The sequence below is a fragment of the Aythya marila genome (assembly GCF_965140915.1).
Source record: "Aythya marila genome assembly, chromosome: 27".
NCBI lineage: Eukaryota > Metazoa > Chordata > Aves > Anseriformes > Anatidae > Aythya > Aythya marila.
In genome coordinates, this window is record NC_139068.1 from 4,619,706 (window position 1) to 4,689,976 (window position 70,271).

Below are 70,271 nucleotides of genomic sequence, written 5' to 3' on the forward strand. Positions count from 1 at the left end.
GTGCAAGCTGGCAACTAGCGTTGAGGGTAGGACGTGACTTTGCTGCTAAAACTTCTCCTGACAGTTGCTGAATTGAGTTCCATCCATCCATCTCCAACTGCAGTGGTGGAGAATTATAATCTCTTATTTTTACGTGGGCAGGAAGCGCTTATCAGTGACGGGTAACCTGACTAAAACAAGGCCACAGAGGTGGTCGAGAGTGGAAGTGAGAGCGATGTCTAATTGCTTTGCTCCCATAGTTCAGCCATTACAGGGTTGGGTTACAGGGGTAGGCGCTGTTCAGGGGCAGAGCGATGCACCAAAAAAAGGGGAGTGCCCACTTTATCTCCATTGCTTCATTAAAAAAAAAAAAAAGAAAGAAGAAAGAAAAAAGTGTAAAGGGCAGCGCGTGGGCGTTGGGAAACGGTATCTTCAGGATTTATTACCACTTAATGCGTGTGTCTCGCATATCACAGTACTTTGCACCAGTTGGATGTTAACACAGCTGGAATCAATGGCTTAGCAGCCTAAGCTTGTGTTTTGTGTTTCGAAACGGCCGTGCTCCTGGAACTGCCCGCTCCCAGCCCGACAGGGTCATCGCTGCCTGTGCTCCCGTCCTCCTGCCAGAAATGCCGCTGCTGGCCGAGGCCTTGACTCCTTGGTGGGGAAATAAACCCGGTGCTGGTGGTGTGGAGTTGGGGTTCATGCCATGGGGCAGGGCAGCTGGTGGAGCTGGGTGTGCTGGGAGGAATTTGGCAGGGAAAATGCGCTTGCGGAGGAAGGATGCGCCCATTTGTGCAGTTCAGAATTGTGGTAACATCTTCTGCTTGGCTGTACATCACACCTAAACGGTCCACAAAAACATGAACCTTTGATGATTCCTAAATCTTTATCAGAGATAGTACTTTTACTTGGTGTCTCAGTGCCACACATCCACTGCACAGCTCTGGCTTCTCTTCTGGCTTCACCTATTGTAGCCTCCATGAGGCAGCGATTACTGGAGGAACTGTTGCTCATCCTAAAAGACTTGCTAATGAATTTGGAGGTTTTTATTTTTTGTTTTCCCCTTTTTCACACGCTGCTGCATCTGAGCATGGGAAGGCAGACCTGAGGGTGTTTAAGGTTGGACATGGTGCTTAGGGACATGGTTTAGTGGTTGACATTGGTGGTTGGGTGATGGATGGTTGGACCAGATGATCTTGGAGGTGCTTTCCAACCTTAATAATTCTGGGATTCTGTGAAGAGGGGATGGGAATCCTGTTTGTAACCCTGTGGGGTTGTTCCTGGTATGGGATGCTCTGAGAACTGCTTCGCTCAGGCAATTCTGCCTCCGTTTTCTCAAGGCGGGAAGACCTGAACACCCCCTAACTTATGACAGAAAACGTGAGGTACAGATTTTCATTTTATTGCTTAAAAACCACATGGCACGTCCAAAATTCCCAATTTCTTCCTCACTTCAGGATCTCCCCACTCCGCGGACCGACACGGGGCCACCTTTCCCTCACCCCCCCCCCTCACCCCCCGAACCCTTCCCTGAGGCGCGAACGCGACCTCACCGCGCATGCGCCCCTCTCCCCCCCCTCCTCTCCCTCCCACCCCTCCGCGCACGCGCCGCGCTCCCCCCTCCCCCTCCCTCCCTCCCTCCCCGCGCACGCGCCCCGCCGCCCCCTCACCGCCCCCTCCCTCCCGGCTCCGCGCAGGCGCCGTGCGCGCCGCTCCCCCCTCCCCTCCCTCCGCACGCTCCGCGCCGCGCATGCGCCCCACGCCTCCTCCCTCCCCCCTCCCCCCCCCCCCCTCCCGTCCGGCGCGGGGAGGGGGATGCGGACGGGGGAAGATGGCGGCGTCGAACAACCCGCGGAAATTCAGCGAGAAGATCGCCCTCCACAACCAGAAGCAGGCCGAGGAGACGGCGGCCTTCGAGGAGGTCATGAAGGACCTGAGCCTCACCCGCGCCCACCGGGTGAGGACGAGCCCCCGAAAATGGGGTGGGGGGGTGGGAGGTGGTGGGGGGCGGGGGGGCGCGCGCGCTGAGGCGCTGAGGGGGCCCCTCTGTGGTGACGGTGCTGAAGGGAGGGCGGAGGGGAGGGGGTGAGGAGGAGGAGGATGAGGAGGGTGAGGGGGGGAGGAAGGGCGGCGCCCCCCCCCCCCGCACCTTGTCTCCCTCATTCTCCTCACGGAGCTTCGCCCCCTCCCCCCCCCCCCCCTCCTCGTTCCCCGGGCCGGGGGCAGCGGCTGCGGGCGGGGCGGGGGCAGCGCCCCCTGGTGGGGGCGGGAGGAGGCCTCGGGTCGGGGCGGGGGGCAGCGCCCCCCCCATCCCCCCCCCACAGCCCCCATCCGCATGGAAAGGGGCTGGGGGGGGCTGGGAGGGGGTTGTGAGGGACCCAGGGGGGTCGGGGAGGGGCTGAGGGGGGGCTGCGAGGTGCGGTAGGGCCCGGTCGGGGCCTGCGTGGGGTGTTTTGGGGGGGTAGGAGGATGGGGGGGGGTGGGTTAGGGCCTCCTCGCCCCTTTCTAGGGCCTTGTCTGGGTGTGGGGGGGTCCCCATCTCTCAGCCGTTTCCAGGCCTGGCTCTAAGGGGGGGGTCCCCATCCCTCGCTCCTTGCCAGGCCTGGTTCTGAGGGAGCTGGGGGGGGGGGCCCTGGGACAGGCCTGGCTTTGAGGGGGGGTCTCCATCCCTTCCCTTTGGCAGGCCCGGCTCTGAGGGGGGCTCTAATGGGGGCCTTCGTGTCCCTCACCCCTTGCCAGGCCTGGTTTTTAGGGGGGCTCTGAGGGGACTGTCCCCATCCCTCACCCCTTCCCAGGCCTGGCTCTGGGGGGGGTCCCTCTGCTCGCCCCCACACCGCGGCCCTAAGCCTTGCCTGCCCCCAAGGCTGCTGGAGCATCCCCGGGCCCTCAGCACCCCGGGGAGCTGCAGGACCCAGTGTCACCTCCTGTCCCTCCTGGGCCCTTCCGATCCCTCCGTGGCTCCTGGCGGCTCCGCAGAGAGCTAACGGCAGAGGGGAGGCGTTTGCCAAGCACAGGCAGCGTTTTCTGGTTCACATCCCCGGGTATCCCAGCTTTTCTGCGCCGTTCTCGTCTCACCTGCTCGTGTCGACGCTTTCGTTTCTCTTTTTAACTGTTGAAGGGAAATTTACAGCCTTGTTTGCGGCTGCAGGGGAACAAGAGAGCGCACAGTTTGGGTTCGCAGGAAAACCTGTGTCAGGATAGAGTCAATATTTGTTTGGAATCGATGCTGCTGCTGCTCAGGTGTAAAACAAAGGCACGCTGCTGCTGTCAGCCCCGGCGCGGGAAGGTGCGGGTCGGAGCTGCGCGTGCTGAACTGTTTGTTGATGTCTCACGCAGGATGCCGTGCTGGAGCTGCTGCTGGAGTCAGCTGAGAGCATGGCGAGGACAGGTTAGAGATGTTGGCAGTCACTGGACTCTTCTTGTTCCTTGAGCCTCTGTTGTGCCTCCGTAGCTCCGTGCCCTGTTTTTATTTTTTTGCCTTTTGGTGGCCAGTACCTGGCTACCACTGGAGAGCTGGATATTCTCGAGAGAGTTCTTGAAGCCTGCAATTAGAGATGGTCCTTCAGGTAGCTCTTACGTTTGGCATCCTCCTTCTGCGAGATAAGGATGGCCATAGGTAAGGATCCCAGTTTGGTTTCTCCCAGATCTGAGCGTTCCTAGTCCAGGGTTTGCATATGCAAACCCATTTTATTTTCAAGAACCCGGTATTGAGAAAAGGACCCAAGCTGAATAAGTTTGTCTGAGGATTCTGGGTACTGAAGTGATGGAAACACTGACCAAACAGCTGAGTAAAATGTCTCCTTTGTAGACTTTTTCTTCTAAATTCCATGATTTCATCGGTGTTTAAAATACAGTATAAAAGCAAAAAGGGGTTAAGCACAACTTTGCCGTTTGCTCTCATTTTCATTTGGCAACCAGCGCTTCGCTGTCAGTTCGAAAATGCGTTACTCAGTTTGTGGAAGCAGCCCAAAATTTCTGCTGCCTTTTCATTATTAGTAATTGTCTTTTTGCAATGTTTACCATCTCGTCTCTTTTATTGTTAGTTACTGGTCACAGCAGAGGCAGGGAACTACCGTTCCACCATTTCTGGTGTGTTCCCATGCTGTCCCTGAGCCTGCTTTGGGACCTCTTAATCTTCCACCTATTTTTGCTGCTCAGCCCACCTGAGATTTTTATGTTATATGATTTTTTTTCACCCAGGACAAAGCAGCGTGTGATGTTCACCCTTTACTTGTGTATTGCAGTTGACAAAAAAAAATAATCCCTTTGCAAATGAAATCGCTTTGGCTTCCAAAGCATCCCCCAGTTTTCAGGAGCAGCAGAGTCCTGGCTTGCAGCTGCCCGATGCAAAACGCGTTTTAGCTGTTCTGGGAGACGCAGAGCTTGCAAAGAGCCTTGGAGGTGGGTGGCTGATAGAAGCACTGGATCTGCTTAATTGTCTTGTGAGTGGGACCTTCGTGTTTATAATCCAGAGATTTCTGCCAGTCCCATAGTAACAAAGTGGGTGAGGAGAGGGGGAGTTTGTTCTGTGTGACTCCGGTATTTTGCTTGTGGTTCTGCTCCTCTCCTTTTTTTTTTTTTTTTTCTTCATGTAAAGCGTGAAATTCTAGAACCGCACTGATTTCTGCCTTGGGGATGAGTTGTTTACCAGGGCCTACTCTCAGTTTCTGTTGTAACGCAGCCCGGTGCTGATTGCTGATGCCTTTTAAAATTGCAATTAACAAAACAATAACGTGTGAGATGACACAGGTAGTGCTGGGCTCTTCAAATGGCGTTTGAAGGACTGAAGTTTTTAAAGCTTGTCACCTGCATTGTGGAGGCAGCTCTTGGTCGGTCAGAAACATTCTCGGCTCCCCAGGGCTGATTACCTATTTATTTATTTAAAATACACGTTGTTAAAGTCACTTACTTTTGAGGGATTTCAGCTGGAGCTGTGTTTGAGCTCCCTCTTATGGACTTTGCAGTGTTACCGTAAAAAGAAGACCCCCCCCCCAAAAAGCCCTAAACCCCAAAAGCTGGAGCGCTGGGCTGACAGTGATGGTCCCGCAGCGAAAACGGGGAGGAAAAGAAATGAGGTGAGCAATGATGTTGGGAAGCTTCCCGCAAAACTCCAGCGCTGGTTACACACCTGCCACATCCACGTGGCCCCCGTGCAGGCAACTCGGGGAGGGTGTTTCAGCGAGCTCCTGCTTATGGCACCTCTCAGAAGAAGACCTCTGGTAATAGCCAATACTCCTCAGTCATGCAAAATTAATTTTCTCTGCTGCCAAGTCCTTAGCTCAGCGCGTTGTCGGTCTGTGGTGGTGCTGTGGCAGGGGCTCTCTGCGTCGTTTTAGGTGGCATCAGAAGTTGTGGGTGCCTGTGTTGCTTTTCAAGGTATTGAAAACTATGTGAAGTGAAAAGTATTTCACGTTCACATTTAAAATATTTTAAACCCGAATATTTTTACTATAAAGGTCCAGTTCTAACTGTTTATTTCCAGCTTAAATGGAATGTAGTGGCGTAGCTCTCCATTGGTAGCCATTTGGCTGCAGTGAAATAAAAAGAAAATAGAGTAAAAACAACCCCTAGTTTGTATTCATACGTGCACAAAGGCACACACCTCTAATAAAATTAATACTTACGCGTGAGGCAGTTATTTGTTTACCTGCAGCTGCTTGCTGCAGCAGAGATCAAAATCCATAGATCTTCATTAGATGCAGCTAGTATGCAAAACAGTATTTAAAAGCTTACTTACATCGGGGTCGTTAATCTGCAGTTTTAAAAATGATAAACACTAACGATGGTGAGACGGTGTCACAGTGATTCCTGATGTCTTCAGGATGTTTTTGTTTAATAATTTGATTAAAAAAAAAAAAAAAAAGAAATTCCTGGCTGCCTAACGGCATTTTCATACGACTGAAAGATATTAAAGAAATGCATCAAATTAGTTCTCAGCCCTCCGAGCTCAGCGCTTTCAGCTGGAAGTAGTTTTGTGCAAGCCAGTCGTGTTGGGAGTTCCTCTTGAAACAGAAATGTTGGACTTGGAGCTCTGTGTGCTGCTTTTTTGTCGCTGCTGCCCCAGCAGAGGGTTCAGCCCCTGCGCCCGCTGTGTCCGGAGGAAGAAACGGGGCGCGGGGGTGTCCCCCAACAGCCCACCCCGGGGTGCTGCCGGTCTCAACCACGTGTCCCGAAATGGCGATGAGGCCTTGGTAGTTCTGCACAGGAATCAAAGTGAAAATGGGTGAAAAGGTAAAGCTGAGCTCCCCGCGGGGACACAAAGGGGCTCTGTGCTCCTGCAGCCGGCCTGAGCTGTCCAAGGTAAACACAGCGAGTCGCCTCTGATGTGCCACGCTGCCCAGCTCGTGTGCGTGTAGCAGCATAGTATCGCTGCTGGTAAACCACGTCGGGGGCTTGTTGTGTTATTTTTTCGAAGGAGATGACGACTTTTTGATTATTCATCATTAATGTGCGTTACGGCTGCTCGCAGACGGAACCTTTCTGCGCAGCGGCCAGCTCCTTCTGCTCTGAGGATCTGGCAGAGGTAGGGACAGTCCGCGGGCACGTGGGGCTGTGAGCGTGCAGCTGATGCCTGGCACTGCCTTGTTGGGAGCTCACCGGGTGAACGGGTGGAGCTCTGCTCAGCGTGCTGCAGTTCGGAGCTGTCTTTAGCTTCAGCCCTGGAGAATATTTGCAGAAATTTGCATTTGTAGAAATTCTGTAAGAGCGTGAACGGATTTGTAAGGAGTTTTGTAAGAACTTTGTAAGAACGTGTTCTCAGAGCTACGTGCAGCCAGCTCTCCCAGCTATTTGAGGGTGATTTGGGGTTTTCCTCCGAGTGAATTACACACCCACAGAGCTGTTCTTGCAGAGGTGAGCTCTGCTCACAGTTAAGATCCTGAGCAGTTTTAGGGCTGGGTACTGATTTTTAATTTTTTTTGTGTCTTGTATTTACAAGTAGAGGTACGAAGTGTTGATGGCTTTGAGGTATAGTGGCAAAGGCAGGAGTTGCAAACCTACAGGAGCAAAAAGTTTGGTCAGCAGGAGTTGATTCTTTGTTAACCTGCATTACCTGCTGGCATCCGTAGAGTGGCAGAGGACAACGAGCATTGTCCCCAGTAAGTTTCGGGGAGTGGACCACAGACCTGTCCCTCAGGAATCCCTCAAACATTTTTCAGGAATAGGTTGCACTGAAACCTGCTTGCAGCACTCATTTGGTCTGGGTGCAAACTGTCTTTGGTTTCACTCGAATTTTTTTCTACCGTGCAAACTTCGTTTTACTTCTCTGACCATTGTGGATTCCCTGCGATAACCGGGGAGGCGCCTGCTTTAACCTGCAGTTCATCAAGTTCTAAACCGACTTGCTTCCTGGTTTCTGATTGATTTATTGATGCCAATGGCTTCAGTTAGGATTCCCTTACTGGCCTGGTAGGCAGCAGACCCAAGTTAAACCAAGCGATGAGCCCAGGCTTCGAGGTGAGCTCCAGCCCTGCAGCCTCCAGCTCTTGCTCGATGCACGGTAAGAAGCCACTGAGCGCTGCTGGACACCTGCACCAGGGCAGTAATGGAGTGCTGATTTGGCAAAAAACGGATATTTTCTCAAACGGGGATTTAAGCAAAATGGCTTAAAGGCTAAATATTTGTCTTAGTTTTCTGGGTTTTATCTCTAATTGCCAAGGAGCGTGTTCTTGGGCTGAATTACAGCAGTGTTGTCAATCTCCATGAACTCCCCAAGGGTGTGTGCCATCAATATTTTTGTACCTAATGCACTATTTGTAACTCGAGCATACTTCAGGGCTCTTTGCAGCAAATGGGATACTGTACCTTTTTAAAAAAATACACATATTTTCCTTTTTCAAGTAGCATTTCTAGTTGTGATGGCTGGAGCTTTACCCTAGCGTTCTTGTAAATGTGCTGCAGTAGCTGTTGCTTTGTAGCCGAGGAGACATGGTAGCTGACAGGCTTGGAGTAAGTGGGTGAAAAGAAGCAAACTGTCAAAATCTGGTAGATTTTTTTTGCGAACATAAGCTTGCAGCAGTGTTCATTTTGTGACAGCAAGAAGTTGCGACCTCGGCGCTGCTTCCTTTTTTTTTTCTTTTGGTCGAAACTACTTCAGTTTCAACAAAAAAAAATGCAGTCCCAAAGGGCTTGGTGTAAACTAGAGGTGGCAGCCAAACTGTAAGTATTTATTAACTCATTAGCTAAGATCTGCGTATATGATAGTGTGTAGGAGTTAATATTTAAAATGCTGCTTTGATTTGTGTCAGATGATTTGCATAGGATGTTTAGTGCTGTGTAAATGATATCCAGGAATACGATTTCTGTCAAGATCTCCTCTGGCACTTGTCGAGCCAAATGAGCTTTGCAGAAGCGCGTGTTTGTCAACCAGCGATGTTTTCACATGATCTCATTGCTACTTTATAAATTATAAAGTTGTAGCTGAGCGTTGATAATAGTTTTGTTTTGCAAATTATTTCCCAGGAACTGCAAATTCTTCCCCTTGTACCAGAACAATCCTTTGCAATCAGACAACAACACCACCACACACCCACAAAAAACTGGGTCTTAAATAATGCAGCAGCAGCCTTCCAACCTCAGGCTGCAGTAACAATTCTGCAGCACTGATGATCCTTCCTGGTGTAAAAGCCTATATTTCGCGGGCAAATTTTCCTTTTTTTTTGCAAGTCCGTCCTATCCCTTTGCTTGAAAACTGGGAAAATCTCCCTGAGATGTCCCTGCTGCACCACTCGGTCGTGGTTTTTAATACGGCTGCGTGTCACCGTGTACCAGTACAACGTATTGATGGCAGGCTGCACTTCTCTCAGATGAATTTTCAGTTAATTTTGACACCCAACCATTACTTCTTGTGTTAGAATTATTTTCCTTGCCTGGCCAAGGTTTCAAAGGGAGGGAATTGGGGCTGATTTCCCCAAATCCGTGTGTTTTCAGGCAGATGATGATGGTTCTCAACTCCAGGTGTACGTGTATGTCTGCTGTTTGTGCTCGGTGCTCTTTGGACTCGTTGTGGTGGAAGCAGCATCCTGTAGAGGTGCAGAAGACTCTTCCTCTCTTGTTCTGGAGTCCTTACGCGGTGTTTTGATACCTGTAAGCTGGCTTAAGGGAGAAAAACCTGTGGCAGAAGGGAAAACTGTGATTAATACATTGCCTTTTCACCTTTTTCCTTTCCTTGCTGTCCTTTGTCGGTCATGTTCATGCAAATTATTGGAGGGGGAGCTGGCTTTTCCCTCCTTCTGTCTGTGTGTCCAACACGTGGTGACTGTCCTCATTGTGGGTTTTCAGTCCTGGGTCCACGAGACCGTTCTCCCCCGGTCTCTTCAGCGTTTTTCCACTCGTGAGGGAAGAGCAAAAATAATACCTTCCGTATTGAGCAAGTTTCCACCAGCCTACACGCATCCGAATGCCTTATTGACCTTCTCATTGTAATTAGATTTTTCACTTCTGCAGTGCAATGATTACATTGCAGGAGCATTCTGCATTCGAAGAATTTGGACTCTAATGGCAGGCTTTTTTTAATACCTGGGGGATTGTCTGGAGCTCCGTCGCTGGAGCTATAAGCAGTTCCTTGAGCCGTAATACGAGGGCTTAAGGGTGTGCTGCAGTAGGAGCAGCGCGAGGAATCAGTGGACTGCAAAGTTTCGTGGTGAATTTGGGGATGGGGGAATTTTTGGTGTTGTGAAATGGTTTTATCCATCCCTGAACCTACAGGAGCCTCGGCAGCAGCAGTCTCAGGTTTGTTCTGCAGCACTTGGGTTCTAATGGAGCTGGCTGAGCTCGTGGCAGCTCCCCGAGCACGGCTAGGTGCAGCTGACAAACTCCAAGGAGCCCAAACATGCCCTGTTTGTCTTTTAATTTACAAAACTCGTAGGGTTACATAACTGAATTTTCATTCTTTCGCTAAAAATAAAAAATGGAACATAAAAGCTATTTTTATCTTGCTTAATGAGGGCATCTCCACTTTTTTTTTCATTTTTTTTTTTCTGAGACGTTTCTCTAGGAGGAGCGGGTACAATTTGGGAACATTTTTGTTAGACTGGACACATTCATCCTCTGAGATGTTGCCCATCAGCCAGCAAGCAGATGTGTTGCCCTACTCAGAATGAGTATTTCCTTTAAAGTAGGCTGCTAGAATAATAATCAGCACTAAAGTAAATAGATTTTGAGCATAACACTAGGTTTAAATGCATCAGCAAGGCAAGGAATTCTTTTTGCTATCAAATAATCAATGAGTTTCGAGCACGAGTCCTCCCTGCAGTATTACACCGGATTATCGGCGCCGTACACGCGCTGCTCTTGCTGAGACCCGTTCAGAAAAGAAGGGTGGCACTCTGGGAACTGAGACGGGATCCGGTTTGTTTTTAAAAGCAGTGCAAATCAGGTTTGGTTCATATTGTAGCTTAGCTTGGCTCTCTGCCTGGTGATAGAGCAGAACTCTGAAGAATAGTCACTATTTTAAGTCTCCTTGTGCTGTATCCTGTTTTTACTTGCGACTCAGTTGTGACTGCGAAGTTTCAAACAGTAAACCTTTGTTCCCCAGAAATAGCAAAGTGTTTTTAAACACAGGGTGACAGCCTGTGTATTGAACTCGATTGTTATCATTAGGCAAATTCTGCAAGGCTTGTTCGTGCCCTCAGACCACGAGATACCCAGAGCTTCATAACAGTTTGTTTTCTGGAGATAGTTAAATGCAGGTAATGCGTAAGGAAGGGCCACTCTTTGAAGTTATGCTGGAATCAAACAAATTAAATATATATGTATATAGATTTAATGAAATTCAGCATTAATACTACCTTCTTCCCTCTCCCCTAGCTTTTTCTCCGAGACTTTTAAACTTTCTGGTTTGGTCTCTTTGGATTTACAGGGTAAAGGTTTTTATGCTCTGGAGTGTAATGTGGATGTGGGGTGGTTTCTAAATAGTAACGGGACGCAGGGAGGTGAGATGTTTTCACTTTCACATGAATTCTAGAAGACACCTGGGGACGGGGGCCCGGGGATGGGTGTAATTTTTATGGCCCCGTTTCCTCCCAGTTTTGGAGCTGAGGCAATCTGGGGACTTGGTTTCAGCTCACGAATGGTGCCTTGGAATTTGTAGATGACTCATAACAGGACAAAACAATCCAGTTAAGTGATCTGAGGTCTTAAATAATCTCTTCAACAGGAAGGTGAAGAAAACATCATGAACTCATGAGTAATAATTGGCTCTCTTGGAGTGCTAAAAGTGCAGTGATTGCTCGTTGGCAGGGACTCAAGTGATCCCTGTTTAAGCTTTGCTGATCAATATATATTTCAGCTCTTATGAATGAAATTTATTTGACTGGATTAGAATGCTTTTAGCAAAGCGGTATTACAGTTACCAGTTGGGAGAAGTTTGTTTTAAGCTGGTTTGTAGTAGTGACGCTTTGCACCTGAGCTGCTCGGCTGCGGGGGCCGGGGCCGGGTGTAATCTTTTCAGATTTGCTTTTCGCCTGCTCCCTGCATCACAGATCAGCCGGGTGGCCCAGACGGGCTTTCGAGGAGGGAGAATCTACAGCAGGATAACTACTGTGCCTCCTGAAACACAGAGAGAGCGCTCCTTCTACTCGCAGTCCTTTGCTTTCTGGACATAAAGCAAAAATTAAATGATTTTAGATAGTCCCAGAAGTGAACTGAGACGAATACCTTCCTCAAATGGCTAGCACTCTCATAAGCACTAAGGGTGAGAACTTACTCCTTCATCTCCTCTTCAAAGCACAGAATCATTCAGGACTTTAAAAAGGTTTTTATGCAGCCCCAAGGGACCCGTGCTGGTGTTCCAGAAGAAGCATCCCCTCTGAGACCTGGTGGTTACTGGTAAGCAACTGGAATCGTGGTGTCCCTGTGTTACATCAGGCCACTTTTGAGTTAATCAGGTATATAAAAGCTGAAGTTAGCTAGCTTGCTGTCCCCTGTCCTCTAACTAGAGGATTTCATTACTCTAGTGGTGAAAACCCCTTCTGAGGTCAGTTTGGGTTTTGATTACATCTGGGGAGAGCTCCCGTTTCCTTCTGGCTCCGTGAGATAGAGGGGCAGGATTCTGCCTCCCCTTCCTGTCCCTGCAGGCCCTTGCACAGAGTTGTTTGAGCCGGGCTGCTCGCGGGCTGTAGCAGAATCCCTTTGGTTCTGGTCTTTGAATGTCACCTCCAGTTTTGTTGTTAATATCTAAAGCCTTTGAGAAAGGAAAACCATCCGTCCTTGGACAGCAGGCTTGATGGTGTACGTAGCTGTCCGCTGATAAAAATCAGTGTGGTGCTGGGTCTCGTGTGTTCGGTAAGCCCGAGCCTGTGCTGCTCTGCCTCTAGCAAAGAGTTTGTTGTGAACTGGTTCAGCGTGGCAAAAACAAAGCTGTTGCTGTCTTGTGGCTGCTAAATTCCAGTTTATTGCAACAGATTTTTTTCCCCAAAAAAGAAGCAAAAATCCCTTTTTTTTTTTTTTTTTTTGTTGCTCAAATTTTTATTATTATTGACTATATTTGGGCTGGCCTGCAGAGTTTTTTTTGTTTGCGTCCCAAAATGTCGATGTGATAATGGAACAAATACTTGAAAGTGACTTAAATGACAGTTATGGTGATGGAAGAGTAAACAATGATGTAGCAGTTCTGAAAGCCTGGGTTCAAATCCAGTTCATACCATATGTCTGGATTTTTTCGTGGTAATTTTCACTTAGTTTGTAGTAGACATTTGGCTTCCTGTTTTGGCTTGGTAGTACTTCTCTCTGCAATATCTATTGCACTAGGATCCTAACAGCATTATAAGGCCAAATAGGATTGGCAGAGGCAACAAGGGAAACTTTCGCTCTGCTTGTCCGCACTTGTCTGTTTCTAGCCAGTGTTAAAATCTTCACTTTCATGACAATAAAAACATACTAAAATTCAACAAAACATGGCAAGACGCTGTGTTATAAAGCTGATGATGGAATATTTTAAATCCCAAGCGACCCAGACGGAGCAGCTGCTATCACTGTGGATTATACCTTTCCTCTAAACTTCAGACTTCATTTCCTTTACCAGTCTTCCTGGGAGGAACAGCTGTGCATTTGGATCCGCTGCTGCTCTTGGATCAGTACTTGAAACTGCAGGAAATAAGTTGTTTTAAAAAGCTGGCTTGATGGAGTTTCTTCCTGATTGTGACAGCCCAAAGGAGAGAGAAATGCGAGGGATTCTCTTTTCTTTTTCGTTGACAAATTCATCTGTGAAGCTTGTCTCCATTAGCCAGGGAGCTGTGAAGAAGCTGGTTGTGCTTTTTCCGCTCCAGTGCTACTCTGTGTGTGCGGGTTTGCTTTTCCTTGTTGCCCTGCCTGGCTGATTATTCAGAAAGAAAAGAACAGTGTCACTTCTTTGCAGCAGGCGCATTTAAATGTGCTCTGATTTTTAGAAGAATGCAGTTTTCAGAGTTCCCTTTTTATTTCCGCAGCATTCATTAGCTTTAAGGCGCTGATAGACTGCTCACTTCTGTGTAATTCAAGATATTTTTCAGCTAGCTCTGTGGTCAAGCCATTTTCTAGAGAATCAGTGTCTTTGATCAAAGAACTTCAACTGTAATTTCCTGATACTGCATCTCTACGGTAGGCAGGGTAGCATTAGGTGCTCTGAAATACGATTTAGAAGGAGTGGTTTCGCATCTCACCGTTTATTTCCCCTGCCCATCAGGACGTACTTTGCATCGAGGAGCAACTCCTCGTGTACGCATGCTTCTGTGCATGTATGCTCAAATGAATTAATGTTGTTAGAATTCATCAACTAATTTTTAATTACGTGGAAAATGAAAGGGAAGGGCTAAAATTGCACATGGACACCCATCTCTTCCTTACCCACTTATTGGGCTATTAGATAACGTGCGTAGGTGGGTTTTAATCTGTACATCTAAATAATGGAAGTCTTTTTAATTATTTGCAATAAACTGTCAAAAACCCAGCAGCACGATTAAAACCAGTCAGTATTCACTTACCAGTTGTGCTCCGACTATGAAAGCTTTATATAGATTTAACAGTCAGGCGCTCCAAAAGTCCTCCTGATCTTCGTTCAGCCCCTTGTGCACGAGCAGGATGATAGCCTTTAATTAATTTCTCACTTGTGCCCCCTGCCTCGAGCAGCAGGAAGCAGGTAGCAGTAGGGGAGGCTGTTCGATATCGGGGCTTATCGGTGTTGTTCAGCTCGTGGCCCAGGGCCTCGGAGCACACTGCTCCAACTTGGGTTTGCTGATAGGAAAGTGAAGCCTCCGGGGAAGCTCTCCGTGCTGTATGCTGTTCAGGAATCCTTGTTCAAAACCAATTTAATCTTTATGATTTTCTTGTAAGGTGATTATTCTCCTTTTGTAGGAAGATAGCTGGGGTGCAGGCTTTGGAATAAAAGGACTGGGTGTTTGCAGTGTCCTGTTTGACAGACCTGCTGCCCCAGGGGAAGGCAACACCAGGTTTTTGAAGTGCCTTATGCACAGCACGGGTCCAGGAGGAGCCCTTCACACCCATCTAGCATCTTTGATTGATCCCCCATATTTTGTGTTGAGCAATCTGGAAAAAGCAGCCGCCTCTGAACAAGGCTTTAGTTGCTCCTGCAGTGCCGTGAGGACTTCGGTGGCAGGGAGAAGACAAACGCCTGGCTGCTGTAACCGCTGGGCCCTGCTCTCTTCAGCTTTGACTCATCATTTTCATACCTTCCAGCCGCCACGAGAGCAAAGACGAGGTGTCCTCAGGCATCAGTGCTCTTTGGTAGGCAGCCCTGAAACACAGCATGAAGTTGGACCACGCGGCTGAGACAGCCTGGTGTTGGGCTCATCCCCTTGGGGGCTCGAGCTTTTGTCTCCTGTTTCCCTTCTACTACCAAAAGCCCATCTGTAGGGTGGATGATCCGAGAGAAACCAAGCTCACCCACAGTGCTTTTTTGCTAGTTAAGCTTCTTTAACGAGGTGTCTTTCAGGTCCTGAGAGTTCTGGTGCAAGGAGAGGGGAAGGTTTATTCAGCTTTCCTGGGGAAGAATTAGCCAGAGCGCCGAGACTGCGTTCCCCGTGGCGTGATCTGCTCGCTCGCCTTACAAAACTGTGTCCTCCGTTGCTCATGAAGCTTTTCACTGCTAATAACTTTCTCTATCTTCTCATTATTAATATCAATTTTAAGCCTCTGGCTTTAATGAGATTGTGTCTGGGTCTGCTGATGTGGAGATGGCCTGACAGCTGAATACCTGCTGTAATTAATGAAATTGTGGCTAACGTTTAGATTTTCTTGGCTTACCAGGGTTCTCTTTTATTGCTTTCTGAGTCCTCCCTCATTTAATTAAATAAATTCTAGACATCTTTCATGAGGAGTTGTTTTAGTAAATGAGCAGTTACTTCAATGTATTTATTTTAGAAATTGATTGGATAGCCAGTGTTGTGTTCTAAAAAATGGGTTTATAGAAAAAAATAATCAGAATATTAACAGGAAAAGGGTTAGTTTGAGGGGGAAGGAGGACCCAAACTGTTCTGGTGGTCAGAGCAGCTAGTTGATTGTTGGATACTTCTCAGCAACTTCAACCCAAATGTAAAGAACTTTTAAATTTAATAGTTAGGTGGCTAATTAGGTGATTTGTAGCTAATGGCTATATTGCCACCAAGTCTAAATGCAATAACTGTGAATCATTAAATAGAAGTTAACTGATCTTTCTTTTTTAAGGCTGTGTTTGCTTTTCTTATCAACATGAGGATTGTGAATGGGAAGAAATCTCCCTTTGAAGAAAATACTTCCCCTGGGATTCCACTGAGTAACTGACTTGTCTTGAGGGTTTGTTTAACTTAATGTTTAATTTCACGCTGGAGAAAGAAGCCAGATTAGTAGTTCTGGAGGCTTTCTTCCTCCTGCTTGCTCACGGAGGAGGAAGAGCGAACACACTTGACCTGGAAAGTTTCTCACTGCGCTGCCTGCGTGGTCTGAGAAGTCTGCTTCTGTGGGCGAGGGGGCACGGGGGTCTCTGCTGCCGAGCATGGTAATTTAAGTGCTTCTTCACTGAGGTGTGGACCCTTCTACCACGAGCTGGGCTGTGAATTCGTTCCTAGGGAACGAGGGATCAGAAAATAGCAGTGACATATTAATGGGGATGCCAAATCAATCCCAGCTGGCCTAAAATCGCCAGGCACCTGCACATTCTTTTCTGCGGCACTTCCTGCTTCTGCCTTAGGAGAAGGCATTCCTGAAAATGTTCACATGTGTCCGACTGGCAAACTTTGGGCTGATTTTAACAACAGGATTTGCCTCTCATACAGCCTTTAAAACTTTGAGTTAATCCTTTAAACAGAATTTAATTTCCAATTAAGCCATAATGATACATTTCTAATTTTAATCTGCACTTGTTTTGCTGCTTATTAGCTTCAGCAGGCTAAAGAGAGAGCTTTCTGAAGTGAGAAGCTTTAAATTTATAAGAAAGCTTCGTATGGAAATTGCAAACCAGCAACAGAACGGTTATCATGAAATCTTACTTCCTGTATTCATCAGATATCTTAGTGTTTTTTTAATTTTCTCAAAAGGACGCTACACCCTTTTATTATACTTATGGGAGTTAAATCTTCATGTGTAAAAAAAGGGGCATTTTAAAAGAAACAGAGTGGGTTTTGATTCACTTAATTCTGGTGTCAGATTAGCTGTTTGGGAAGAATGTAGAGAAGGTGAAGTGTTCAATTTTAATAAATGCTTCCATTGATTCCCACCTGCATGCTTTTGGACACAGAGGAAATCTGTAGGAGAACTGGATATGCTTTTAGGGACATGTCCCCCTCTCCTTTTTTTTTTTTTTCCTGTATAGTTTGAGTCTTTCTACACACACAGCTGTACATCCAGCAAACTAGCCCAGTTTAAATGGAAACAATGAGGTATTTCATACAAATGGATTCCCATAAAAGCTAATATCTGGAAGCTTTTTGCATCATTAGCTATTAGAGCAAGTCAGTAATTGTGTTAAATGCAATGTTTTTGATTTCTTACCAAAACATTACGTGTCCAGCTCTGTTGGCTTGAGTAAGGTCCTGTAATGTTACTCTGCTGTTAGCTGAGTTAGGAACGTTGCTGATTGCAAATTCCTAATTGCTGCATGGAAAGGTAACTGCTCCTTTCTTCTTTGCTGTAAAGGAGCTGATATTGCCTTGCAGAATGTTCTGTCATCTTTGCAGATATTATTTATTGGTTTTAATATAATTTCAAATCTTCTGAACCCATAGTGTATCTGCTTCTTATTTGGGGAACAACTTCAGCCATGCTAGAAAACTGCTTATGCAAAAGTATTTTGTTTAAATGACGAAATAGGTCTAAATTCATTTTTGACTTAAAACTTTTTTTTTTTAAGTAGCAGAAGAGAAATGCTGGTGGAGGGAAATTACAGAATCAGTTAGGACCTGTCATTTGGGAAACATTTTTCCTGAACGGGAATGCCAAGCAGAAAGAAAATAGTTCAACAAGCAAAGGCTTTTTCCTTAGCAAAGGCTGTCTCAGGAAAGAACTGGAATATTTAGCAATAATTTTCAACTGTCAAGCAGTTATTATCTTGGCCGCATAATACATAGATGGAAAAGCTGTAGCATAAGTTCACTAAGTTCTCATGGTTCAAGAAATTAATATGTTTGGTAAACACTGAGTAATTCCTTATCGTACTTTACTATTGAAATTCATATAGATGGTGAGTTGTCTCCAATCGAATCTAACCCCGGGAGATAAAGCTGGAGTTGTCATGAGACTTCTTAAGATTTTAAGAGTAATCTGATTCTTTTCTATATAGAAAAGGCTCCTTTTTTTTTTTATTTGTTTTGAATAAAACCCCACAGTCCCTTTCTTCGAGCCTAATCCCCCCAGATCTCAAATTGTGCGGTATACTGGATTTACCTCATAAGGTATCCTTATAGGAAAAGGAGGAAACGTTCATTTTGGTTACAACCAATGTCGATTTTCATTTTCAGTGCTGCTTTTCTTCATGAACAGGTCCCCTTAGTCAGACTCAAGACTCCTGAGTCGCCTCAGAGCCTAGCTGTGAGATCTGCAGAGGTTTTGCCCATCCTCTGCTTTGAAAGCCTTGACAGGATTTTGCTCGAGATCTCGGGTCGGGGTGACGGTAAGGCCTAATTTCGCAGTATTTAAAAGATTATTCCTTACCAGCTAAAAAGCTGATGGTGCAAGGAGCTCGGAGAGAGGCCTGCTCTGCTTGCTCTTGATCTGAGAGGCGGCCGTCGGCGGTCTCCTACGTGTGGTGAGGCCTGGAGGCCGCTCGCCGTTCAGGGGCAGGAGGCTGACGAGAGGAAAAACGCGGATCCGTGCGCCGGGGTGATGATATACGATAGCAATAACGAGCGATGGCTTTCCTTGGTTTTGGCATGGATCTCCCCAAGTGTTTATTGAAGGGAGCGTTCGTGAAATTAATGATACACCAAAGCCATTTAACGAGCTCGTTTTCGAGTGCCGCTTCAGTTCGCGATCTCTTGTGTTTCCTCATTTCCACATTTAACTGCAGTGGAAAGACAAATGGTCGTGACCTCCCTATTACATTATGCTTTGAGGTAGGTATATACGGGGGAAGGCTAAAACATTAAAAAAACATAAAGCAACCCCCCCCCAGGGTGTCTTATAGTAGGTTCTTTAAAAGAAACCAACACCTGTTGAAGTACTTACTTCAACATTTGGCACAAATCCCAAGCAAGCCTCTTTTTTTTTTTTTTTTTTTTTTTTTTTTTTCTTTAACAACAAAAACATATGTAGAGGCCAGGCAAAAAAGCACAGCTAGTTCTGATGTTGTGCTTTTAGTGATCTGCAGCTATGAGCTAGAGGGGCTGTGACTCATTAAGCGACACCAGCGCGGAGCGCTGCTCTAATTTCTTGTGGCGCTTCATTGTGTGTCAGAAGAAAGGCGGAGGGACTGTTTCTGGCTTTTTAGGTGGGATCTTTCTAAATCTGCAGGCTGAGGGGATTTATCCGTCCTTTTGTGAAGAAGAAAACATCAAATGCTTTGTAGCCGGTGCCCTGCCTGGACAGCGAAGGCCTTTGAGGGTGCCCGTTGCAGTGAGGGGCCTTGTCTCCAAGAGCCGTCTTGTAATGTTTGGATTAACTCAGACCCACAGATAAAGTGAGAGCCTGTGTGCTTGGAAGTCAGTGTCTTCAAGGAGAGGCCCTGTGAATAAAGGCTATTTGAGGTTTTTGTAGCGCTGGTTTTGTGTGTGCAGCTCTCCTCAGGGCGATCTCGATTCCTCCACAGGGATGTCGCCATGTCCCAGCGGCCCAGTCCCTTTGCTCCGTCCTCTCTTGGTGGCACTGCTGCGTGTGGTGGCATCTTCCCTGTCAGCACTGCTCAGCATTGCTGTTCTTCCTATTTCTCTTTGCTCCTTTTTGCTCTTCCTACATTTTTGCTCCTTTACCAGAGGACTCCGCTGAGATCGCGTTGTCAACACGAGAAGTGCTCTCTCTTCTTCACCATGCTGGAAACATCTCTGCTTAACCTCAGAGTCTTTGTGGTAAAGCTGTAGAGGCAGGGCCACTTGTTTCCATCCTGCCACTTCCTTTGCTTCAAGAAAGTGTAGAGAAAAAACCCGTGTAAACATCCAGTTTGGGGGATGCCGCATTTTCTAGTATTTTTCTGATCTTTGCTCTTCAAAACTCTGGCGTTGCAAGGCAAAGGCTTTAGGATCTATTTGAATGAAACTAAACCAGATTTGTTGATGTACACACCACAGTGCCTTAGCAACCGACCTGCATCTAGGCCAAGAGCTGAACATTTAGTCTTTAAACAATCCTTTGCTACCAATCTAGGAATGTTCTTGCATTTCAGAGTGCAAAACGAGCCAGTTGACATCTAGCGAGGAACAACATACATTATAAAATACGTACTCCTCCACAGTGGGAGGAGAGGGACTTATGTAAGCTCATTTCTTTGCTACTTTAATTGTAGTTTCTCAAGGCCTTGAGATGCATCCCTGGGAGTGGGATTGTTGTGTTCAGATGATTCCAGATTCTCCTTTATCGCTGCAAAATACAGCTTTGGTGGCAGCGTGGTGTCTTGAGTTGGGAGCATCGCAGAGTTTAATGAGAAACAATTTTAAATCTGGTACTAAGACTAAAAAATTGAGAAAAACCAATAGCCAACAGTATAATCAAAAATCCTAGCTCGTCTTAATGAGCTGTTGAGGCAGTAGAGTCTTGTGAAAGAGATGACAAGTCCTACTTCTAGTGGAAAAGAATCAACTTCCTCTCTTGTATGCTTTTTTATACAGCTACAGGGAAAACATCCTCAAATGTTTTAGCAGGGAGGTGTCATTCAGAGCTGAAGGGCGATAACTAGCATTTATTGAAACTTTGCTGGCTGTCACATTTATTCTCATGTGTACTTATTCAGAAAGGAATTCCTTGCTGTTTTCTTGTTTGTTAGCTTTTTTTTTTTTCTTCTTGAAAACCTGTATTGCTGCCCTTTCTAAAGGGCTTTTCCTAAGGCAAGAAACAAGAACATTTATCCAGTGGTGGAAAGCTACAGCTTGCTGCAGACATCTGTTAGCTAGATTGCTTAAAAAAATAAATAAAGGTGAATGTTTGGTAAAAGAATATATTCAATATGCTAAACTGAGATGACTTCCTTACGTGTATATTGTACGTGTGACCAGCTGGTTAATTTTGATATCAGAATTAGTTGGGCTGACATGGGTTTTTAATGTCCCAGTTTTCAGAATAGCAGGTGACATAAGAACCATGTGCTTTCACGTGGTTGTTATTTGATGGAAATTGAATGTGATTACTGACTATAAAGTTGATTTTTTTCTACCATCACTTTACACTATCACACAAGACTTAATGTGGCAGGTTGCCAGCCATACTTTGTGCAGAAGATTGACATCTACTCACAGAAGTTAAAGTCATGCTGTTTATGGATGGTATCCGTTCTCAACGATAACTGACACGGTGAATAATTGAGTTAGTTAAAACTGCTGAAAAACACCTGTGTTGCCCTTACACTTTCCTCCTTGTTTTCTTTCAGTTACAGCTGCAGAAAACCCAATATTTGCAACTGGGACAGAGTCGTGGCCAGTACTACGGTGGGTCTCTGCCAAATGTGAATCAGATTGGAAACAGTGCCATGGATCTGCCCTTCCAGGTGAGTTTGATTAGGGTGTTTCTTTCTGTTAATGCTATTTTTTCCCTCCCAGGAGACCATGAAATAGCTGCCAGTTCAGAACATAACACCGTGGCCTCAGCAGACCACCGTGTTTTAAAAATTTTTTGTTCTTTTGTAATGGAACCTGGTTGTGTATGGGAAGAGTGTGTATTTTGGTATCGTATAGATCTACTGTTAGCTTATAGTTCTCTTGTCCTTGGTTGTGATGCTTTTGTGTCAAGACTAAGCAAGGGCAATGCAATTTCTTTGTCAGTGTTTACTCATGGCAAGTTTGGTTGTTGGTGGTTTTTTGTTTTTTGGTGCTTTTTTTTTTTTTTTGGTACCAGATTCATAATGAAATCTTCTGCAAAGATGCTGTAGACTCAAAGCAAAACTGGAAGTAAGTAACACAGGGTGATGTAGAAAGTGCTGGTAGGTGGAAGTGTTGAAGATGACAGCCAAGGTGTATGTTCCATGGAAATAACGTGTGGATTTTTAAGGGAGGAAGAAGGAGCTTGGGATGGAAAATAAACAGCTTTCAGAATAGTCCCTTTTCTTTGGTCTGACTGAAAAGTAAATGCAGGGGTCTACTAGCTGTAATTGTGACTCCAGTGGTGATGCACTATGAACAGAAAACGAACATTTTATACAAGTGTTTTGTTCCATGTAAGCACGTTGGACAGAAGATATCGTGTAGTGGATAGGATTAGATGTTGGATACTTCTGTGACTCTTTGATTTCTATGTTTAGTCGATGTAGGGTGTGCAAAGTAATTAAAACTTCTGTATTATTTTTCCTTGTTTGAGTAGTAACACATTTTATCTTGTGAGGATGTGGTAAAAATTAAATTTCTCAGTTTGTGGTTTTCTGTTGAAGGCTGGCTTAATAAATACAGAGAAACTATTGATGACGACTTCTAACTATGCTTTTTGACATACATGCGGGCAGCTGAATTTGTGGTTCCTCTTAGGAGTTTGAATCTTGTACAAAAGGAGAAGCAAATGGCTGTTTTAATTCAATTGTTTTCAGAGAGTACAATGCAGAGGGTCACAATGTTTTGAAGTCTTTAGTATTACTTCATAGGCATTTGGACTTCTCAAGATCCGCAGATTTTGTCTTTTTCTGGTAAGGGGGTTCATAGTCACTGTTCTCTTTAATAGCATTTCAGTATTTTTGTACTTGATGGCCATTGCTCACAGCTACTATATAGTGAGTCTTTTGGTCCTAAAGCTAACAAGGTGCTCAAAAGTGAGTATTCAAAAATTTGTGAAGGAGGATACAGAAACAAATTGTCCTTAAACTCCAGGTTTTTGTGTGTTCTTTCACACACAAAAAATATAAAAATCCAATGTTGGTACAGCTACGGGTAACAAATGGTGACAAGCAACAAAATAAAAAACATGTCTTTGTGTCAGTGATGAATGCTTTCCAGGTTTTTCAAGTTTAAGCTAAATAATGATGAAATTGCCAACAAGATACTTGCATGATGTGTCGAGCAGGTGAAGCCTGTGTGGATGTGAGCGGGTTAGTATCTGAGCATCTTGGTTCTTTGCATTTACAGCACAACGGAGCTCTGGCAGAAGCCTTTGGAGCAGTTCCTGTCTCTTTGGTAAACAAGTATTTAGGTTTGTGCAAATACGTATTTAGGACTGGTGTACTGTTTGCCCAGGTAGATACGTATTTTAGCACACGTTACACTTTTTCTGGTATGCACAGTATTTATCTGATTTACCGTCCCAGCTCCGAAGGAGTTATGGTCTGTCACATAAATACAGGTTTTGCCATGCATCCCGGTTTGGAACATGCATAATAATTCCTGTACAGACTCTCCGGACTTGCTGTGGTCTGTCATGTGATTACTTATGATTTATGGGGGATTAATTTGTTGCAGACGGTGGTTTATTTGGCACTGTCTTGGCCTGTGATTTAAGCAATCTCTGAGCATGTGCACTCAGCCTGCATGTTAAACTCCATTGGGAAAGGAAGAATGATTACCCAAATGCTGCTTGTCACCAAGGGGCACCGAAATGTAAGCTGTTAGTGGGTACCTCTCCTCACTTTCCCCCCTCATCTACCTTGCTTGTTTTTATTTCTTAAGTCAATGCCTTGATAAATCTTAAAGGGACACGGTTGCTTTAGAGCACTGAGCTTTTTCCTTCCCATCTGTGAGTATTTAGTTTGTTTTTTCTTTTTTTTTTTCATGTTTTGTGGAGTTTTGGTTCTGATCTCAAATCCTTGAATATTTTTCAGGAAGTGAAACGGTTCTAGTTCTTCATTTTCCAAATAACATTGATGCTCAGATCTGTTGTTTGTTCTTTTGCCTTTTTTTTTTTTTTTTAACAGAATTGTTTGCTACAGCTAAGTACCATGTGCCCTGCAGGGGTGGGCTTATTTAACAAAGACACATTGTCTGCTGTTTGGTCCAGAGTAAGTTTTGTGTGTTGGTTGCTGAGAGAAACCAGAACTGTTGGGGCTGATACCTGTTTACTCAGGTGTTTGTAGTCTCTTCTGATTTTTTTTTTTTCCAAGCAATTTAGGGATTCGTCTGAGATTTACTTGTTTTTTTTTTTTCCTGGAAAGTCAGAGAACAACATTTCCCAAAAGTTCTCCTCTGTGTTAATTGTAGCCCTGTCTCTGGCAGGGCATGGTCCATGTTTACTTGTGCCACCGTTACACTCAGATCAGATTTTTTTTTTTTTGAGTTTTTACATGCAAGTTGTGCCATAAAACTTAAGAACTAGCTATCTTTGGATTCAACTTCATCTGTATACTAATGTACATTGGGTTCCTTTTAAATTCCAGGTGAGGTCTGCATTTGGTGTTCTACAGAGTGGCTTTTCCTTTTTTTTTTTTTTAGTGTTGTGACTGGGACCATGACATGGGAAATGGCTTCTCCTGTTGGTGTTCCAAGCACACGTGTATTAATTTGCAAATTTTGCAGACTTCTGGGATAGAATCAGTGTGACAACAGTACAAAGAAGAATTTCAGACTTTTTTTTGGCTTGGAATTATGAATATTTTTAGTTCTGTGTGGTGTCAGTTAAATAGAACTAGGTTGTTGTTTAGTACTTGTAGCAGAGATTAAACCAACATGTTTTAATGTAGATTACCTAAAATTGAGATGCTCTGACTGGAGGTTTCCAAGTCTTCGAGCAAAAGAACTCATGCTTGCTGAAGCAGAACACCGTGATCCTAACAGCAGGAACACGGTAAAAAGTCACTGTGCTCTCCTGCTAGTGACATGTTGACTAAAGCAATATTCTGCTGCATATAAAGTGTTGGCCCTTAAGCAAGAAAATAAACACCACAGCCACTTTGCACCCATTTATGCTAACACAGATTGGGTATGCATAGAGAGAAAAGAAGCTAACATTAGCTTAAAAAAAAAAAGGAAAGTCAAAAGGTGCTATAAGGAGTTACTACAAACAAAAGACTTCAAGCTTAATGCCAAATTTCTTTTTAGAAAAGATCATTTAAAATAACCAAAGCTGGACACTTTACATTTTTTTTTTTAAATGTGGAAGCCAGATGGCTTCATGGCTTGGCAGACAGGACAGTGCATTTGCCACGTGCAGCACCTGAATGGAGGAGGAAATTTTGGATTTCCAAGCAGATGGTGTTGAGGGACTCAGCAAAGCTGTTCACATTGGCAAGGAGTGGAAGGCTGTGTAGCTTTTCTCCCTCGAGGCCCATATATTGCTGTTGAAGTGTGTGTAGAGGCTGACCATTCGGTACTTCCTTTTTCCCCCCTGCAGGTATGCTCTGGGAAGGGCTTTTGAAAATGTAGACGTTTTCCAAATTAACGTGGGAATTCATCTTTGTGCTTTCCGTGGCATCCTTGTTCTCTGAAATGGGTTGCTGACAAGGAAACACTCTCAAGACATAGGTGCTGATAAGATTGAGAGGGAACTGATCCACCTCGGTTTACTGCACAACCTAACCAAAATAAAACTCACAAAAATACCCAGTGCTCTAACTTTTTCCAGACAGAAGAGGAAGGAAACTGCTTTTCTTTCTTTTTTTTTTTTTTTTTTCCCCCTGAATTTTGTCAGTGTCCTCTTAAAATCATGGTGCTGAAAGGAGGGGTGAGAGAAAGCGGCGTGTTCCTTAAAAGCTTCAGGTGACTGTTAGGAGCTCTGTGCATCTCTTCCTGCATCTCCTGCCCTTGTAGTTCAAGCTCTGGTTGTCAGCATGTTCCTTCTGGATGCATGCTGCATGCTACACCAAGGGAATGTAAACAGCAGTTGTCAGTAGGCTCCCTGTCACACTCACTGCTGGTATTTCAGAGATACAAAGGTTGGAGAGCCGTGCTGATTTATGAGGGGCAGATCTAGCGCAGTCTGCCTCCACTTGTCTCTAATCTCTGTCTGGAAGAGATAGCCTTGGTAATTGCTTTCCATGGCTGTAGTGAAAATGGAGAAAAAAATGTGCGTGGTTCCGTTCGTCCATGTCTTTCCTGGGTTTTATTGCTTAAAATATTAGAAGCTTTAATACAACATAAGTAAGTTTTGGCAGGCGGCTCGTGCGTGTATTTTTCTGCTTGTGACTTGATGCGTGTCTCTCAGACTCCCTTTCAGTCATCTGGGTTGGACACAAGCAGGACAACTCGGCATCACGGGCTGGTGGACAGAGTGTACCGGGACAGAAATCGCCTCGGATCCCCACACCGACGCCCTCTCTCTGTGGATAAGCATGGAAGACAAATATCCTTTGGCTGACGAGCTAGCAATGAAAACCTCCCTTTTCACCAACATCGTATTTCTCAGTTCTTACAGTTCTCTTGTTCCTCCTCTCCTCACCTGTCAGCGGAGTTGCTTCCCATCTCTGAGCAGTTAATGTCATCTGCTTTTTCTGAACGGTGATCCAGTCTAAAAATACCACAGAATCACAGAATCTACTATTCTGTAAAATAAGCATTTACCTTTCTGTTTGCTCAGCTCTAGCTGGGGATAACAATACACACGAAGCTGAGAGGGACTGAGATCCTTTGATGGAAAAGACAAGGCAGCATTTGTGAAACTGACTTTCCCTTCAAAACTGAGTAAATCCAAACCTGAATAATTCCTTGCAGTTCATTGTGCGTTTCATTACAAGTTGATTCATAAGTTTAACATCTGCTGAGCACCATTTCTTCTTGCTTTTAGTGAAAATGAGTTAGCTTATTTTTGCTGACTGGCTTGAAACGTGCCACAGCCACGATGACTTGGAGGGACTAACGGGGATATGTAAGTGGGAGAGCAGGGAGGCGATGGCTTCTCAGGAGGAGTTAAACGTTTAGAAAGGGAAAAAGAGGATGGTTGTCCCGTTGCTTAAACATTACGACAAGCAAAATAATATTTTGATTCAATTGTCCTTGTTAAACTTGGTGTGTTCCCCATAGGGAGTCTGCTTTGCCTTTCTCGTGTGAGCTTAGTGGTTTTGACAGGGCAATTTGAATTATTCCTTAGGAGAAGATTTCAAATAGACTTGTTGCTTGAGTAAGAAGTGGTGTTCTTCCCCTTAACTGACTGAATCACGTAGACAGCTGTCCGTATGGCACTGTGTACCTGTCACCTCCATCGGATACAAGCTGGAGAAGGTTAGTAGCACGTTGTACCTGTGTGTTAGTATTTGGGCTGGGTTCTCTGATATGGTAACACCTTGATGTGCAAAAAAGGCCTTTGTTGTTTCCCACATCAGTTGATCATATGAATCTCCGTGACTTAACTGAATTTAAAGTTTTTCTTCTATCATGCTTGTTCATTTAGATGGCCAGCCTTTAAACTCAAGGTGTCAGCCAGTGTGATGTTTTTAAAGGTAAATCTTTCCAGATGTTGTAAGGCGTATCCTGAAATTATGAAGTTGTAAAAGACTCAGCTTTCTCTCAGTGCTCAGGGACTGGTCTGCCAATGCAAGCATTTGAACGGAAAGGAGCACTGAGTTGCCTGTTCCTACTCCTTACACTCCTAGCCCTGGAGGAGCAAAGTGGTGGCCTGCATTCACCAGGGAAGGACTGATTGTGATGTGAGAGGTGTTGGCCATGGAGGTTCCTGTCTCCACAACACACGTGGATCCTCGAACCAGTCCTTTCCCCTCCGTTTATAGCAGGAATACTTTATTTTCAAAGACTAGTATAACTAGAGGATCTATAAGCAGCTTTCAGCTTAAACTGCATTATTTGATCATGCACAATCTTAACAAAGCATATCAAATTATTTTCTAACTATGGTAAACAGTTTTTCCTGTATCCCTCTCAATCCCATTATTGAAACAATTACTCTTCAAACTTGAACTAATTCTGTTGTGTTCTGTGAATTGATTGTTTCACAAAGAAATTATGCCTAGTGTATGCCAAATATAGATTTTGGTTTTTTAATGCGGAGTGAATGCAGGTTTTCCTGAGTTAGTTGCAATTATATGAGATTAAGCATTCTTTCATTTAGAGGAGCTGACAATAAAAATAATTTGTGTTGCCTTCTTTCCAGGACGAATTCTGATTCTGCCTTGCACCAGAGTACTATGACTCCAGCTCAACAAGAATCCTTTTCAGGAGGGTCACAGGACATGCAGCAGAAAAGAGGTAACAGAGAAAACCACTAAAAAAAATATGTTTGTTGTACTAGAAGCATTGTACTTCAGATTATATGCACGTGTACTGGTGTTCATCTATTGCTACGTGTTACTTGTATGCGTAACATTTTCTAGATTTGGTTAAAGAGCAATTTGAACAAAGGACCTCATTTACTCTTCTGTATACTGAAGTCCAGAAGAGCTTAGACAAAGCCAAGATAGAGCATTTCCCTGAACTCCATATCCAGTAGTTCTATGAACTTGCCCTGTGGGGAAAAGTAATCTGGACTTGTGGAATGCTGATGGTTAGACGGCTGTCAGGGGTGCTAGAGGTTTCCAGTAGCTTGTAGACAAGTTAGAGACCCCCTGGCATTTCACGTAGGTTACTGAGCAGCTGTTAACAGGCTGCTGGCTCGTGAGTGCCATAGCGAGTTTTATCGCCCCAGTGGAGCAAATTGCTGTAATAGGTGTTTCTTTTGGACATGGGTATTAATTTGTCAATTTTACACTAATGACTTGAGGAATTTCACATTGTTAACTTCATTAAGTACTAGCTATCAAAAATTAAATTCTGGAAATTGATTCTGCATTGAAATATTAAAGGTGGCTGTTTTATTTCCTGGCAAGTTAATCTGATATATATCTGATTTTCCATCTGAGATCAAAGTTCTGATATGCAAAACTGTAAATCTGTCACAAACCTTGAGAGTTTTATGTAATTTTTCATATGCAGTTGCTTAACAGGATATATTGACTCTGTGATAGAACTTAAATCTTGAAGTGCGTGCACGCTGAAGACCAGAAGCAAATTCAAAATATCTTGACTTTTTCACCTAGAGACCTGTTATTTGAGCTGGCTTTCAGAATATGGATTTTTCTGAATAAGCCTCTCGCATAAACATTGTGACAAGCAACAAAAACAACAACATATAATTAAGATACAATATCACGAAGTAGCAAGACTTCATCTAGTTTTTATGGGATTGAGACCCCTGGTTAATATGCCCTCAGAGGCTATGTTTACAAATGATACTCTCTAATAATATTTCCAGTTACAAGCTAGGAGCAGCACAACCCTCAGGCACTAACAATTTTGGTGCCCTCTGCTGGCCCTTGTTTCTGCTGTCAGTTCAAGAAATACATTAAAAGCTCCTAAATCTGTCTAGAGAATTTATTCCTTGAACAACACCCCAGAGACAGGTGGATGCACATCACTTGGATGCCTGTGCACTGTACTGCAGCTCTCCCAAATAATGCTTCTAGTGCTGTAAAGCATTAAATAGCAGCTATCCCATAGTGTATGATTAAATTCATATTTAAGCAATATGACTCTGCTGATCATCAGTTTGAATCTCCCTTACTGTACTTTCTTTTGATGTTTCTTTGTCATCTTGCTATTAGCATGGTGGAACAGCGGATTGCCTTGAACAAAGACACTTGGAATATGGAAAACTAACAACTTTATAGTGTTCCTCTGTCCCAGGGGATACAGTTTGGGTTTTAACCCCCCCAGAGTTGCCCCACTGGCCACCCGTTAGATGTAACAGGTGTATATCACTTCTGTAAAATGTGAAGGGTAGGAAACACTAGGTACCAGCATACATTTTTCCATTTAGATGTAAAGGGATGAAATTGGACACCAAAAATTTTAAAAGTACTGAAGAATATCTGTGTGTTTTTCTTTTTTTGTTCTAACTGCAGTTTGAAAGTTCCTTGAATGTAAGACAATCACATACCCACTTTTTAAAATCTTGTTCTACTTGTAGCTAACTTTTTTTTTTTGACACTGGAAACTTCTCCATGTTCATACAATATTATCTTAATCTGTTTTGGTGTTTGCTTTTTTAATTTTGATGATCTCAAAACAGTAGAGTACCACCCCATGTTGAATAATAACAAGAGTTTTGAAAATAGTTAAACTCCTAATCTGAAAATGTATTTCTGAGAAGCATCCTTTTGTTATCGTTTTTTTTTTTTTAGTTTTATTGCTGACTGTCCCTGGAATGGAGGAAACCACCTCTGAGGCAGACAAAACCCTTTCTAAACAAGGATGGGACACTAAAAAGGTGGGAATCTCACATTTCAAAGTGAAGAGGTTTCATTTTCTAAACATGTTTAGGTAAACTAATGCTCCAAATATTGCCAACCAAAACAAACTACTTCCAGAGCTCAGAGATGAAATGCTATATTTAGCAACATATCATTAAACATTAGATCAGAAAGGCACTTAATATGTATTTTATTTAATTATATCAGGAGAAACTCTTTAAATTTGGGGCTTGTTGGGCCAGTCAATAAAGGAAACAAAGATGACCAGCCTTTTCTAAGACCTTCACAGAGCTTTTGTGTAGAAGAATAGCTCTAGAAATGCAATAAAATTTTCTGAATAAAATACCGTAAGCAGTAATTTCAAATATCTTTGCTTATAAACATTTCTTCTTTCTGTTTTAGACTGGGTCATCAAGACCTAAATCATGTGAAGTTCCAGGAATCAAGTAAGTTTAGAGCATCTTTTAAAAGAGCATTGAGATCTTTAAGAAAGAACATTGTACATTGAATTTCTTCTTGAATAGATGCAAGATAAGCCAAAACTAGTGTTAGTGTCCCCTTGTCTGTTACGCCTCTAGTTGGTTTATCAAAAATACCATATATCTTTCTGTATATGGCCACCTCCCTTTTTTGAAAATGGTTTTGTACAGATCTGTCCAGGCTGAAATTTAAACTGAGTTGTCTTTTTTCCTCTCTCCTTTATTTAGCATCTTTCCATCAGCTGACCAGGAAAACACTACAACGCTGATTCCTGCTACGCATAACACGGGTGGCTCCCTTCCAGACCTGACAAACATCCATTTCCCTTCCCCTCTCCCAACACCGTTAGATCCTGAGGAATCCACATTCCCAGCCCTGAGTAGCTCCAATAGTACCGGAAATCTTGCTGCCAATCTGACTCACTTGGGCATCAGCACTGCCAGTCAGGGTAAGAGCACGATTCTGCGCCGTTTTAACAGATTGTCCATAATATGTCACTTGTCTTACAGCATGGAAGTCGCGTTGCTGAATAATACTGTTTTGTCTGAGGGGTAATTCTACTTCAGTTCACTGACTTTCCTTTGTAAACAAGGTTTTCTTAAAGCCATTTCTGTATGACAAAGTGATAGAGCTGTATTTAGTTTTGACTTAAAAATATCCTTACATTTTTTTTCCAAGTTCTTCATGCCCAAGTCTGTTTTTTTGTTGTTTATATGTGACTTTGTAGGACAGACTATAGCATCCAAAATGTGCCTCCCTTGTAATTCATTGTACTTAATCCCAACAGCATTTGAATTGTGGAAATACCCTAAGTAGGCCTTTTGTTGGCATTCCTTTAGAATATTTTTTTTTCCAAATAAGGATTCTTTTGGAGAAATGGCATTGCTTGCTTCACCTGAAGCAGATTTTGTCTTTTGAGCAGTCAAAATAACATGGAGAATTTACAAGGTTTGCTAGTTTTAGTAAGCTTGGTTGCCTGATTTTTGAAAATATCTGGAGTAGTCAGGATTCATGATATAGAAGGGCTTTGGGAAGCAATACCAAGTGCACACTTCACTCTCACTATGGTGCCTTTGTGTTGAAATCGTTGCCTTTTGAACGTAGTTTTTGTTGCAAGTACTTGCAAAATGCTGCTGCTGTTTGAGCTGTTCAGCATGAGCCTGAGCTTTGTTGGGGCTTTTGCACTTTGGCAATACTGATAGTTTTATTATATATAAAAAAAAAAAAGCCACGCTGGCAGTTTATAATGTTCATACTGCTCAACTGATAATTTCAACTTAAGCAAATGGCCTAAACTAATGATTGTTATTTTTTAATAGTTTCTCTAGGTCCTACTTGCGAGTAGGGTTGCGTTTTATTGTCAGTGACAATTGCAGCCGGTTGATTCCTAGACCAGAAGAAAAGTGCTCTATCCAAAAATAGAAAAGTATTTCCTGTGTTAGGCAGGATTCATTTACCCACTTAAAAATCCTCTCGTATATTGGTAAAAAGGAAATAATTCTAATCAGGTTAATGTAGTGTTATGGCTGAGCAGTTACATTTAAGAAGGAAGCAAGAATATAGTTTACCCCTCTAAGTAGAGAGGAAATCAGCAGCTTTTGGCACCCTTCAGAAAGCTTTCTGGTCTCAAAACAGACTACACAACGTTTCAGGGATGGGCTCTCATTCAAGTAGAACGTAGCAAGGCTTTGTTAAGATAGGTGGTGTGTATATAAAAAGAAACAAACTACTTCCATGGAGTTAGGCCAGGCTGGGTTGCTAAATTTTTTGCACCAGCCGTAATTAGCAGAGTAAATGGTATAAAACCAAACCAGTAGGTATGTAATTGCTTTGAAAACATTTCCTGATCCATGAAAGATACTCCAAACGAGAGAGGTGCATTCATTGATGATTTTGCTGCTGCTTGTTGGAGACTCTCCCATAGTTTAAGCAATGGCGTAGTCAGTGTTTTGGCTTTTTTTAACTGATATTCTCAAACCTTCCTTCCCTTTCTTTATCTCCTAGATCTTGAGCAGAAAATGTAAACACTTCTGAGCCTTTTGTAGGAGCTCTGTGCATTGTGCAGACATGCCTGTAGCAGCCCCAAGTAAAGGTGGGGAAAAACACCTGTCAGGTTATGAAGAACTGCCAACAACTTAGGCTACACATTTGTGCATTTGAGGTTGTCAGTTCGCTGACATGTTCCATGAGATAGTGTTGATTTTTGAAAACATCATGCGGGAAGCCAGGCAGTCTTCAGAATCTGCTCAGTTAGAGCCAGTTTGCCTGCTGGCTCCTTGGCAGCCCGGACTTCCTGGCTCCCTGGCAGCCTGCCTGGAAGCCTTGAGCAGGTGCCAAGTGCTGAGGAGCTCTCAGGCTCTTGTGAATTCCTCCTTTCTGGCAGCTCTGGAAGAACAGCTCACTAGAGAGATTGTCCTGAAATTGCTTTCCAGGGTGTCTCAGTTCCTCTAGGGTGAGGCAGAAAACAGGAGAGGTTTCAAAGCTTGCAGGTTTTGTCTTGAATGTGAGCACAGCTAAATTACTTTGTAGTCTGTCCCTAGCCCCTGCTAGGTCAGGGCTCTTTAGAGTGCGAGGGATATTTCCTGCCTTCCTGTGCTCTGCTATGCCATTAAAATGGAGTACGTCCTGTGTAACCAGTTTTTCTTCTGCATTTTCCATTAAATAGATGTTTGCTTTTTATAATAACACAAGTGCCTTCTGATTAGTCTTGTTACATGATCTGTTATCTTCTTCCTGAGGTTTCAGCTCTTACAAATAGAGGAGAACATGCTGCTCTTGGACTCTTTGTGTGTGCAGCCCAGGGGTGTGCGAGAACGGTGCCTATTGTTTCCATAAACCACTGGGGAAGCACAGTGCTGCTGGAGCTGGTCTGCTGATTTCAATTCCCAGTCAGTATCTGTGCACCATCCTGCACAACTGTGACTGGTTTAGGTCCAGGATAAACAACCACAGGGATCTTCCTTTCTTCCTGATGCTCTTTAACCTGACAAAGTTGCAAATTAGCTAATGAATTTCAGCCTGATTGGCCTAGGCACATTCACCACTTTGCGTCGTCAAATTATGCTGTACATTTTTGACAGACCAGGCAATTACCTCTGTACCAGTATCAATGAACTGTTGCTCTGTTCCCATTTGAGCTCGTTTGTTCCTCACTGGCAGGAATGACGACGACGCCAGCCCCTTCCCAGCAGCACCGTCAGCCCACCGTCAGCCCTCTCTCGTTGAGCGCAGACTCGAGGCGACCACAGTCACAGCAAATGTCTCCTACGCTTTCCCCTTTGTCACCAATTACTCAGGTAGGACCTCGCTTGGAGAATTACAATATTTGGTCACAGATGAATTGTTTTACCCTACCTAGGGGGGGGAAATGACTGTAACTTCGTCTTTCTTGTTCTGTAATCTTTAAATGTGTTTGTTAATCTGTACCTTAAAAAGTGAGAGGTTTGTAGAGGACACAGATTTTACTTTGACTTTTCTAAATCCTTGGTAAACATCAAGACACTTTTCTTTTGAAGACATTGTCCACGAAATTTGGAAGACATTTTTCTAATCCATATGAGAAGCACAGTTAGCTTTTAAAATTGATTTCATAAGTACAATTCCACTACTGACTTAATCAATTTTTTTTTTGATATTGACTGACATCAATTCCTCATCTGGACATTCAATTGGGCTTTTGTTTATTGTACCCTGAAGGTGATATTAAGTCCCTTGAAACGTATTCTTGAGTGTCTTTAAACCTTTAGTTAACATTTAAAAATGCAAGATTGACTTAGTGTGGTTCACTTGATGTGAAACTTGATATGCTTGGGGAGTTACCTGCCAGTGTGGATGATTTTAATTTTTCTTTTTAAGGCCGTGGCAATGGATGCGTTGTCTCTGGAACAGCAGCTTCCCCCATATCCGTTTTTTACCCAGACAACTTCCCAGCAACAGCAGCAGACCCAGGTGGCAAGTACCCTGCCTCAGAATACTCCTTTAATGCAGACCTCTGGTTTACAGCGAGGAACACAACTCCCCCCACTCTCCGTCACGGTACCTTCTACCATCCCGCAGTCACCTCCGGGTAGCCAGACCCAACCATCAATGGGAATAGACATCAACTCGGTAAGCTGGGGCAAAGCTGAAAAAGATAAAGCTTTCATTTTGAAAATGTAGCATCAGGGTTCAAGCTGGACAGCCCTTGTGATAGGTATACTTCTAGGTGGAGTCTGAAGTAGAATGGTTTTGATTTAATCCATCTTCAAATGCTTTACAGACAGAATTTGGTTTTCGGGTGTGCTTACGGTGGCCGTAGTTTCATAAAATGGTGTCACTTGTGACTTCATGTTTAATTAGAACAGCCTGAATCCTGGATATCAGCATTTATTTCACACCTTGCTGCTGTTGCATTGATACTTTTTCAGGCTGTTAAATGTAATCCACCACCAAAGTGCTGTAGGCTCAAGGAGTTAACAGAACTTTGATCAAGAAACCTGCTAACAAGCAGTTTCCCGAAGTTGGAGAGGGCCAGGCACCTTCTATATTTAGAAAGCTTTCATTTAAAGGATTTATAGAGCATACATTATTATCCCCCAAAATTGGATTTGTAGCTGCTTTCAGATCCTGATAAGAAGTGGAGTGTATACCTACATAGTACTGATGATTTCTGGGCAGATTTCTTTTTGTGCTGGTTGTGCCATGGTTTGTTGTGAAATGTTCTCTCTCTCTCTGCATATAAAGGTCCAGAATAGAGAGCGAGATCAGGGTAACAGGTTAGCTGGGGAAGAATTTCACAGCTCCTTCTCTGGTCATTCTGCCCCTGCTCTATCAGATCTTGAGAGCCTGACCTGTAGTGTCCTCCTGGCAGTGTTATAATGACAGTGACTGGTTAGATAATAGGCAGAACTCATTCTTTATTGATCTAGCACTAGACCATGGGTTTCATTTGTGGATGAAATTTTAATGATTTGTGCTGGTAAGTGCTTCTTGAAGGAAGCTGCTTCCCTTTCAGGATTAGAAGGGGAAGAAGAAGGCCAATTCCAGCAGTGGAAAGGATACCGACCTACTCAAAATGTGTCCAAATGCTTTGATTCTAACACTTAGGTAGTTACCAGTACAGATCATTTTCATTCTTTGCTTTCTGTGTTGCTTTCCTCATCCTAAACTTCTTTATCACCTTAACTTTTAGGGTGCTATGCTTATCTTTTAAAGCAACTGAAATTGCATATAAATAAAGTTCAAAGCTAGCTTATCACAAAGCCGTTTGAGCTGTGCTACAGTCTCACTGACAACTCCTGTGCAGGTTTTTAAAGCAGCATTGAAATTCCTTTTGCTGTAGTTTGGATTTCTGTTTAAAGTGCATTCGTAGCAATGCATAATATATAAAAAGGTTAAGATATTTTCTTACGATCCGTAAAATTTGATGCCAGAAAGCATTGGTAGTACAGCATTCTTCTGCACTGCATAGCTATCTGATTAAATTACTCCTTTTCTTAGATTATTGGATTGCAGGTTTTCCTCAATCGTTGGTAAATTTCTAAGGGAAATATAATAGGAAGAGCTGTACTTAGTTTACATTAATTTCTGCAGCATTCTATTCAAATGCCTTTGAGATTTTTAATTTGTTCAAGCCTAGGGTTCTTTATGACCAACAAAAAGGTAAATCTTTGACAACGTGTTCTCAGGAAGACTGAGAACAATATAAACATAACTAACATTAAACCTGCAAAACATAGCCTGAATTTTCAGACAGTGTCTGTTCCATGTCCTGGGGTGAAATGCAGCTTTGAGAAGGATTTTGGTCTTTGTGGTTACGCACTTTGATCTTGATAATACAGCGAGGCTGTTGAAGATTAGGCAGGGTGAGGTGAGACGGATTTCCAGAGTGCTGTAAACACAGGTTAAGAATGTGTGGGTATGGCAATCGAGTTTGACTTGAAAATAGCCCCAGATTTCAAGACTGCTTTTCCTTAAATTGTTGGCTGACAAATTTTTCTTGTAATTGAACTCAAAGCACTGGGAAAAAAATATGTAAATAGTTTTTGGTTGTACAACAGCCCAGCCCTGCTCTTAGATCTCAGCCAGACGAGCCCATGCCAGCGCCGGTACCTTAACTTTCTCCTTTTTGCGGCATTGTTCACAGTAATCCTGTCTTCACGTATAGCCAAGAGTTGCTGAAGAGGATGGTTCTCCCAGCTTCCTCAAGCTGTGTGCGCCAACAGTTGATAACTTTCCAGCCTTCCATCAATCCCATGGTCTTTAATTCTGTGTTGTTCTGTAGGCTTCACTCCAGCAGTACCGCAGTAATGCTGGCTCCCCAGCCAACCAGTCTCCCACCTCTCCTGTCTCCAATCAAGGCTTCTCTCCTGGCAGCTCCCCTCAAGTAAGGGACTCTGTGCTTCCACAGGCCTTGCTTCTCGTGTTTGTTTTTAGTTGAGTCTCTCCATTACTGACCCATAGTTGCCTCACTGTAACTGTATGTGCCTCATGCATTCCTGGTGTCTCATCTTGTTTGCGGTTTCATTCAGTTCCAGAGTTTATCAATAGCTGGTGAATTGCCTTTTGATTGATCAAAGCTACTCGCTTGAGCACTGTTAACACAGGTATTTCTGCGGGGTGTGCAGTGGACAGAAACTCCAGGTAGAGCCCTTTCAATTAGCAATATTGTGGAGGAGCTGACTGATAAGGCTGGGAGGGCAGGGGAGAGAGAGAGGGAAGCTTGTTAAGTGCCTCCTGTAGCAGGAAAACTTCCTGCAGCACTAAATCACACTTGTATGGCCACAAGCATTTACATCAGGACCTTTTTCACATGGGAACATACACTTGGAAAGAAAACATTGTAGAAAATGCTCTTAAAATAAGCAACTTGTGGCTTCCTGTGTATGTATATCCGTACATCCACGTGTCCTATATGCGAGTCTTAGCTCAGTGTGTGTGTAAACCTGTGAAAGGGAATTTTTATCTGCCAGTTGCAAGACAATTAAAAATAAGCCTTCTTTAAGGGTGCCCTAATTGTAAGGGAACTGAGTGCGTTTTCAGCACGAAAATAATCTGATGTTCCTGAAATAGATCCACATGGCTGCCCCTTTCCCAAATCTCACCTGCAGAAGCAAGGTGAACAAAATTCTTACAGAGTATCACAACAGAGTCTGAAAATACATTTTCTGTTTCGTCATTTAACATTTAAGGCTGTAAGGAGGTAACCCCTACCTGATTCCAAAGCAGAAACTCCGTCTCTCCTTGCCATTAGCCAGAGACAGGTCACTGGTAAGCTCAGTAAGAGATCCGAGTGTCAGGACTGTCTGGATTTTCTTAACCCTTGCTTAATTGCTTCTTAACTTCTTCCTTCTGCCTGCTTCTGCCAGTTCTGCTGTGTTCTGTGCGTGGCTCAGAGGAAACACGCAACCTTACTTCTCTAGGCTGTCACCTAGAGCAAAGCTGTTGCCAGTCTCGCTGCAAATTCTCAGGTCAAGTTGTCACTTGGGCAGCACAGACGATTTTGATTTTGCATTGATTTTCTTTCCCCCTTGACTTCTCAGTAACTCTTGGTTTTATCCACAGGCTTGTTGCCACTGGTCAGTCCGAAGTACTGGAGTGCAGGGAGTGAAGGCTTGGCTGTAATTTTACTTGCTGGGCCTGTTTTACCCTGTAAATTTTTACTTATGTTCCGCTATTTTCAAGCGGGACACTGGAAGTCATGCAAAATGAGAATGGTTTATTAATACTACTTAACTTCAGCATTGTCCTCTTTAAAAGTATCCACACACTTCTCTACTTTGGCTAGAATAAAAACTCTGTAGCTTTCCTACCTTTATCAATAAACCAAAAGGTAGCAGTGGAGAGCGAGTCGCCTGTGGCAGTGGACTTTTGGGGCTGGAAATACAGGTGTGGAGAGAAGCAATGGGGAAAGAAAAAAGTGGGTTGTGATTATGGGGGCAGCTCCCAAATAGCAGGATCTATTAGTCTGTAGAATAATCTGCCACGAGTGAAAGCAGATTGGTTCCAACAGCAGAATGTTCCCATTGTGGCACAGTCTGGCACTGGCTGGTGAGAGTGGAATAAAGTAGGTGTGACCGGGTTAGACATCTCCCACTTGCTCCTGTTTCTCCAATTAATTTTAGGTTAAATCACTCTGCAGTGAATCAGTGTGATGTGAGTGACATGCTCTAAAAATAGAGATCTGTGGTTTGATTTTTATCACATACGGTTCATTCACCAGAAGCTTCTTTTTTTTTTTTTTCATCTTTCCACATCTCCAAATCTATTTGCTCTCGTGTGTGAGCTGTTTGTTTGTTACATGAAGGTCTTCCTGTTCAAACACGACTCGGAAAGCTCTGCTTGTAGTTCTCAGCTTTGTGTTTGCATGGCTTTTCACTGACGGTGGCTTGTTTATTACTACTGTGCTTTTCTCCTCTAACACCTGGCATACACTTCCAATTAGATAGAAATCTGCTTTTTTTTAGCAGAATGGCTGAATACTGGAGAATATGGTATGTATTTTAGACGAATAATTTAAGCCAGAGGTTGTGTGGTTTTTCTTCTTTTCCTTGCAGTCACCACATCATTAACCCAAGGAGATGTACTGTTGACAAAACAGACCTCATCTAGTGTTTCTGTAGGAGATGGTGTTAGCAAGATGTTTTTCAGAGTTGTCAATAAATTATTTTAGGGCTCTGAAGTGTTGAAGTAATGACATTTCCAGTTGGTTTCCTTTGGGAGATTCAGTGCTTAAAAACGTAATAACTGGTGTATTTCAGGGCTGAGGGAAAACATGGGCTTGTAAGGTTTGTTAGGGGTTACCAAGGTAGACTTGCACAAGTTTTGGTCTCCCGTTCATTATTTTTCTTGTAGCCTAAACTTTTTAGCTTGGGAGCAATGCTTAGTGGAATGTAGAAATCCTAGGTTTTGCCCTGTGTCTGAAAAGCTCCTGTAAAAATGAAACGTCAAAAATTAAATGAAAAAAAAACAAAGCATACTTTAGTTCTCTTTGGAGCTCTCAAATAGAAACTGTATTTCTAGTGCTGGTCCAAACCAGCTTCGATTTACATCGAGTATGTGACATACTGAAGTGCAAGTTTTTTGTTAGGGAGTGTTGTAAAACATCACACAGTCCCAAAGCAGTGTCTGCTGCTTAAGATGGGAATGATTTGCCCGTGATAGTGAAGCTGCCTGGTCCTGAGCTGCTTGCTTGAGTTAGCTCTATGCTCTCTACACTGTTATTTTTACGCAGCACATGCAGTAGGTTGAACAGTGTGGAGTTTGAGTAGCCATCAAAACATGCCAATCAAGGTGTAACAGGGCAACAAGCTAGATGGCAGTGGTTTAAAGAAGGAAAGTGCTTTTGTTATTTTTTATTTTTTTTTAAGTATAACTTCGTAGCAGGGCTTTGCTTTCCTCTCATCTGGTGCGATGTGCTCTTGTGATGTTTGGTTACTTCCTCGCAGCCCCGTCTCACGGGGATGGAGCAGCCCCCGTGGTGCTGAGGACCAGTGGTAAATGGGAAGAGAGGCTCCAAGTTCCCAGTTTTACCTCTTTCCGAGGAGGGCACTGAGTAGGGCGTTCAGCTGCAAAGCTGTCATTTCTGTTCTGCAGTCAGAGCTGTGACACATCATACACGCACAGGAAAGTGAACTTAGCGAATCAAAATCGTACTTTTGTCCAGAAAAACCCATTCAGGCCCTATTTAGTCAGTCGTAAGGAAGAGACGGCTTCATTCAGTTAAACCTTTCCTTACTGAGAAGTCCCTGTATGATCTCTGACAAAGATCTGGAGGCAGTTTGCTGCTATTCCTGACCCCGACAGTGTCACGCTTCAAAGCGCAGCCCCTCGGAGGTCCATGAGGTTTGTGTTTCAACTTCCTGACACTCTCCAGCAGCGCTGTTCTGCAGCAAATTTCTCTCTTCTCCAAGTGCATCTGAACCCTGCCCACACCCTCGCGTGCAGCTGGTGGAAAGTGCTTCGCAGTGATGCTCCCAGCAGTTCTGGGATCAAACAGGATCTGCTCAGCAAGGAGCTGTGCAGCACACGCGGCTCAGGTTGAACTTCAGCGACCTTCCCTCACAGAGCCCTGTTCTTGGGCTGTGAATTCCTCCCTTGATGCCACATTTATCCGAAAATGTCCGTCTGATGTGATAGCTGAGGGCTCTGGCTGGAGGTGGGAAGGGTTTTACTTGCTTTAAAAAGAGCAGATGATTATTTCTTTCATGATAGTCCCCTCTCCTGGAGGGTGTCGGTAGTTTTGTGCAAGACTTTCCTTCTTTTCCTTGCATGCAGCCTGCAAATAAAACCGAGATATGCTACTGATGTAGGAGGAGAATGCTTAAAACGTGACGTGCTGTTTGCTGAGATGATTTTCATGTTCACTGTTGTGGACATCACCCCGTGTTTCTGAGTTTCTTGATCTTTGTTCAGTGTTTCTGGCTGTGGCGGCTGGTGTAACCGTCCTTGTGCCTCCTAGGCTTCTGCTTAATTACATACACTGCTTAGGTTTTTAAGGAGAAAATTTGTAGCCTTCTTCTTTTAATGTGCAGATAAAACAGCTGGAAAATGCTATGCAAGGTATTTAACTCCACGAAAATCGGCTCTTATGCACACCATCTTTTATTGATGCTCCGTTGTGAGCTTGCTTGTGGTGGTTTGAAATAAGGAGCGATCTCTTTGTGGTTTCTCTTCTGTGTGGCAATTCTCTGGGGTAGTGCTAAGCATTATTAAAATATTATTAAAACGTTGACCTAAAATTCTTGGTCACCTCTAGAATAACTTGTAAACGGTGGAGAATCACTGGTAAATGATTGCCATGCTAGAGCAGAGAGTAAAATTAGCAAGGCTGTACAATTCCTCCTGTCCTCCTTGTCTATGAACCACTGGTTCCATGCTCTGCTGGGCTTTTCTCGTTAACTTTTCTGATCTCCAGCTAAAGTGAAACGACTGTAAAACGTCAATTTTGTTCTGGCATGTTGTTGTCTCGGTGAAGCTGGCTGTTGAGTGGACACCAGGCTGCGGAGGCAGTGAGTTATCACCAGCACGCAGGTCGTGGCTCAGCTTTGCATCACGTTTTGAACGTGCAGTTTGGTTCTGTCTGGGTTCGTCTGTCACCAAAACAAAGAAGTTCACCAAAAAGCTGCAGTTGCAGAGCGATTTTTTTATTTCTCGTCTTACCTAGCGCACTCGTCTGTACTCATAAATCAGAAGTTTTGTGTTGTATGTCCTCCGTGAGGCAGTTCGTTTGGTTTACCTGACTGTATCTTTGTGCTTAACGAAAGGCAGCGTAACGTGGAAGGATTTGTGTGGTGGAGGGAAACGCTGAATATTTACGGACGTGGTGGTGGTTAGTGGCTGGTAATAAAACGGGGCACTGCTAACTAACTTCTGAGAAGCATCCGTTGGAAGGCTCGAGTCACTTGCACGCCGTGGGTACCTCTGTTTGTGAGATTTTTGCACCATAAAGACTCTGTTTTGTTTTCAGCATTCTTCCATTCTGGGGAGTGTATTTGGTGACTCCTATTATGATCAGCAGATGACAGCTAGGCAGGCTAATGCCCTATCCCATCAGGTGAGCAAATTCATCTCAGATTTTCAGCTATGTTTCGGCCACTTTCAGCTTAAAGTAAATATAATTCAACTTCTGATAATTTTCTGTGATAGCACATTTTGTCCTTTTAAGTTTACCTCTCATTTTTAGTTTGCAATACTTAGGGATTTCTTTTCCTTTTTTTTTCTCCCCATTCTTCTTTCCCCTTTCCTCCCTCTTAGCCAACAGAGCAGATGTTTTTCAAGGTGTTCTGCCAAGATTAGTGGATTAGAAATAATGAAAATAAATAAATATGGACATTTCTGGCTGTAGCCACATTTGGGAAGGGTTCACGTGTATGTGCTGACAATGTTGACTCCTGAAATTGGCAAACAACTCATGTACAGTACCAAAACCTAGCAGGCAGACCTGCACCCTCATTGCTTTGGCCAGCCAGTGCATTGATTCATTCAGCTGTTAAATATGCTCTGGTAGCAGATAAAAATGAGATGGCTTCTGAGAGGCAGCGCTTGATGGGCAGATACCTGAGTTAATGGCACGAATTGTTTCATTTATTTATTTATTTTACCTTGCTTTAAAGCTACCTTTTCTTTTTGTTTGTCTGATATTGAAAGCAACAGTTTTATTTTGGCATCCATTCTCCCCTCATTTCCCTGCACTCTGAATTTGGCAGCGAAGTATTCTGGAAAGTTAAGTGAAAATAGACCGTATTTTGATCAACAAAACCTAAAGATGAATTTGTTTGCCTGTCTTTCTCAACTCTACTTCCCATAACTTGAGCTTTATAAGTTATTTTTGCTGTGTTCCTTGACGGCTGGAAGTAACAATTTCCTTTGTACCTTGGTCTTCAGCTCGAACAGTTTAATATGATAGAAAACGCCATTAGTTCCAACAGCCTGTACAGCCCTTGTTCCACCCTGAACTACTCCCAGGCAGCCATGATGGGACTTACCGGCAGTCATGGCAGCTTGCAGGACTCGCAGCAGCTGAATTACTCCAGCCATGGAAACATCCCCAACATCATTCTTACAGGTAAGGGCACTGCAGACTTACCAGATGGGTAAAACCATCCCAGTGCTGGATTTTATCTTCGTTGTGCAACGTTAGCAGTGAGCCAAAAGAGGAAAAGGGTACTGCCACCTTTGAAGGTGGTGTTTCACCTTGTGTAAATACTCCAGACCATAACAGGAACATTTCCTGAGTGCCGGGGAGCCTGATGGCTCTTGGTTGATCCCAGCGAGCAGGCAGAGCACGCAGCAGCAGCACTAATTGCCTTACAGAGCTCCCCTGCCTCTGAACTTACTGCATCCTGTGCCTTAGTGAGGGAGGAGCTGTGAAAGCTGAACTTTTTCCTCTGCTGCTCCGTTCAAGCTTGCCAACGCAGGATTTTTTACTGTTACATATGGTAGCGAATCTGGTCACGGTTGGACATTTGGAAACAGTTTCTGCACGGATCACTGAGAAAACGGTAGCGTAATCCGTATTTCAGCCCAGGACTCTTGCTGATTAGAATCATGTAAATTGTTCCTAAACCTAAGGGAGAGAGAAGCTAAAGTGACACCAGTTCGTAGCCTCCAAATGTCCGTAGACAAACGCTGCTTTGTGTTGGGTCGTTACGATGACTTTGAAATGCTCTGACGAATCTGTAATTCATCCAGCTGGAGATGAGCATAGATTTTTCTTGTCTGAACTCTAGCCTTCCATAAAGTATTCCAGGATTTTAGCAAGCTGTATTATCACTTCATCTAATTTTTCTGCCTGGAGAATACGTATTTGCTAAGGCCTACTGGTACCTTTCTCTTCCCCACAGTGACAGGAGAATCTCCTCCCAGCTTATCAAAAGAACTGACCAGCTCTTTGGCAGGAGTGGGCGATGTCAGCTTTGACACGGATTCCCAGTTCCCTCTGGATGAACTCAAAATTGACCCTTTAACCTTGGATGGACTGCACATGCTGAATGACCCAGACATGGTCCTCACCGACCCCGCCACAGAGGACACGTTTAGGATGGACCGGCTGTGAAGCGTGGACACCAGGAGCTTGGGAACGGCGCTTGTTCCTGGCGCCCAGCCGAACTAGAGAGTCCCCAGGGTCAGTCGTGTCAGAACAGGGGTTACCGAGAGCGGTAGCTCTGTCCTGTACAACGTGTACAATGAGTAAAAGCTTGTCGTTCTAAGCTTGCAGCGCTGCAGACCCCCCACTCCCTGTCGCGCCGTATTTCACCCCTTACCCACTCGTTGCCATTAATGAGTAAGGAGTTTCCATCAGCCTTCTCCTCTCCAGAGCCCACCCCTTCCCCCCCACCAAAGCTCCAGCGTTCAGTTGTCGATTTATCCTTTGCACTAGGAGGGGGTGTTTTTTCGGGCAGGCGAGGAAGGTCCAGAGCCGAGGGTAAAGAGATTCTTTCTAACGTACCAAATCGTTGGCTGCTGCTTGGGACGGGGAAAGGAGCTGAGGACTGTCCCCCCCCCTCCCCTCCCCTCTCCCCCCAGCGATTCGAAAGCAAATCTCTGCGTTGCCACCCTCCGGGAGGGGCTGGGGGAGCTTCTGCGGTTTTGACTCTGCTTCGTGACAGCTGCTTTGTAGAGTAAAACGCTTCTTCCTTTATCGATATGCCATGTTTGTTTCCAGGTCCGTTCCCCTGACTGTCGTCCTGCACCCACTGCCTCTTCTCATGCCCTGAGCAAACTCGTGTACTTGGCAAAGCAGAAAAGCAGCCGGGCAGCCCCACGGCCTTTGGTAGCCGGCTAGTCAAAAAGGCGACTGTAAACACTATTTTCCAAGCTTTTTTTTAACAGATATATATGTAATATATATATTTATATATATGTATACATATATATAGCATTTCTGAGCACACAAAAAAGTACTATAATTCATTACTTGATTAGCACGGAGGAAGGATCAGAACATTTTAAAGCAGCTAAAAGAATATAGGAGACTAACTTGCAGAGTGTATTTCTAATTTTACTTTGTGAGAGATTCCTGGGCAACAGGAAGGGCATTTCTATAGCAATGCCTGGCTCAAACCATGATTTTTTATTTTTTATTCTTATTCATTACTTATTCTGTTACCATTATTTATGATTTTTTTTTTATTTAAGTATTTGGATATTAGCAAAGTAGCTAAACTACATACAGCCAGTTGAAGCACTCTACATAATACTTGTACAGTACATCTTTTTGTGTTTTTATTCCAGAAGTATATTATATATATTATATATATAGGTATTTTTAACTAACTGGAATTTTAAAACAGATGTTGAGCAGAAGTAAGGAAGCCTAGGGCAAGTCTAGATGTTTCCCTCTTATAGTCAAGATAGGGTGGCAGGAACTTCAATATTCCTTCTTTCACCCTGGGGAAAAAATAGCTTGTTCAGCAGTGAAATAGTACTGTATCCTTGAACAGGTTGAGATTCTGTTAAATTCATAATAGACTATTTCTGTTAGTCCTTGTTAATATTCTGTGCTGCAGTAAAACGGGATGATGAATGACACTTTATCAATGGCAGATTTAAAAAAAAAAAAAAAAAAAAGAACAGAAACAACTCATTGACTGAGTTGGTGATTTTACTTAAATATCATGGCTGAACTTATGATGATTCCCAAATCTCTGCACTTGGGACTTTATCAGGTCTGAAAAATATGTTTAAGGATTTATCAAGAGCCCAGTAAGCGTAGAGTGGTTACCGGGGCACTGTTGAAATGCTGGCAGCACTGCACTGTAACCTCTGCAGTAACAGACCCCGTAAGTACACGTCCCTTATTAGTAGAAGTTAGGAGTTAACATTATTTTGAGTTTCATTAACAACACAAAAATTATGTTGTGTATAACACCCCGAATGTGAGGTTAATGAATAGCAGCTAGAGGAAGCATTTCCATGCAGCAGGGGGTGGACATCCACAGCTATTTTTGTTAAATACAGCCTCAGTTAAAGAGCTGGGCTTTGTTTTCTTTTCAAGACGAGTTGTTTTGTTGTTCCCCATGCCCGTCCCTGGCATGGGCGTTCCATATCTGCTCTCTTTCAACTCGCTCTGCATCACCTGAGTCTGTATTTTGTCTAAAATTGTGTCAGTTCTTTCTCAGCTGTCATTTTTCTAAGCAAAAAAAAATCCCCTCAGCACTTCTACCTGACCTCCCTGCCCCGTTCCCCTCAAGAAGGATTTTCTTGCTGTTTTCAGCAAGCGATACGGAGGAGCTGGACTGCTCTTAATGAGTTATACTAGGTTTCTGTGTGCTTCCAGAAATCTGTGGGACGCCGTCCTGAGATTCATGCAAACACTGCTGAGCAGAATCGTTGTTGGGATCTCTCTAATTTGGGTGCGTGTTTGCTCACATCTGTGCCATTAGTTGACCATTTGCACTAAAAGTATTTTTCTTTAGATCTCTTTGCTTACCTGTGTCTTTTTCGTTTGTTCCTTCCCATGCAGCTGAGAGGTTTTCCTGCATCTTTGTTGAAAATGTTTGTTAGGATTTACACCCGGTAGTACATGCTAACTCCTGATGTCTGCTTATTTCAGATTGCTAACGCTTTTTCAATTTAAGAAAAAAAACAAACAAAACAGAGGTAGCTTCGAACAGGAGGATACCCAAAAAGAACAAGAGTATTTGGGGCACAGGTGACTCGGAGTCCTTTGCTTTGAAACAGCCGAAAGGTACAGTGTGAGCCGGATGCGCTTCTTGCAGTTCACATAGTCTCTTTGACAGTACTGTTAGTTCCTCGATGGGATTTCTGTCTGTATCGCTCTCTTGTTCGAATGACTCTCATGCATGTAAATTCTTGTTTGTGATCTATTTTTTTAAAACCAGAGTCACTTCAGAATGAAGCATCCAAGTAGGAGATCAGATTCCTAACTGGAGACTTTTACAGGGAGCTGTTGCTAAATGCTACCTTCTAATTTTTTTTAAAACTACATGTGTATATAAGAGATCTTGTTTATTAGACTTGTAAGTAGACATTTAAAATGGCCTTAATTTAAAAATAACACGTCTGGATGCAACTGTCAAAATTAGGGACCATCTAGTTGAGAGAAATACAGGTTTTGTTCCTTTCTTGTGGGGCAAACGGAGAAGGGTGCTTTGAGAGTGGGAAGAAGATGAAGTCATCGTGGGAAGCAGATGACGGCCGTGTATGAAAATGTGCTTCATCTCTCGAGCCCCAGTAGCGGGCAGGCAAGCTGCTTTTATTACTGACCCTTTGAGAACCGGAGCAGTTCTTTCAACAGCTCTTGCATTTTGCTTCCCAGAAGGCCAGTTTCTTGACAGCGTCGCGTACGAGCTGCGCTTAGGAGGGGTTTTTCTCCCCCTCTCCCCTTAAAGGTTATATTTTTAAGTGCGTATATGCATAAGGCTGCTTTTAAAGCAAAAACGATATTAATTTGTCCAATGTAAACGTGGAGCAAATCCCCGGTGTTTTGGGAACAAGTGATAATATTTAAAAACCTATTAGCACAGTTTTCGTTTTAAATTGCCTGTAAAAGGGTGAGAGCTGTTGGGAGTGGTTGGCCCTCACAGTCCAGGGATGGATGAGAGCAGAAAGGAAAATGATCACTTGGCGCAAAAAAAAAAAAAAAAAAAAAAAAAGTATTATTTGTATCTTTTCCAGTTAAATCTTGAAACTGTCTGGTGTCTCAAAGGGTTACTGTCCAAACATACCTGCTGAATGAACCCTCCCCCTCCCTACAACATGTGTTTTTTTTATATATATATAAATATATATATTAAAAAGTTCCCAAGCTAGACTGTTGCATTTGCCAATACAATGGGGAATTAATAGGAATAAACTTTCAGTGTATAAAATACTGTGACTTTCAAAAGAAAAACCAGACTTCTGCTGTTCCTTGCAGTGCAGGCGGGTGGGGGGGGGAGGCTCTCGTCGTTGTACATAGCAGTCTGCATTCTCTTTCCAATGAATCTGCACAGGCCGAGTTGAGGTCATTCTCTGCTGCATGTGTGACCGACCGCAGGCAGCACCCAACCTGTCAGCTCACTACTGCTTCTGCATGTCAGTGAACACTTCGCCAGCGATCTTTGACTGTGCAAAACCTTTCCTGTACAGAGAACCTTTGAGTTGTTCCTTTATTTTTATTTTTTTTTTAAAGAGGGGAAAAGGTTTCCAGAAAGAGGCTGCAAATTAATCAAAGAAACTATTAATGGTTTGGACGTTTTATCACCTTTTTGAAAATTCGATTGGATTGAGTTTCTAAAAAAAGTGCGCCTGAGGAACCCTGGTGCAAACCCATGCAACAGAAATGCTTAAAACTTTCAGCTAAGAGGAAGAGCTGCCCTCTGAGTTTTTGTAAAAGCAGCATCCGATAACGTAGAATTGTTCAAATATCCTCCAACAATTAGGTCTTGGCAGCGTCCATTTCTAAAACCTCAGATTTATATAGAAAAAAAAATACTTAAGGCTGGAGATCTGCCCCTTGCTGAGCATGGTACTCGCCTTGGAAACCCCCTCTGTCCCATAAGGAAGAGGAAAGCCCCCTCATCATACCCTAGGTTCAATTGTATGCTGTGCTTTCAGGAGAAAAGCGTTTATTCCTCTGACAAATGGAACCCCCGTCACTGTGATGGCAATGTGAAAGCGCAGGTAGCGTTTGTTACATGTGTATGTTCTTTTTAAAAAACAAAAAAGCGGAAAAAAAAAATTTGTAGTGTTCCTGTTCTTTGTATTTTTAGTTGCATATTATTTATACTGCGCAGTGTAGGCATGGATTGCATGTCAGTTTTCTATGCGGGCACCATGATGACATTATAACTGTGTATTATAAATCATTTTTACCTTTTTAAACAGAATCATTGTGTGGAATTTCTATACTGCAAAACAAAACACTACATTACGTACAATATTCATTTGTGTTATTTATTTTCTTTTTTTGTGGGGGGGAGGGGGGTGGTTTTAACTGTGGTGTATATTGCCTTATGTGGGCTTGACCAATTTTATCAAAATAAAGGCCTAAAGGGGTAAAATATGTTTACTGTTTTCTTCAGTAAATGGACTTGGGGCTGCCATAGAGGCAACTGCAGGAAAAGTACACGGCAGAGAGCGTAACAAGGAAGCAAAGAGAATCCAGATAGAAATAAAACGTCGCTGGGTAATGTGCTGACCGCAAGTAGCGAGGAGTGCTGGTCTGAGAAGTGGTTCAAGTCTCACTTGTCAACTTAATGTTGGTAATTGCCTGATGAGCGTGAAGAGCCTTGCCTAACCCTTCCAAATACATCTGCTCTAAGTCCTTTGCTTCTTTTAAGGAAACTAAATAGTGAGAAACTAAATAGTGGGAAACTAAATAGCGGTCTGCTTTTGGACCGGCAGTAAAATCTCTTCTCGCCTGACCTAACGCTGCAGAAAACGGACAGCACAGATGCTTTGCTCTTGATTTGTTGCAGGTTTTCTGGTTTTGAAATATGAAGTCTGTGTGGGCACTGTGGATTTCTGAAGGTCACAGGTAATGAGAGCAAGTCAGAGGAAGAGCAAGAACAGGTGCCAGCACCCCTTTTTCAGGTTAAGATACAGCGTGTCCAGTGAGGCCCGTGTGTTAGAGCCAGCAGGAGCCGTCCCTGTGTGCTGCTTCTTGTTGTATGTGATGCTTTGACTTCCCTCCTGCGCTGTTTGTGTTTTTTTTTTAGAGCAGATGTAGAGCCTTCCATCCTCGGGTTTCAAACACGGTGAATCCGTTTTGCCCTGATGTGTTTTGTGTCTGCATCACGGTCCCAACAGCATCGTGGTGATGCTCTTTGCTCTGAGAGCTGGGTTTGGACAACCACAGCGGGCCAGCAGCTTGGGGGGCCCTGCGTTCTCATGGGCTGCTGTAAGAGTTGTCGTTACTTCTGTAACTTCCTGGGTGAGCTGTTGGGTAACTAAATTTCTCTCTGAATTTCAGTCTTCACTGGTTATTGCTGTTTTCTAGGTATGGCTCCAGCAAGGAGCTTTCTGGCACAATGCTTGTGCTGGGATAAACGCTGAAAAGTCGCGCTGTAGAGGTGCTGTGGCTGCATTCAGCACAGAGAAAGAGAACTGAGCAGCTGCGTTGCGTTAGCCTGAATGCAAGTGTCAGACTGAACAAGTGTCAGGGTATTTCTTTATAGTTGAACTGTTGGGCTGCACTGGCGGCGGGTCCGTTAGTTCCTGTATTTCAGAGGGGAGAAGCGGGTGGCTCTCACCTTTGTGTTGTCCAGCCAGGTCCTGGAGATTTTGCCATTGCACTCGTGCTCCCGGTGGCTGCGGCTGCACACCCCGGCTGGCTGCAGTAATTGTCCACACTGCGCTGTCTGCAGCGGGGCGGTTTGCTGCTGTTGTGCACGTTACAAGGGAAAAGGCAGGTGACTGCTGGGAAGGAGCCTGGTGCAAGCTAGGAAGTTGGGAGGGTTTACAGAAAATGCCTTGTCTGGTTTACTTAGGATATTAGACCAAAAGTGTTGACTGCTGGCTCTGCATGGGGGAAAACTGACGAAATTGTGTGTCGTGCGGATCCGTTTCGCTTTGGATTTCTGCTATTGTACCTCCCACCTTGCAGCTGGGGATTGTGGAACAAAAACCAGAGCGAAAAAGTGCTCGGTGGTGACTCCCGGCTCTGGAGTCAGCAGCAGCTGTTAGGAAGCTGTCACTGCGGTGTCTGCGTTTCCCTTAACGCTGTGCCTGCCGCAGGTACTCCTGTCATCGCTGTCACATTCGCGAGACACTGCTCTCAGCAGTGACAATGCTTCAGACGTTTTTGTACAGCATGATGATAAGGATGGAAGTGGGGATGACAGGTTAGACTGTTTTACTCCTTAATTTTGCTTGCCTTCAGCCTATACAAACTCCTAAACTACTACTTGTTAAATTTGCAGATAGTATTTCCTCTCGGCGGCTGATGTGTTCAAACAAGGCTGATAAACCTATCAGCAGAAAAGCTCATCAAAGTGTTTGTGGGAGCTGCGTGTGGGAACACACTGCTCCAGGGATAAGTTACATTTTCTTGCCAGTCTTCCCAGTTTTTAGGAAGCGGATCTGTCATTGAAGTGGGGCACATATTAAACTAGTTTGTTTTAGAGTGAGTACATGTTGAGTTTAATTTGTCACTAGTTGCATGCTCCTTTCATTGAGCTCCAAACTAAAACTGATGATTTGAGCTGTAGCGCTGGTTGGGAACATTAATTATCCACTTCAGGTAGCTGCGCTGTAAGCTAACAGTTTTATCCATGTGCGAAGGGAACACTTTATCCGAGCTGGTGTAAGAAATCCTCCCCTTTAATAAACTTTTAATAAACAGCCTTCTGTGCTGTCCGATGGGAGACTGGGAACAGGCAGCGGGGCCAGGGATGTTCCTTGGAGGTCCCTGAGCCCACCTGGGAACCTGCTCCTGCCTGCGTGCGCGGGCCTTGGGACCAGCCGGTGTGGCGGCGTTTCGGCTGCTAGGCACCGATTCCCCTTGAGCAGGCTGACGTCAAGAGGCTGGATTTTTTCCCTTAAAACCCTGTTTTGACCAAGTTGTCTCCTCTGCTTTGAGCTAATGGTTGGAAATGAGCAGTGTTGAGTCTTTGCCCTTGGTTAGTGTGACCGCAGCTGAAGGAGCTTGGCTGGGATGAGAGGCCGGAGTCTGGGCAACCTTGTGTGCATCAGCGCTTTGGCAGCCAGGGCACCGGAGACTTTGCTTTGTATTTTGCTTCTTTGTTGTGTTTTTTAAGCTTGTCCAGGTGCTGTCTGTTTGGGAGAACTCTGTGTACACGTGTCCATGCCTGCCTACTCACCTAGAACAAGAGAATTTAAAAACCAAGCAGTACTTGTGTGTCCCTTTGGTGCTAATGATGGCGAGTTTCCTGTCTTGCAGCATAAACCTGACCTCGAGGTGTGCTTTAATTTCAGTTCTAGAAGTGAAGGCTTTGTAGTCAGACAGCCTGAGCTAGGGCTGGACTAGTTTGCTGGAAACTGTGGCAGAAAGCTCGGAGGGAGGGCACAGAACCTGGGTTAATGCAGGGAGCAGGAGAGGAGGTGCCGGTGACGTTTGTCTCAAGACCTTAACCTGGGGTCTCCCGCGGAGCTGGCTCGGTAAGGTTTGTGTCTGCCCAAGGGCACCCTGGACATCCCCCGGGTTTGAATTAGGCAGGCTTGTGTTAGCGTGGCTTTTGTTGCTCTTAAAACGGTTGTTGTTTAATATCTGTTAGATCAAGTTTTTGTTTTATGGGATATAGTTTATAGATTCTCATTTTTATGTGGCACAGGAATCAGGATGAAGTGGACCTTGCTGTGGGTGTTTAACATGCAGGCAGATGAGTGAAATGACAATTGCTTTCTTACAGTATTTTACTCTTCTGCTAAACATTTTCAGAACCCTCAGAGGGTTGGGGTGGATGGGAGGGCAGTTAAACAACGTGAATCTTATCTAGATTTCATTTCCTGGTCAACCTTAGAATATCCGTCAATAAACAAAGTAGGACAAACAGAACTAGGATTGCAACAGACAGCTCTGTGTGTGAATTGAGAGACTGCTGAACCAGTCACAAAATCTCCCTCCCTGCTCTTGTTCCTGGAAAATTCGCTCTCCAAGCAGGAGTGGCATTTGAGCCTTACAGTAAGATACTTAACTCTCAAACATGTATGTGAAAATGAGACAAAACCCAAATATTTGGTGCTTCTGCTGGAGAAATGCAAGTCTCAGAGATTGTAGAGAGAGTGAGACTGCTTGTCCTAAACCGAGTCAATTCATCTCTCATTTTTGTGATTTGTACAGGGCCAGACGTTCTCAGGCCTTGACACTTTTCTGCCAGAGCAGAACTGCTCGCTGCGTGGTGGTTTCCACTGGTATTTTAAATATCTCAAAAGATTCTGTTTACTGCTTCCTTTGGGAGGTGATTCGTTGTGGTGCGAGGAAAGGAAGGGAGGGGATTGATCTGTATCGTGTTGCTTTGAGGTTCCAAGCCTATAAAACGCTCTCTAGTGGAAGTGCTGTGTGACAGCACGTATATCAAATAGAAATTTGCCTGACTATAAGCTCTGATTCATTCAGATTTTCTGTATCGAGTATAATTACAACCTCATGCAGATAAAAGCTTTTAAATCTGTTGAAGGGCACCCTTTTCTGCAAGTAAGCTGTGAGGTTTTTTAATTGCGGTTGAGATTTCTAAATAGGAATGTGTAGAGTTACAGGAAAATGTGTATTCTGCCCCTGAGAATGTTATTCTTTACCATATGCAAATTTTGCTAAATCTTTAAAGATTAGTCTGAGACCTGTGCAGATTCATCCACCCTTCAGCTCTTCCCGTAAATGTGCAATAGAAGTTCTTCCCTCAATAAGCTTAAATTGTCATAATTGACTAATGGTGAAGGGAAGCCTTGGATAAGGCTTCAGCTTGTGGTAAGAGGTTTATATTTGCAATGAATCTTGACTAAATCTGTGAAAGTAGGGCAGGGTTTTCAGATGTGAAGTCAGTCTGAGCTAGAATCATTTAAAGAGCAAAGTACAAAGGGATATACTGACAAAGTGCTGTTGGCTCTCATTAGGGACATCTGCTTTCAGAACGCTGTATCTTACTCTGCCTTTTGAACTGCTGTATCTGTACAGTGAAATGTAAAGTTCATTTGTACATGTCCTATGGATTATTCAATCCGATTTTTTTATACTGTGGTTTAGAAAAAAGGGATGAAAGGTCTCCATTTATAAATCTAATTTAAGAACCAGTTTCTGCAACTGTAGTAGTGGAGTGTCAGTATTTCCTTCAGAAATTTTACAGGCTTAAACTTACTCATAGAAATTGAGTTGAATTATACTATACAAAGGGCAATTTTTTAATTTAACAAAATCTGCTCTGGCTGTTTGTCAAGAAAGAAAAGCAAGCAGTTATCAAATATCCTTGCTTATGCATAATATTACAAGCCTCCATTTGAAAGGAAAAGATTAAGCTTGGCTCAATTTTGGGATTTCTAAGATGTTAAATATAGAGAAGATAAATAGGTAAAACTTCTGTTCTTGCAGAGTAGATGATGAGCATAAAAGTTACGTGATAATATTTATGGGGCAAAATGTTGGGGGGGATAGGGCTTGCTTAAACAAAACTTTCTTTACTTACTGGATCCTGAATATTCATGGCATGAGCATCTACACAGGAGATAACTGTGTGTATAAATATACTGTATACACATCCACCGATCTTTGGTCAGCATTATACAGCATAGTAATTAAAATATTGTATTTCAGTCAGCTATTAACTAATAAGACAGTAGATATTGAGGTTTTATTTGGGGAGGAATTAGAACTTTTAGATACTTTTACTTGTTACCTTAACAGAGCCCCCATCTGTGGAAGGATTCCTTATAGAAGAAGTGGAAGTAAAATGTATTAGTACGTATGAAGGGAAAGTTTGATTTTAATAAAATTAAATACAGCTGCTTTTGGCAGCTTCTCTCACAGACTGGCAGCTAAAAACAACTTTATGTAGTTCGTTGAGCTTGGGGAAAAATGTCAGATTTATGCATTTTCAGAGACAGTATAATATACTGTTCTTTACAAGTTAACTTTTTCTATTAAAATAATTTGTGGATTATTTCACTGATATATGCAATCCTATATTCAGCTACAGTGTTGGTGGCACAGGAACTCTGGAAAAATTGTCCCTGCGACATAAAAGTTTTATTTATTGTGTTTTTCTATAGGTAAAGTGGAAAACTGAAGTTGGCTTTAAGTGTTTGCAATCTGAGAAATGATGTGAAAAAGCAGCTCAACTAAATGTACATTCTTTTCAATCTTTTCTTTTTTGTGTGAAGGCTTTTGTCTTTGTATCTTTGCATTATTTGTAAATGAAATGTAATAAAAGTTCAAATGTTTTTGTCTCTGGCTGCTTAGCTTTTTCTTCCTTAGTTTTGTTTGTTGTTTGTTTGCTTTTTGACTGAAGGTTTTCAGTGTTGAAATATTAGTGTTTTCAGTGCTCGTGTTTATAAAGAAATGGCAAAATGGAATTATTTTGGTTATCTGGCTTCTTACAGCTGTGAAAACTGAACTCCATGTTAGTCTTCATGAAGAAACTGCAGAGTGATCTAAAAGATGGAAAGCACTGTGCTAAGTCTCAGACTGTGAGCTATCTCCAGGCATCCCTGAGTTCTAAGTGTGTTGGTGACGGTGTAATGACTGTCTCTGCTTTTAGGTCAGAGGATTGGTCACGTCCTGGTCTGCTGCATAGTGTCAGAGCATTTTAGGATAAGGAGAGTCTGTCTTGTACATGTGAGCTGTTGGGTTTTCTGAAAGCAAATGAGCATGTAAGTGTGCACACATGCCTGGTTAAGTCATCACACATTCATGCTGTAACAAGTGGGTGTAGCTTTCACTGCAGTAAATCTTGTGTTACATTGGTCATCACTGTAGAGGTAAATGGAGTCAGTGATGCAAAAAAGTTTTATCCTACCAAGACTGTGCTTCTCTTTGTCTGAGAACGACCAACTCCCGCAGCTTGGGCAGTTATTTCACTGTTCTTTTGAGTGGAACTCCTCTTTTTCTGATGCTGTTGTATGCTTCTCTGTGGGAAAGGTTCATCTACGATCAGCATTCTGACCTAAGGGACAGGCGTGCTGGGCAGAAAGCTGTCATTCTGGTTCAGTGTTCTGTGTGAAGCGTAATTAAGTCGATCACAGCAAGGCTGAGTAGACGTGTTAGGTTTCAGTGTAAGTAAAAGGTGGATGGATGTTTAAAAAGGTGGATGCTTCAGCTGTCAGCATGGTAACACACCATCTCTGGCCATTTCAATTTTAGTTTCTTAGAAGCTATGTAACATCCCTTCAGTACTAAAGACATTTTGTATAGGGGGTATTGTACTTTGGACCGACTGATCTGCATTTCTTTCTGTTGGGGAAAGGGCGACTTAGCAGCTATTTTCATGACAGTCTCAGAACGGTGAATGGAGGTATTCTCAAAGCAAAATCTAAATGAGCCCGTTTGCAAAACTAGTGTTCTTTTTGCAGTTCTCTTTTTTACACTGTTGCCTCCAGAATGTGAAATTCAGATACAGATAGCTGTGGAGACCTGTGTTTGGTAAAAACACAGCTTTTGCCATAAGCCTTCCAGGAGGAGAGGAAAAGTTTGTTCATACCTAGCATGCTTACCTGAAAGATCTTGCAAAATCTGACTTTTATTTTCTCTTTTGGCAGACTGGAATGCTGCCGGGTAACTGTTTAGCTGGAAAAGGCTGGGGGTCACAGAATTGTAGGATTTAAGACTTTCCATGTTACCAATTACAGAAGCTCTTTGTGAGTGTCTGCCTTACCCAGCTAAAGTGAGCACCTCGTAATAGTAACGGCTTCAGTTTTTCCTGGTTCCTCAGCTATGTGTTGGACTCCTGGCATGGTGTCATAAGACAGACCAAGTGTAAAGCCATCACTTACCCTTTTGCAACTAACTGCCGCTAATCTGCAAGAACAGGCAGGACAGTCTAGCTAGCAGGACTTTCTTGAATGAAGAAGTGTCCCAGTGTATTTGTACTGCTAACGGAATTCTTAATTCAGCTGAGGGCTCTCCAGCAGTCATATTGCATTCAGCTTTTGAGGGTTTCTGTGTTACACATCTGTACTGGAAGAGATTTGGAAGAGGAAAGAGCAACATGCACGTGACCAAGAAGTCTGTTAGAGTATTTATTATCCAACATTCCAGAACAAAGATACTCTCCCTAAAGTGCTTTTTAAAAACATTTTGTGAGCAACTTGGACATAAGCTGCTTTCTGTGTCCTTTTCAGACTAGTGCTGTGTTTGCTTTGCAGTAGATCTTGAAAAGGAGAACATTTACACTTGAGAGCCTTTGAGTAGGAAAAAGATTCCTGGGAATCATCCATGCTAAACTTACTCAATTCCAGCTACTGCAGGTAGCTTCTCGGCACATCTTTCTCCATGTAGCGTAGAGAACTAGTGTTTACAGCAACATAGGTTTCTATTCACACTCGATGTCTACGCCTCTGCTGTTTCAAGAGGTTTTCATAGCATTTAGAGAAAAGTTGCTGCTGTAGAAAAGATGGCAGATAATGCAGTGACACTTGGTGCTGTGCAGAGTGCAGTGGTACATTACTTACAGTTCTTTATACAGTATACCAGAGGCAATAGTGGGGCAGCTGAGCACTTTTTGTTAAAGCAAATTTTGTTGGACAGACATTTAAAACTGAGGTTGGTCTTGCTGAACTCTGAATGTTTCATAGTCTTCTGGAATGGTATCTGAGGAGAAGGAAATTAAAGCAAATACAGTTTAGAAGTAGAACTGGAAATGAAAAACAGAATGAACTACTGCATGATATCCTGTTACAGTTTTATGTGTAGGCTGTCCAAGAACAGATTAACTTCTTGAAAGCAAAATGGCAAAATTTCCTGTATTTGACCTTCAAAGCTAACTTACCATTGCAGCGATAACGCAGGTTTGACCAAATAATGTTCTCCTGGGAGAAGCAGAAGACTCCAAGGCGTCCTCCTCGCATAGTTGTATCAAGGACAACTCCAGTGTCTGCCACTACTTCAGGGCCTTCATAGAAGCGAGCTCTGGAAGAGAATAAGCACATGTAGGACATGTGAGCCTGATAAACACTTAGAGAATTTGTTCCAGTCAGACGTTCTCCCTCCTTTTTACCAGAGAACTGTACTGGAGTTTTTTTTTTTTTTTTTAGTGTGTTAAACCCCCACTCAGCCATGCAAAGGAAAAATAATTTCCTTTGATAATTTAATATTTTCCTTTAATATAATTAACCCCGCTTACCTGATGTATCCGACTTGAGGCCGATGCTGCAGGAACCAGCGGTAAGATGTCTTGTCCTTCCAGCCGGAGTTGCGAGGGTCTTTCCACAGCAGTTTGACCTGGTCTGTGGTGTCCCCAGTGTGCCAGAGGGAATTGCGGAGGTACTCGCCTGGGCCTGTTTTGGACTTCACTGCCTAATGCGAAGAATAGACCGGTAAAAATGTGTGGATAAATAACTGATTGACTATAACTGTTACCCCATGTATGTGTCCGAGCAGCACAGCTAAGAAAAAGGCAAAAATCCTCTGACTTCTTTTTCAATGCTGTCCTTACCTTCAGCTGAATTCCAGGTTCTGCTACTGCTCGGAAGGGGTTTGCCTGCCAGTATGTCTGTTCCATCTGTTTCCACATGACCACATAAAAGCTGGAACTGTCCTGGTAGCCAAATATGAAGCCAGCATAATCATCATCTGTGGCAGTGTTGACATGGAATGTGCCCTCAAAGTCAACGCCATTGAATGCTGTGTAACCTGTAATTATTAGAAAAACAAATACTCTGTATTCTCGGGTAAAACGTAGGTCCATTTCTTTCCAAATTCAGATGGGAGAAGGTAGATTTTGCTAAGCTAAAGCTTAAGACTCAGCCCGCTACAAACAATATTTTCCCAGGAAGCGGATGGAATCGTTAAGTAGTGTCTGAAATACTTCTAAAAGCTGCACTGAGAAGTGCACAGTAAATGAGTGATAATTTTCCAATAGGATAAAAATAAGTGCCTCACCTACAGCCAGGCCAGGATCGCTGTTCATGGTTTGGACAATTTCCATGCCCTGTGAAAAGATGAATGTTGACTTATTAGTACGTTTCTCTCCAAACTTACTGACTGTACCCTTGTTGAATGAGCAGGGAGAGGTACACCAGAGGTGAATCTCTAGGGCTAAGGCTTTACTGAATACTAGCGTTAGACCCACAACGTCTTTCAGTGAAAACTGCACCCAGATTTATAGGGTTTTGCTAGCCAGGTCTGGTATAGTCTCCTACCTGGTTGAGGACAATCCAGTTGGGATCAATCTGTGCATCACCCTCAGGGTCCAGTACAACTGTCTGGAAAGCCCTGAAGTCTGTTAATGTCACTTCTGCGTTCTCTGGGCACACATCAATTCTATCAATCACCATGTCTTTGTCAAAGTCTTCTTCACAAAGGTTTCCAACACCATCACCTGAGAGCACAACGGAAGAAAACAAGTAGCAAGCTTTCAATTTCTCCTAGCTGTTGCACCTAAGTTTTACTTGGCTAGCTTTTAGCAGGCATAGTCAGGTAACCATGACTATGCAAGGTTAAGAGGTGTTTAGAGCATTGCTGCACTTTTCCTGTATGTTGGTTGTTAAGAAACCCTGACACTTTTTCTGCTGCTTCCAGGGATGCTGAGAGACACCTTGTCACAGATATAATCTTGTTGTCAGGATTATTGGAGATCTGAAAATGATGTGGGGCTGTCTCAAGTCAGAGGAGGTCTTACTTTCTGCCTATCTCCAAAAGCCAAACTCATGTAGTAGCCACCAGGAACGGAGGACCCCCACGCAGAGCTGATGTGCATACGTTTCCCTTACCGTCTGAGTCTTCTTGGCCAGGGTTAGGGACAAGCCGACAGTTGTCAGGGCCTGGGGGTTTCTCATCTGGAATCCCATCATTATCGTCATCATCATCGCATTCATCTCCTAGCCCGTCATTGTCTGTGTCCACCTGGGAGCTGTTAGGCACTGAGGGGCAGTTATCCCGTGTATCTTGGTGGCCATCCCCATCACTGGTGGAGAAAATACATTATACAGATGAAAAAAAACATCAGTGGCTAATCTTTAAATAAGCATGCCCTTTCTAGGAGCTGGGGTCCTCTACAAGAACAGCAGAAGTTGTTGATTTCAGCCTTTTAAAATCTCAAGCTATTAGTTACGCAAACAATAGATCAGAAATATTCCAGCTGTCATCTGTGAGCAAATCTGTGAGTGACAGCTAATGAAAAGCAAGCCTGCTGTCAGCAAGCTTACATCTGCTAGCCTTTGGGCAATAGTTCCACTGGAAAGTTTTTTGAAGTCTGAAGAAAATTCCCCCTCCCTTGTCTGAATAAAAAGACACGGATTAAGGCCGAGCTAGCTTGTCACGGTTACCAGTGCATGCCTTCCACCCCCACATCCCCAGGATTCATGCAACCTATGTATAAATTTTGCAGCAAGCTCTCACCTGTCCTGGTTGGTGTCACAGACATCTCCCACTAGATCGTGATCAGTATCTTTCTAGGAAAATAAAGCAGTAATTGTTTAAACTTCTTGTAGATCAATGGGAGAATTAGGCAATAAAGGAGAAACGAGAGAGACGTTAACCTCTGTGCCATTGTCATTCTGATTGAAAACTGAGCTGACAACAGTGGGAGAGCTCCTTCTGCAGTATTTACAAGTTGCCCTGATGAATTCAAGGAAAAGTATTTCTAAACCCAGATAAGTAGAGTAATAAGAGAGAGGGCCCGAGAGCAAAGCTGCTTCTTTGACTTTCTGCTCTACGCACTAGGACGTTTGATCTCAAGGGGCTGTATATGTTGCAGGATGGCAACTAAAATTTGTAAGTGGTAATTGTGGTGAGTTATTGGGTGTCTACCTTAGACAGATGATGTGAGCAATGTCTTGAGAGAAATGCAGCTGTACGACTGCTAAAGGGGGAGTGCTTACTTACCTGGTCTGGATTACTGACTGTTGGGCAGCTGTCACACACGTCTCCTACTCCATCGCCATCGCCGTCTTTTTGATCAGGGTTAGGAACTCTTTTACAGTTGTCCATTGGATTCTTGATCCCTGTAAAACAAGCAGAGAACCCATTAAGCCAACAGGGCTACTAAGATATACGCAGCAAGATCTCTTTTGGATGTAAGATGTGGCAAAAACGTAGGACAGATGAATTTGGGCAATAAAGCAACAGTTCTGATTTTAGTGTACATTTTACACCCTATATCTTAGTAGCTACGGAGGAAGGAAGACAGCGGCAGCAACTGATCTTAAAGCACATTTCAGACTGCATCAGGATGGATGGCTAAGCACGCTGTCGTGCGTGAACCTGAGAGGAAATGTCCCTAACTGCATTCCTTAGAGAAAGCTGAAGACCAGGAATGTGGCTTCAACCTGGCACCAAAGCTGTGCAGGAGTGAGTGGCCAAGAGGATGAAGATGAAGCTGTCTGCGGTTCCCTAAGCTATGACAGATTCTTTTTCCTCCAAAGTAGACGTCTACAAAATTATAAAATAAGTCAAGGTTAATCTTGGCTAGGTGACATGGAAGATTCAGACAGTGCCTTTTCAACGCCTGAGACAGGAAAGGAACAATCTAATTGGCAACCTGCATGACTTCACTTCCCGCTTCCCTGCATTTACACCAGCAAATCATGCTAGCGGGGAGCTGCTTGGCAGGAAGCAGCAGGACCCAAACAGCACTAGATGCATTGGAAATAATCTGTAAATAAATATGTACGTCTCGGGCCAGCAGCAGTTGTGATTTCTGGCTTTTGAAAGCAGGCTTTGTGCAAATACAGCGTCACTAGCACACAGCCCGTTTCTAAAGCCAGCCAGTGTTTTTTTTTTTTTTCTCTCAGAATACAGCCCTGACACATACTGCCTTGAGCGAGTAGCTTCTAACAAATTGGATATCCGTGTATTTCTTCACAAGTTGAAACTGCAGCACAAAGTACTGTCCTTGTCTGGGATGAGATCAGTTTGCATAGTACATCATCTTTCTGAAGCCTGAAACAGGTTTGACTTGCGACTGTGTGCAATAAAAATGCTAATAAAAATTGTTAGCATCAGCCTGAAGATAGATCTTTAACCCGGAGGGGACTGAACTGTGAAAGATACTGGCTTGACTGCTTATTGGGCATTTTAAGAACCGAGCTGTCCTTCATCCCATCAGAAATAAGCTGCTCTTGTATAGTTTAAGCCTCCAAAGGCTGGTACCTGCTATGAGGATCTATAGCTGCATGCTGACCACCTGCCTTGTTCTTAGATTGGTACAGCTGCACTCCTTTGAGAACATTCTCCAGCTGTTCTTACCATCTCCATCCATGTCATCGTCACACTCGTCTCCTTTCCCATCACCATCAATGTCCCGTTGGTCATCGTTCTTCACCTGGCGACAGTTGTCACAGGCATCACCGAAGTTGTCCTTGTCTGTGTTACGCTGGTCGGTGTTGCGCGTGTAGACGCAGTTGTCCTGCAGGAGAGAGAGACTTGCTGAGGGGACAGGAGCATGCTACCTTAGTTAGGGGGCAGTCTGCACAAACGGGTGTCTTCACACCATCCAGATTTAAAAGGAAGCATTGCATGCTACGACCTGCAGGTGCTCTGAATTCACATTAAAGATGCAGGCAGTTTGCTTTGCAGGCCCACTCGGTACATTTAGGTACGTCAGGGTAAGCTTTAGAATTCAAACCTCAGCATTTAATATCCCATCTCCATCGGCATCATCATCACAAGCATCTCCAATTCCATCCCGGTCTGCATCCTCCTGGCCAGAGTTGGGGACAGTCATGCAGTTATCCTGAAAGGAAAGTAACAAGAAAGTGGCAGGGTGTGCTGGCAAGCTGTGACTGTCACAGAGCCTTCCTGAGCTCTGAATGCTGCACAGGGCCTTGAAGGGGAGCCTGCCCCCAGATCAGAACTGCCCACTTCTGGTTAAGCATTCCTCTGATATGCTGTTTCCACCTAAACATGCAAGGACTGCATCTTACCTTGCGGCACTTCTTGTCAGAGCAGCGTAGCTTCTCATCAGGGACTCCATCAATGTCTGTATCCTTCCCACAGACGTAGCCATTCCCTGCCCAGCCCACAAGGCACTGGAAGACAGCAGATAAACAAAATGAGGCTGGTGGTGAGTCTCCTGGCCTCCAAAACTGAAGGTCTCACATCAGAATCAGCAAAAAACATTGCAAACCCAGTTACACAATGCTCTACAGGTGAAATATTGCCTGGAAGAGACATTTAAGCTGTAAATAGTACTTTTAAATAATTCAGATACAAGAGCTCTGCTTGTTCCTGAAATTATAAAGATGCAGCAGCAAAACTTCTTGGCTCCCCCAGGTTGCTTGAATGGCATCTCCCTTCCCAGCTGCATGTAATGCTCTGTGACTGAAAAATGTGAAGTGCTTCAGACAAAAAAAGCAACAGCCCACCAGAGGATCTGAGGTGCCAGGAGCAGTTCACTGCTGAGATGCACTACCACAGCTCAGGTGTTAATGGGGAGCAGGTCCGTGCCAGGAAGGCACGCTCTCCAGGAGAGGGCAGTGGCAGACCCAGGAGAGCAAGCACAGCGCAGGAGAAAGGGGAGCGAGCAGATCCCACCGGCAGGGATCGGGCCTTACCGCGCAGGAGATGGACCCATCGCGCTCCACGATGCACTGAGCTTTCTCGTGGCAGGGACTAATTTCGCCGTTAGGGCAACGTCTCGCTGTCTGGCTTTTGCAGCCTGTGATTTGATCCCCAACAAAACCAGGTTTACAAGCCCCACATTTGTAGGATCCCTGCGAAAAAAAACACAACAGGGAATTAACTGTAACGGGAGTCAGGGCAAAGCTTTCCTATAACTTGTCCTCAGCAGCTGCATTGCCACAGAAAACAGAGGGCCCAGAGCCCAGGGAAGAGGGAACTACACGAGGCTTTCCAGGAATATTTACCCGTGTGTTGATGCAGATAGAGTTTGGGACACAATTTTTGGCAGCACCTGTCTCGCATTCATTGATGTCAGTGCAAACCTGCCCAAGAAGAACAAAACAGACATTAAATTCACTCTTAAGCAGATACCTTGTCAGATTACAGAATTAGGGCATCCCTAGATGCAGAAGCAAAGCCCCCAGCACGCTGCACTAGGACTGAGAGCTTAAAGTTTTCCTTGAGACAAGCCTGAGCCAGATCCCAGCAACATTCCTGACCCCCGGGCAAGCTGTTCACCCTCTAGAAGTCACCAGAGATTTTAGCCGGGTGAAATAGCTTAGCTCTGAGCTGAGCTGTCAGAGTATCTGCTTACTGTAAAAGGACAGAAGAGAGTGAATGGAGCAAGAAGGTCAAAGACTGCCTCCTATGACCAGCTAGCAGCTCTCTAAGTAACACAACCATGCTTGCTTTTGGCAATATATTCTTATACTATTGTAAGTCTAGGTGTTTTCTTTTTTTAAAAAAAATATTATTATTTTTTTAATATTTTAATCTGTCTATATCTGTTTATGTGTGGAGGGGCTGAGTACCAAGTAGCTGTAGCAACTCGTCTGTGTCCTAGCACGAGGGACTCCCCCATCTGGCTTCACAGCCACGAAGGTGTCCTAGACGTGACATTCTGACCAGCTTAAATTCAGCAGAGGTAGGATCTTGGAGTGGAAGTTGCTTTGCTGCTGATGTGCTAGGACATCCTTGGCAAGCATATCCTCTCACTGCATCAGTCCTACCATCAATCTAATGCAATCATCTTGTATTTCCCTCCCATTTCTTTGCCAGCATCAAGGCCCTTGAATTAGTTACAGCTACAGAGGGGAAAGAGGTGATGCTTTCTGAAGGAGACAGAAGAATTTGTGCCTTACCTGTTTGTTGGCCCTGGCATAAGCTAGTCCAACGCCTTCGACCATTTGCCCCGTGAAGCCAGGAGGGCAGGGATCACAGCGGAAGCCAGGAGCAGTGTTAATGCACTGGACCTTCGGGAAGCAGGGGTTTGCATTGCACTGGAAACAAGAAAGAAGTTGTGGAGAGCTGCGACACAGGCTTGCTCAAGGCCAGCTGTGAAGGCAGCTCTAAAAGCAGGCCTTGCTGGGTGAGATCCAACTATTGTGCTTTTGTTTTCTAAAGAATAACAGAAAAATGCATGGAAGTAGCTGGCTTTCCTTGCAAGTGGAAAATGCAGCTTCTCAATCCGAGTTCTCCCAAATTCCAGTATGTCCAGACAAGTAAAACAAATCAACTTTCAAGACTAATTCTTCTTAGGTGACATCAATTGCCCAGGCAGAGAGCTGGCTTCACTACACACTTTCCTTCCTGGCAATCTCTGAATCCAGAGAGCTGGGTAATTTTTTACATTGATTTTGAAAGACAACAACAGTTGTTTGTTTACTACTCTGGGAAGCAACTGTCTTTCCAAAACTGATATTAATGCTTGCTTTATTTTCTCCAACACTATTATTTTTACTGAATTCTTATGTGCTGTGCTAGCAGATGCATGACATCAATGCAGCAGTTCCTACATTTTTGTGACTAACAGCTTATCATCAACCTCAAAATGTCCCATGGACCTTTTTAACTTCAGCTGTTTTTTAAAGCAAATTGCTATAAGATGATACGGTGTTGCAAGACACAGTTGCTTGATGGTTGAGTAAAGTTTTGCATACAGACAGAATAAATGTAATTGAGTGTCACATTTTTTGGAAAAAGAAAAAAAGAAAGAAAGAAAAACAAACAATATCTTCCTATCAAGGTTTGATTTACAGGCAGAAGTTAAGTAATTCATGTAGTGTGGTAAGATTTACTGCATAAAGGACTATTTGGGTAGCATTTCGTTCAGTTCCACACATAATAAATCTTATCTCTAACAACTCGTCAGCGATTAGCTCAAAAGATTTTAAGACCAAATGGGATATCCAAACTCACTTTCCTGTGTAGTGCAAACCAAAAGATTTATTTTGTTTGAGTCCCTGTATCTTTTAGAAACAAATGCCTTGCTAGACTGGATATAAAACCAACACAGAACACTGCTTGAGGCAGGGTGAGAAACAGACTTCGTTCCAGTGAAATGATGTTTCTGTTGAACTTCAGCTCCTGGGGGAATTGCAAGACTTCTCTTCACAACCACAACAGGAACCCACAACACTCCAAGAAAAGCGAGACCTTTTTGTAGCTCCCAGCCCATCCTACTTGTTTTTTTTTTTTTTTTTTTACCTCGTTGATGTCTGTGCACTGGGACCCGTTGCCTGAATAACCTGGGGGACAGGGGCCGCAGCGGAAGCCAGTGCCAGTCTCAGTGCAGGCCACTCCAGGGAAGCAGGGGTTTGGGACACATCTGTTAAACTGTGTCACGGTGATGCCAGGGCCTGACACCTCAGGGTGTATGCCTAGAGGACAAAAGGAACATTAAGGACCGAGTTGTCACTGCCAGAGCCTATCATAAGCTGGTCCCATTGTCTCAGTTAGAAGACTTCAGCGTGCCTCACACGCAGGGCATTTCCTTGCAGCTTTTCTGAGGGTTAGGCAGTTACAGCTCGGCTTTGTAAATGGAGAAAAACAAAGCCAGAAGCAGCAGATGGACAGATTTCTGACTCAGAGCAGACAAAAAAAAAAAAGACACACAAAGTCCAGAAGTCTTAGCTCCTGGTCCAAAACTCTTGTTGTGCTGCCCTCCTTGTTGTGTAATGCCCTTGGTTTTGGGGCTCCACAGAGACAAGTTCTCTCCCTGGTACCTCTACATCTCCATCCCACTGGAATACGGACTCAGACACCCAGCACAACGCACACAGCACAGGCTTAAGTCTGGGAACCACTGTGGAGGGCTATCAGCCAAAATCTCCCCAGTAGAGGCAGGCATCTTAAACAGGTCAGCTTGGTGCATAGCAGGAATAGACTCACATAAGGCTCTCATGCCATGGCATTATCTTTATCTCCATGGGGCTAGGAAACCTTCCTTCAGCCTGGCAGATGAGAAATCAAGCTGTTATTCAGACAAGCATCACGTCTAGGCTGGCATATAGCAATATGGTATATCTAAGCATGTGATGTGCAGGAAATTCTAACCCATATAAAATGCTGCTGCAGTCCTATTCAGAAGCACCATGAACAAAACAAACTTGTCCCCACACCACTGTGCACAAGCTTTCCTTGAAATTTTAGGCCCAACGCCAGGTTTTTGTCTTTATCCTCAAGACCTGACTTCAGAATCTAAGGCCCCTGAATCAAAATTATGGGCAGGAACTAAACTCCTACAGCTCAAGGCAACACGAAGAATTCATCTACACAGGAAACAGAAGTTCACTGAAGGTTAACTCAGGACTGTGAATAAACTTTCCAGAAGCTAGAGTTGTCACAAATCTCCCACACCCACTGCTCTAAGTGACAAGGACACTTTTTGGTCCTGCTTTCCCCAGTTTGAAAGCCCAATTAAAAAAAGCAAAACCAAAAACCACCAAACAACAACACTGTGCCACCACCAGTAGCAGCAAAATCTTCACTAAAAACAAGGCCTCCTCTCTTCATGCTTCTCTTTCAGGGAAATAAGAGGAGAAGCCCAAACGACTGCTGCGAGTCACGTTGTTCAATGTATGACTAAAAGAGGCTCAGGTTCTACAGCAAAGAGCACAGGAGAGGAACACACATAGAGCTGAAAACCAAGTGGGGAAGGCAGAGATCAAGTAACAGACAGAAAGTTCAAGACAGTTTTATGAGCAAGTTATTAAAACAATTGGTGTGGATGAATGCTTTTCTGTACTACAGGTCCCAGAAGCTTTGGCTAATCTCTTTTCCAGCAGTACAATCTCTCCAAGTGCAGAAATGCTTTTTGCTCCGCCCTTTGAGTGTACTGGCAAATAATACAGCATCTCCAAGAACCACGCTTTCTGAAAGCCAGATATACTGAAGTAGGTTCCAGTCCAGAAAAACCATTTACTGGGGAGCAGAGGGCAAAATCTACATGGGAGAATTTACAACCCTGTTTCTGAATCCTCTGTAAACACCCTCTTTGCTTGGAAGGTGACAACATTAGGATTGAAGGAACAGCAGATCAGTGCCTCTTGGGGGTGATGTTCTCTTCCACTTGGCTCATGGGTTGCCAGCTATATCCCACAGGATACCCGGTGTTCGTTCCCAGGCAATTCTAACACAGGCCATGGGCTGGGTTATTAAGAGACGTGGCTGGGCAGCTTTCTGCGCTAGAATGCAGCTACGCTGAGAAGTACAGCGTGGCACGTCACAGAACCACCAATAAAGCTTATTTTAGAAGTTGTGAAAGCGAGCAAACACTGAGGATTTGCTGGAAATATAGATGAGATTTTAATGCTAATTCTGCACCCCACGCTCAGCAAAGGGGTAAAGAGCTTCAACTGCCACTGAGCCACGAGAACAACACAGAACACTGGTCCACGTGTGCAGTATGCCTTGGGGTAAAAAAGGCATCACTAACATCAAGTATTCCTCTGTGACACTCAGGGTAACTGTGAAACAAGCTAATTCCTTTGGGTAGATGGTCATAGGTGGCATTTTACTACTTGTTTGGACACAAAGATATGAAACACTTGGAGGAGGCAGGTGAGTATAGGGCTCGGCTCAGTAACTTACCACAGGCATCACACTCCATGACTGCATTCTTCAGGTATGTTATCTCTTTAACCTGGAAGAAAACAAGAATCATCACTTAGCCAAAGGCTGAGTTTTGCTCCCATGCAAACTAATAGTGCCTTTGCCAGAAAGCAGGATGTCCGAGAGCACACAGCTACTTACAAGCAAATTAACTCTTACCCCAAAGTCTATTTTGCAGACTTTCAGGAAGCTCAGGTGGCTTGTTCTCCCTGCTATAAGTACGTCATTCCCTACTGGAGAGTTCCTACAGGCTAACTAGATAATACTATTCTATTGCAGAGGCAGGAAACACTCAATTTGCAAACACAGAAACAAGTGCCATGGAGGAAAATGAATATACTTTATTTGGGTCTTCTGCTCTAAAAGATGCTGTATTAACTGTCCTAGAGAGGTCTGCATTACCTGTAGACTGGGTGTTGCATACGTAAAGTCAGGAGGAGGTTCCCATGTTTGCTATTTTTGCAGAGGCATAAATAATCTCTGACCTTTCCCAAGCAAATTATTGGCCCTAATGTTCTTGCCATGAAGGCATTTTGAATCTATTCACAAAGGCTCCTTACTTCAGACTTCCTCTGATCTCCTCTAGGTTCCTCTTCAAGCTTCCTTCAATAAAGAGATAATCTGCTGCACTGGCAATGAAAAGATGCTCTTGCTTTTATTAAGAAAATAGTATGGGACAGGCAAAAAACAAGTGTCAGTCTCAAGCTAAAACTTTCACGACTCTGTGGCATCTTAGATAACCTAGCAGACTTCTTTCCTGAAAAAGCCTTACTGGCTATCTACAGCTGATGCTCAGGCACAATTCTGTGAGCACCCTTACACGCCCCGTGGACTTCATGTTTCCACTATTAAGACATTTCACTTTGTACTTGGACAGAAGCATCTGCTCATGTCTCCCTGCCAGCTCCCAGGTATAAGAGCAAGTTTTTATTCTATGTTGGATTCTCTCTTCCCTCCAGCATGGCCTGGGGTTGTGTATTTTGAACAGTTAATGCTGAGATGCACCTAATCCAAATCCCCAGAACATGTCCCATTAGGAGTGGGTGACAAGAGAGCAGAGGGGAGAAGTTGGAGTGCTGCTAACGAATATCTGAGGTTCCTTTGTGCCAAGAATTCTTCAGTCTTTGGCTCACGAGAGAAGACCTGGCCTTTTATTAATACTCCTTCTGCTATCCTTATTGCCAACATCCCAAGATGACGAATCAGGGAAAAGTAAGTTTAGGAAATCTTTGCACAGATTAAGGCATTATGAGCTGCCACCTTGGCTCTCCAGTGAATATGCAAGTTTGTCTTCTGGGGAGGGGTTTTCTTGAAAGCGCTGTTGAGAAAAAGGCCATGGATTAAAAAGAAGTAGGTGGCAAGAGCGAGAGAAAGAACAAACAGAAAAACTATATGGAGAATCAGTGCTAAGCTGGAAGGGAACACTGGAAATCATTGCTCCAGGCTGCCAGGAACCATGTCTGACCTGATTCCTAGTAAACACTGGGTATTTATGCAGAAGCCTGAAATCTGAGAGTAACTCCATGCAACAGATGTTTTTGCAGATTAGAGGCCGCCCAGTATGCACTGGCACAGAGACCCGTCTGCCATTCCAATTAGCTGGCAGGCAGAGGCTGCTGTCCTCAGCTCCCAGAATGGATAAAGGGAGAATGGAACCTTTTTCTGTACTTAAAAGAGAGTTGACCAGACAAACCACCATCTCCTCGTTAAAACGGGAAAGGATCTAAGCACCCAAGAAGTTCCAAAGTTCCTAAGAAACTACCAGAGCCAGAAAGGCTTAGGATTAAAACAACAAGAGGAAAGAATGAATACAGAGCTTGTTTAGATTCCATCTGACTTCCCTTTCCAGGACCCCAATAGATGGCTGAAAGGCCTCTTCCATCTTCCAAGTTTGGACGCTACTGATTTCATGTGCCCGCAAAACCAAGGAAAAAGTGACTTGTTTTTCCAGTTAAACATACATCCACTGTCAGTGTGTGTCTCTTTTTTCTAAGAGTTTGTTCTTCATGTATGCTGTTTTTCAGCTGAAAAGGTTCCAAGCAGCAGAATCTGCTGCTTGATCTCAGAATTACAGATCTAATGGTGAGATCACCTCTTGATCCTGGGTGTCACAGCAGTTATTCTACTGCTTATTTGACCAAATGCAAGAAGAGAACCCCCAGTCCCAGAACTCAGCACTTCAGGCAGAAGATTCAGTGATTGATCCCGAGGAGGATAAAAGGAGTTAGGTGCCTTTCTCACTTACCTGCTGTTTCAACAAGTCTCGAACTTCCATCAGCACACGGTTAGTTTCTCTCATCTCATCCAGCATTTCAGGACCAACTTCTACTCCTACCAAAAGCACAATGAATGGAAAAAAAACACAGAGGAGCCATGAGCAGTACAAACCAACTGATAAAATTAGCTTCAATTTAACATTAAAGATACAGAATCCACCACACCAGTTTCTCCCACATCCCAACTAGAAGTTGGCTTGGAAATAACCAAGTCTTGCTCTGGGCAGGGCAGACAGGGATCATCAGCCACGGCTGTCACTCAGACAGGTAACAGTTACCCCTCAGCAAACAAATTGGC

General features: G+C 43.8%; 2 protein-coding genes across 3 annotated transcripts in view; one reads left to right on the top strand and one right to left on the bottom strand.

Annotated features, from left to right (window-relative positions):
* Nucleotides 1-1,778: 1,778 nt before the first annotated feature.
* CRTC1 (CREB regulated transcription coactivator 1) lies at nt 1,779-47,762 on the top strand. Of its 2 annotated transcripts, XM_082779952.1 has the most exons (14): nt 1,779-1,939; nt 20,960-21,076; nt 25,642-25,779; nt 26,593-26,654; nt 27,541-27,635; nt 29,606-29,691; nt 30,077-30,120; nt 30,382-30,602; nt 33,314-33,450; nt 34,010-34,261; nt 36,417-36,518; nt 41,601-41,687; nt 42,518-42,698; nt 43,477-47,762. In XM_082779952.1, exons 1-14 carry the CDS (start codon nt 1,814-1,816, stop codon nt 43,686-43,688), a joined length of 1,860 nt encoding a protein of 619 aa, XP_082636078.1. In that variant the 5' UTR covers nt 1,779-1,813; the 3' UTR covers nt 43,689-47,762. The 2 variants fall into 2 exon arrangements, with proteins under 2 accessions (XP_082636078.1, XP_082636079.1); XM_082779953.1 differs by lacking the exon at nt 36,417-36,518.
* An 8,488-nt stretch (nt 47,763-56,250) lies between these two features.
* Nucleotides 56,251-70,271, bottom strand: part of COMP (cartilage oligomeric matrix protein) — a 16,090-nt gene continuing 2,069 nt past the window's right edge. Inside the window, exons 2-19 of the mRNA XM_082780282.1 lie at nt 69,943-70,028; nt 67,677-67,728; nt 65,292-65,464; nt 63,947-64,084; nt 63,050-63,127; nt 62,738-62,896; nt 62,108-62,212; nt 61,810-61,917; nt 61,431-61,590; nt 60,069-60,187; nt 59,583-59,635; nt 58,955-59,148; nt 58,385-58,563; nt 58,125-58,173; nt 57,679-57,875; nt 57,367-57,539; nt 57,013-57,152; nt 56,251-56,834 (exon numbers count right to left, since the gene is read on the bottom strand). Coding sequence (XP_082636408.1) covers nt 56,776-56,834; nt 57,013-57,152; nt 57,367-57,539; nt 57,679-57,875; nt 58,125-58,173; nt 58,385-58,563; nt 58,955-59,148; nt 59,583-59,635; nt 60,069-60,187; nt 61,431-61,590; nt 61,810-61,917; nt 62,108-62,212; nt 62,738-62,896; nt 63,050-63,127; nt 63,947-64,084; nt 65,292-65,464; nt 67,677-67,728; nt 69,943-70,028 — 2,222 coding nt within the window. The 3' untranslated portion in view covers nt 56,251-56,775. The remainder of the gene's footprint in view (nt 56,835-57,012; nt 57,153-57,366; nt 57,540-57,678; nt 57,876-58,124; nt 58,174-58,384; nt 58,564-58,954; nt 59,149-59,582; nt 59,636-60,068; nt 60,188-61,430; nt 61,591-61,809; nt 61,918-62,107; nt 62,213-62,737; nt 62,897-63,049; nt 63,128-63,946; nt 64,085-65,291; nt 65,465-67,676; nt 67,729-69,942; nt 70,029-70,271) is intronic.

Excerpts from the sequence above, each read along its gene's own strand:
- CRTC1 (XM_082779952.1), top strand. The coding sequence starts at position 1,814 with ATGGCGGCGTCGAACAACCCGCGGAAATTCAGCGAGAAGATCGCCCTC. Across the intron at positions 26,655-27,540 it reads TCGGATACAAGCTGGAGAAG|GACGAATTCTGATTCTGCCT; the intron begins GTTAGTAGCACG and ends CCTTCTTTCCAG. Across the intron at positions 29,692-30,076 it reads AAGGATGGGACACTAAAAAG|ACTGGGTCATCAAGACCTAA; the intron begins GTGGGAATCTCA and ends TTTCTGTTTTAG.